This window comes from Neospora caninum, chromosome Ia (assembly GCF_000208865.1).
Source record: "Neospora caninum Liverpool complete genome, chromosome Ia".
NCBI classification, from domain to species: domain Eukaryota; phylum Apicomplexa; class Conoidasida; order Eucoccidiorida; family Sarcocystidae; genus Neospora; species Neospora caninum.
Window position 1 is genome coordinate 540877 of NC_018385.1, and position 64210 is coordinate 605086.

The 64210-nt window shown below is 54.9% G+C and overlaps 7 protein-coding genes across 7 annotated transcripts in view; 4 read left to right on the forward strand and 3 right to left on the reverse strand.

Moving 5' to 3' along the window:
- Positions 1 to 2737: 2737 nt before the first annotated feature.
- Positions 2738 to 11024, reverse strand: NCLIV_000680 (conserved hypothetical protein; the record flags this gene model as incomplete). The annotated part of the gene is made up of 7 exons (XM_003879556.1): positions 2738 to 4328; positions 4709 to 5215; positions 5645 to 6066; positions 6609 to 6746; positions 7061 to 7133; positions 7433 to 8019; positions 8748 to 11024. The coding sequence occupies 7 exons, from the start codon at positions 11022 to 11024 to the stop codon at positions 2738 to 2740; spliced, it is 5595 nt and encodes a 1864-aa protein (XP_003879605.1).
- Positions 11025 to 13219: 2195 nt separating this feature from the next.
- Positions 13220 to 20736, forward strand: NCLIV_000690 (hypothetical protein; the record flags this gene model as incomplete). Its single annotated transcript, XM_003879557.1, has 11 exons — positions 13220 to 13414; positions 13839 to 13951; positions 14558 to 14792; positions 15058 to 15112; positions 15725 to 16056; positions 17588 to 17696; positions 17921 to 17977; positions 18436 to 18620; positions 19007 to 19120; positions 19874 to 19946; positions 20513 to 20736. The coding sequence occupies 11 exons, from the start codon at positions 13220 to 13222 to the stop codon at positions 20734 to 20736; spliced, it is 1692 nt and encodes a 563-aa protein (XP_003879606.1).
- A 1851-nt stretch (positions 20737 to 22587) lies between these two features.
- NCLIV_000700 (putative protein kinase (incomplete catalytic triad)) lies at positions 22588 to 34709 on the reverse strand (the record flags this gene model as incomplete). Its single annotated transcript, XM_003879558.1, has 9 exons — positions 22588 to 26078; positions 26451 to 26571; positions 27177 to 27489; positions 28376 to 29213; positions 29906 to 31537; positions 32376 to 32597; positions 33184 to 33294; positions 33671 to 33998; positions 34584 to 34709. The coding sequence occupies 9 exons, from the start codon at positions 34707 to 34709 to the stop codon at positions 22588 to 22590; spliced, it is 7182 nt and encodes a 2393-aa protein (XP_003879607.1).
- A 4895-nt stretch (positions 34710 to 39604) lies between these two features.
- Positions 39605 to 42879, forward strand: NCLIV_000710 (conserved hypothetical protein; the record flags this gene model as incomplete). The annotated part of the gene is made up of 5 exons (XM_003879559.1): positions 39605 to 39719; positions 40727 to 40893; positions 41464 to 41552; positions 42214 to 42384; positions 42756 to 42879. 5 exons carry the CDS (start codon positions 39605 to 39607, stop codon positions 42877 to 42879), a joined length of 666 nt encoding a protein of 221 aa, XP_003879608.1.
- A 756-nt stretch (positions 42880 to 43635) lies between these two features.
- On the forward strand, positions 43636 to 51067 carry NCLIV_000711 (conserved hypothetical protein; the record flags this gene model as incomplete). The annotated part of the gene is made up of 5 exons (XM_003879560.1): positions 43636 to 43781; positions 45277 to 45323; positions 45856 to 45959; positions 46584 to 49623; positions 50997 to 51067. Coding segments are annotated over 5 exons (3408 nt in total), but the record flags the coding sequence as incomplete, so codon positions are not given.
- Positions 51068 to 52751: 1684 nt separating this feature from the next.
- On the forward strand, positions 52752 to 59583 carry NCLIV_000712 (conserved hypothetical protein; the record flags this gene model as incomplete). Its single annotated transcript, XM_003879561.1, has 9 exons — positions 52752 to 53018; positions 53539 to 54259; positions 54803 to 55626; positions 56131 to 56184; positions 56785 to 56944; positions 57311 to 57378; positions 57955 to 58320; positions 58697 to 58863; positions 59481 to 59583. 9 exons carry the CDS (start codon positions 52752 to 52754, stop codon positions 59581 to 59583), a joined length of 2730 nt encoding a protein of 909 aa, XP_003879610.1.
- A 4468-nt stretch (positions 59584 to 64051) lies between these two features.
- The window catches only part of NCLIV_000715 (uncharacterized protein), a gene marked incomplete at both ends in the record, with an annotated part of 1170 nt that continues 1011 nt past the window's right edge, over positions 64052 to 64210 (reverse strand). The window contains one exon of the mRNA XM_003879562.1: positions 64052 to 64210. This exon is cut by the window's right edge and continues 1011 nt beyond it. Coding sequence (XP_003879611.1) covers positions 64052 to 64210 — 159 coding nt within the window.

Below are 64210 nucleotides of genomic sequence, written 5' to 3' on the forward strand. Positions count from 1 at the left end.
ACGCTGGCCATGCGTAGCAAAAACACCGGAGATGCGCAGGAGCTGCTGCCCGGTCACACTGCGATGTCGTGTCAAACGCGAACCTGGAGACGCGCGACCAGTGGGCCTTGAACCGACATCTACGGAAAAAACCGCCGAGCACTCGCGTCGCTCATCGTGTCCTAGTAGCTTCCAAACGTCTCTGATACGTGAGCAGAACCGTGAAGGAGCGGGGAAGGTTGCCACAGAACTCGGACTCCGGACGCAACGCGGCGATCCCGTCTCCTGTATCAACTGCTGTGGTGTGTGTGTGTGTGTGTCTGTGTGTCTGTGTGTACGCTACCGTACGCTCAGGTGAATGGTAGTTGGTGTCCTTTATTGAGGAAACAGACGTACATGCGTTTCGCCTAGCCTGGAACACGTCCCGCGTACAGCGACGTCTACAGTCGCGTGATCTGTATCTCTTGTACTGGAGACGCCATACGCCGGGACTGAATTGTCTGTCGCGTCGTTATCCAGAGCGCACTCTCGCTTCCACAGTTCCCAGAGGCATTTATCTTCCGAGTATTTACGATTCTAGGAGAACATGTTATTTAACCGGAGATGGTGTTATAGCATATGTAACACTAAGGGTAAAGTTTGTAGATAGAGTGTCGCTAACTCCCTAAGGCCTGCTGAGCAGCACTCCACGCTTCGCACATAGGAAACACGCACAGAGACGTGGCACACGAAAGGACGAGATACATGCGAAGAGAGGAGAACAATGGATCCGAAAAAGTGGGTCGAACATTGCAGAAACGGGTACGGGTTCCTGTCTCAGACGCAAAGGATGACATGTTCTGGGCCACATCACCCAGTTCAGCCATCTCTCTGTATGTCACGGGAAATAAAAAGCGTACGCGGTAGTGACATGATTCAGCACTTTTGTATACGGCGAAAGCGACCGAGCTCGCGACCGTTCGACTGAGAGAGGATACACGCTATTCCCCTTCTGTTCGTGTCGTTCCCATATATCCTGTAGTTGCTGCGTTCAGCGAGTTACGCCCGGGCTCGAACCCCGTGATACACTCCTGTTTACCCGCTGTTCCTCGCTTTCCCCGAATCCGCATCCTTTCCGCTTGGAAAATGTGGCCTCGAGGAATCGAGATGAAACAGAATAACGACCTTTAAGCCGCGATCGTCGTTGGCGGTGGCTTTCCGTGTGCCGTGTCTGATGCACACAACTATTCCTGTTCTGTTCGTTCACTGGAAGAGTGAACAGCGGAAGGAGTCCCAAGCGGCAACGAATTGGACAACAGAACGTTCGGTCGCCAAGCGCCTTCCTCGATTGTACAGTTTTGCATGTACAAAGAACGTAATTGTTTGCCTTTTTTGTGCTCTTGGCTGTGAAACGCGTACTGCGAGTTCAAATCCGGAGGCTATCTTCAATAAGATTGAAAAAGGAGGCACACGGCAGGCGAGGCGCCTGGCAAACGCAAGTCTGATTCTGGTGAACTCGGCAGGTAGGGGTAATAACGGTAACTGCGGGGATCAGAACGGCGAACACAAATCAAAGCGTCGGCCCCGACGGTGAACTACCGTTCCTAACTGAATATTGTTCAAAATCAAAGGGAGTAATGAGCCGACATGGAGGTGCTGATACACTCCGACGATTAGAACTAAAAAACGGCTTACTCTCGTAACGGCGGCACACACTAGGACCAGATGCAAAGCCGCGCCGTCATTCGATACCACTAGGAATCGGAGAAGCCGTCGCTATCCACAGAGCCACAGCTGACGGATGTATGTACACGTATAGATACAACCATCTATTCACCGGTAGCTTCGTGAGGCTCGATGCACGTCGGTATAAATATATCTACATGTAGATGGAAGCATTAGATTTGCGATTTAGACACGGTGCGACAGCACATATACGTGGTGAAGTCCACATTTACGTGCCAGTCTGTGTGTCTATATCCGTAGATGTGCTTGGGGAGTTTGCGCTTTGCAGTGCCGGTCAAGCAGTGAAGACCGTTCCACTACCTGCAGTGATGTTCGCTCTGCTTCCGACATGCCAAAATCCGAGCCCCGGCAGCTCGGCACCTCCAGCTTGACTTGGTTTACTGCAACCCATCTACACGATATCGTACGCAGATCTATGCTCACATACTGCCCATGGAGGTACTTTGTGTCCTGTTCCGCATTACATAAATGCAACTATCAACGCATTTGTATGCATGCGTATACCCCCATAAACTACGGGGACAACTCTCCAGATCGTGTACGCTGATTTTTAGATACTGAAAGTCCGAAACTATGGCCATCGCCTCATGGGTGTTGGTCGCGAAGAGCGAGACGCGCAGGCTGAATCGGGAAGCGCAGATGTGTAACTTGATTTTCCGAGAAGCACGAAAAAGACATCTGTTCGAATGCGACTGCCCTACCATTCTATATCTCCCGTTTACGCCACTCTCTGCGTGCATCCGCCTTCTGCCCCTCTCCGTTTTGCCCCCTCTGCATGCGCTTGCTCGTTCTCTCTTTCGTCAAATTCTCGGCATCGATGACCCCCAGTTCTTCTCTCGTCTCCCGTCGGTTTTCCGTTCGATTCAGTACAAGAGGAATGCCGCAAGAGAGCTTAGATTATTCAGTTTGGCAGCCCGTGATGGCAGAAACGGGGTACTGAAGCCAACCGCGCGCACACGAGGAAAAGGACGTTGCCCCTCGACTCCTTCTGGCCCCCGCGTCCACCATGCGTCTCTCTACGATCGCCGCCTTTTCAGTAAGACCTTTCCTCCACATGTGCCAAACTCTCGAGTTCGTCCCAGCTCCTGCACACCCAAAGAACCCTCTGTGGGCACCTCCCTGGCTCTCTTTCACTTCGGCCCCCCCCCGGGAAGATGTCCGCGCGCTGCGGGCCCGACTCGCCGTGGCTGTCTCCAGCGGAGACAGGCCGGGCGCCCTCTGGTCTCGGGCGTCCGAGCCCAACTAGCGGTCTGGACGCGGCGAGGGGACACGGAGTGAGGAGGCCGAGCGCCTGGGCCAGGACGAGCGGCGCAGACCCCACAGCCTCTACAGACCCGACCAGCTCAGGGTACCGCTCGGCGAGGGCGCGTGTCCACTCGCGCACAGCTTGATTCGCTTGAGCTCTCGCAGCTTTGTTCTCTTCTCTCAGATCCGTGAGAAGCACGGGACACGCCCTCGAGAAGCGGTGGGCACCTGCGGCGCAGGGAGAGGAGACATGCCGAGACGGAGGACCGGCGCACGCGCCGTTTCCTGTTGGCATTTTTCTCTCCCATTCCGAAGGCGAGGAAATGCAACGCGACTCTCGCTCTTCTTGGCGTCTCCTTGTAGACACTGTGGGCAGCACGCAGCCGGTAAGAAACTGAATTTGACCCGGCCGTTTCTCCTTCGATTCGGCCTCGCCTTCCTCTCGTCCCGCGCCTTCGTCTGTCGGATCGGGCGCCAGGAGGAGGCTCCCCGCAATCCACCTGAAGCGTGAAGACGGGCCCGCGAGGTGGAGCTTGAGAAGCTCGAAGAGACGCGTTTTCTCTCTGCGATCCAAAGTGTCTCTTCCGTCGCTGCACTGACGGGCGCCGACGCCAGCTCCAGAAAGAGAACTTGGCACAGAGTCCTCGCGCTCTCGAGGCCCCCCCGAAAGCAAGCGCTGCCCACGAGCCGGCCTCGGTGCTGCTGGTTGGTCGCCGAAAGAGAGAAGCTTCGATTCCGGAAAAGAGCCATCCAAAGATCTCCCATTCTCTCCTCGGAGACTGGTGGAAGGGAACGCGCTGTCTGCCTCGTTTTCCTCTTTCTCGACGTCGCTGTCTGTTTCGTCTCCTGTTCTTTCCCTCCCCTCAGACTGGGCGGGTGGTTCCTCCGTCTCGCCCGCTTCTCCCCACCCGCTTCCATGCGCCTTCTCGCCTGCGTCGCCTTCCACGCGTTGACAAGAGTCGTCGGAGGGAAGGTACGCAGAGCAGTCGACGGGGGGTGCAGGGGCCCGCCGCAGCATGGTCTCAGCGTTCGGCCTTGCAAAAGCGAAAGACCGCGAGAACGCGTCGGCCAGGAAGGAAGCCGCGGCGCCTTCTTCCTCACGGCGCGCAGGCGAATGGGGATCCTGCGCCCGGGGCCCAGCCCGGACCTGTCGCTCGCTCCGCGCAGAGAGTGTCGAGGAAGGACTCGGTGACGGAGAACAAGACGGTTGCGAAGCAGACGACGATAACGCCAACGCATTCACTGAGAACTCTTCACGAGGTCCAGACAGCGCCTCGCCCGGCAACGGAAGACGCTGTTTCGGCGAATTCGGCGGAGACGGGAGGTACCCGGGCGCGAGCGTCTCGCGCCGCAAACTGGGCGCCCCTGAAGCAAGACAGCTGAAACAAACAGAGAAACACGCGGGACACAACCAGGGGGTAACAGAGGGCAACCACGCAAGCAGAAGATCCCGAAAAAGAGGACCGGCGACTCCTGCGGCCACGGGTGGACGCGCCGAGCGGCCCGTCCGCATGCATCCACCGAAAACTTTTTCGCCTGTACATACACCCCAGCCGTTCTCTACAAGAGTCCCCGCACTTCCACTCTTCGATGTGAGCGACACTGCAGTCCAGCGTGGGTCTCCTTCGCACGCGCGCATGCGACGCTGTAGAGACCCACGCCGTGTCAGTGCAGTTTCTCGCAGAGCTGCACACCCCCTCAATAGCGGTCTTCCCAGGCACGCGCTGTTCCGCTGTCGCCTCTCCTATCTCCTTCCTACCTCGCAAAGGGGCGCGCAAGAAGGTGAGAAAAGCTTCCGGGGTTGTGCAGGGTGTCCCTGTCGAGGTGGGCCGCACGTCCCGCGAGAGGAAAAGCTAGCGTATCTGCATATGCACTCGTTTTTCCTCGGCTGCCCCCGGAGGCGCCTTCCCGCTTCGCCTTCGCCTCTTGTTCCCCCTTCGCGGCACGAGCGGCTGGGGGCGGGGTCGCCGCCCGCGCCCCAGCTCGGTCTGCCTGCGACTCCGGAGACAGAAAGCAGGCGAGGGGTGAGGACTGCGCGAGCGCAAGGAGACGCTGTGCGTCGAGATGGACGCGGAGGAGAATAACCCGCGACGAGCAGAGGGCCAGGAAGCGTCGCGCTTGTTCCTCGAGCATTGAACACGCGAGAGACGAGGTAGCAGTGGAAGACGAGGCGCCTGGATGGTAGCCTTGAAGCAGACAAGCAGCCGCGTGTGGGAGCTGGACGGCGTAGGTGAGGAAACTCGCGACGGCGACGGCGACTTCCCACCTAGCAGACAGAGGGAGAAAGAAAAGGTTCGCAAACAAGATGCGAGGGGTCACGGCGCGCACGAGCGAAGTCGAGATTGAAGGACACACTTTTATCAATAGCGAGAATGATGAGAAGTCAGGCGGCAGCGGGAAAGACCGCACTGAGGAGATGATACACATCAGCGACGGCCCAGGAGCGCCTGTGGGGAAAATCGGGGGTGGCCGGGGGCGGCAGAGCCGAAATGGACCGAACACAGAGCTCGGCCGGAAAAACGGACAGCGGAGAGAACGGAGAGAAGACACATTGCGCGAGGGAGCGCGACGGGAAACGCGAAAAAACGGAGGAATAACCTGCACAAAAGTGTGGTGACTCTGCGACCGACGACAGGCAAGAAAAGCTGCAGAGGCCGAAGGCAGAGAGCTGCAGAGTTGGAAGCGATATCCCCACCTGACGGCGTCGTCGTTCTTGAGACGCGTTGCCACTGCATGCGCGCGTTCAAAGGCGGTTGCTGCGAGGACGAGGACGAGTCGCCAGAGCACTCCGACTTCGGCGTCACCTTCCTGAGAGAGCTTGGCTCCTTTCTTTCCCTTGCCACGGTCTCTCTCCACGCCGAGCGCCTTCGCGACGCATGCAGAGAGCGAGAAACCTTCCGCTTTTTCCTCGTAACTCGCCTCGCCGCGAGACCCGGGCGAGGCATCGGCCGAGTCAAGGGAAGAGAGCGATGCGCAACGCGACCGAAAGTCGGGGGGAGGGACATCCGAGACCAGCGCGAGCTTCCCGAAAGTCGAGAAGGAGACAGGCCGGTGACGCACCGGCGCGCGAGTCTCCTGACGCCCAGACCGTCGGGCTCGGGGGGGAGTCGCGAGTCGCTACACAGGCGGAACCGCAAAGCAGACAAACGGGGAAACGGCAGGTGAAAGAAAGCGAGAAACAACTGGGGAGGAGAGGAACAGTGGAAACCCACAGACGAAACGACGAAACGAAGCATCTACGCAAGTCACAGGAACGTGGACCACGCGAAAACCTACATATCCGTATATATACATATATATACATGTGAAGAGAAATACGTAGAGAGGCAGACGGAGATACATGCATGCATACGGTGTCTCGATGAAGTAGGATCCAGCGGTACGTAAGTATATATAGCTACTGAGTGTCGAAGGAGCAGAGACAGAGAGACGACATAACGAAGCTGGTGAAAGACTTGTCATAAACACAGCTCCAGGTGTCCCCGTGGACAGAGAAAACGTCTGCGACAACGCATGTACATACCCGTATACTACAGATGTACACGTACATGTATATATATATATATATATACATATGCATATGTATGTATACGTGTATGTACGTGTCTGGCTGTAGACACCAGAATTGTAGATTTGGAGAGGACTCGGAGTTTTCTTACCTGCGAAATTTTTTCCTTTGCTTCTTCGGTGAGAAACTTGGCCGAAGGGAAGAGCCAGAGAAGCTCCGAGACAAAGTCCATGGCCTCGCCTTGAAGGCACGCGAGCGAAGCCACTACCGACGTCCACAGGGCCGCGGCCTGCCGGAAAAAGAGAACAAGGACGATTGCCAAAGAGAAAAAGCGAAGATCGAGAGGAGTGTACGAGAAGAGAGACGGAAAGGAGAGAACCGGAGGGTTGAGGAACGCCATGGAAAGGAGAAAAAGAGGAGATATTCGGAAAAGAGCGAGGCCAGGAACGAGAGAAGAGGAAGAAAGACGAGATTAAGGAGAGGAGAGAAGGGCACACTGGAAGAGGCCCAGAAGAAGACATAAAAACGATGTAAATGTGGAAAGAGAGACGAAAGACTTGCTGCAACGGCGGCCGCAGAGATGACACACGTGCCTTGACAGACCTTTCCGGAACCTTCGAGCGAGTCCAAGACCATCTCCGTCACCTCGAAAATTTCGCAACAAACGGTGACGCAGCTGCAGACAGCCACACGCATGGCGTCGCTTAGCCATTTTCGTTTCTTGTCTCTATTGAGTCAGTGGAGCCTGCAGCTCGGCATCTGCCATGGCACCCCAATCCAAGATCTCTAGCAGCCTCTTCCGGGGCTTTCTTGCCTCTCGCGTTCGCCTTCTTTCTCTCACATCTTTCTCTTTTCCTCCTTTTGCCCCTGCCGCGTTTTCCCCTTTCTCTGCGCCAGACGCGCCCTGCCGTTTCGCCTCGCCCTCAGAGCTTGAGCGTCCTTTGCGCAGCGTTCGTCTCTTGCGTGTGTCCGTACTTGTCGATGCTTTTCCTCGCGACCTTCTTGGCGGTGCATGCAGCCTGCTGCTGCTCGGCTCGCCACCACGGACCCAGCCGGGCGGTTCCGCACGCCTCTTCCCGCTCGCACTCTGCAGAAAAGCGGAGCTCCGCTTCCAGGTCCTCGATGCGTCGTCGCACCGCCCGCAGGCGACTCGCTTCTTCGCGAACCCACTGCGAAACGGCACGTCGCCAGGCAGACGCGAGCGTTGCGAGCGGCGGGCACCCGTTGCGGCCTCGGACGAAGAACGCTTCGATCTCCGCGGAAACCGAGCGAGCAAAGGCGAAAGAAGAGGAAGGAGAAGGAGAAGAAGGGAAAGGAGGAGAAGGAGAAGAAGGGAAAGGAGGAGAAGGACAGGAAGGAGAAGGAGAAGGAGGAGAGGGAGACGGAGATGAAGAAGAGGCGAGGCGGGAGGCGAAGGGGGAAAGAGGACGAGAGAGGGACGCGGAGGTTTGGCCGATGTGGCGCCACGCTGCTCGGAAGGCCGAATGGAAAAGTGCGACAGCCCGCGCCGCGTGCCCGGTTGCGGCGAGGACGCACGCCTCGACGAAGAGAGTCGAGAAATGCTGGAGCATCGAGGAGATCGCCAGAGTCGCCAGCCAGAGATGCGCAACAAACAGGGAGCACAAGTCGATTCAGAGCGAGGACAGCCACGAGGATTCACGGACTGAGATGGGGCGCGAGATGCAGACAGGACGAAGAGTTGGACAGTCGAACACGAATAGAAACACGATGGAGCCACACGAAAACAAAGTGGAAAGACGGAGAATCCAGATCACCAACGGGGGGGGGCCTTTGTATGCCAATACCCATGATATATACGAATGCATGCCTGGCGATGTATTTCTAGACAGATGTATACATGTCTTAACCTCTCTCTATATCGATATATAGAAATACAGACTGATACACATATAGAAATGGATGTAGAGACAGAGAGCACATGCAGCGAGTTCCTGGATCGAGGAAAGGATAGAGAGACAGGAGGGCGCATGCGTTATCTCACGGTTGTGCGGAGTTGATTCGCCAAAAAGAGCGATTCAAACGGTCGCGGAACCGCCCACATGGCGAGTCGAGTGAAACGCGAGCGCGTCATCTGCGAACAGAAAAGGACCCAGCAGACTCTCTTCAACAGAGCCGCAGCGACAGGTGAGAGAAACGGAAAAGGGGGAAAGAGAAGAACGGAGAGAGGAAAGAGAGGCAAAGAGAGACAGCATCAAGAGACGGTGGAAAGGCACTGCGAGAGCGCTGGGGCGAATACGCCGTACGGAGAAAGGCCGCTTTTCTCACTTACTTCCACGGCGACGCTGACGAAATCGCCGAGCGTGATGCCGGCAGGTTGCCGAAATTTCCTTTGGAGCTCGCGAAGGGTTTCGCTCCCGAAGGAGCCTCCCACGACGGCCACGTCGACGAGATCCCCCCCCCACGTCCAGTTTCGCGTTTCCTTCGCCGAGTCCGGCGACGCGGGTGCATCCGCAGCGTTAGAAGCGACAGACGAGCGAGGAGAGCGAGGTCCGGCAGAGGAGTCGAGAGGAGACGGCGAGTTTGCAGTTGCTTTGGGAAGGACGTAGACTTCTAGATAGGAAGCGAGAACGATGCCGTGCACATACTGTTGCTTGAGGAGAATGTCATGTGTGCGGTCTGTGCTTGGCGTTTTGTTTCGTCTCCCTTTCTCGCCTTCTCTGTCGCATGCTCTCTCGTCTTCTCCCTCGTCTTCGCTCGCGTCCTCGCGCTCTCTCACGCCGCGCTGGAAGGCGTACGCGAGTGGCAGCCAGGCCGTGGAGGGAAGGGCCCTCTCGCGCCTCTCGTCCGCGAGCTTCCTTCTGTCGTCCCCCAGTCCCTCTGTCTCTTCCCTCGCCCGCCCAGGCAGCAAACGCGTCCCCGAGGCCTCGCCAGCCCGCGGCTCTTGAGAAGCAGAAAGAGACGCAGACCCGCTGCGGCGCATCCGATTGAGAGAGCGTCTCTGGTAGCCGGTCTGGAGCAGGGCGGCGATGGTGGTGAGATGCCCACTTTTGAAGGTGAAGAAGAGGTGAGGAATGACGACGCAGACGTGCACCCCTCGGGAGGCGTTGGAAGGCGCCGCGCCGAGACCTGCCGACCGAGGGCCGCGTGTTCCCGCCTCCCCAGCGCGAGGAAGAGACACGAACTTCGTTCCGGAAGACGGCAAAGACTCCGGCGGCAAGACAGGCGGCGACCTCAGCCAGCGGGCGAGGGCGGCTCGAAGCGAAGCGACAAACGCAGCATGGAACGGACACGCGGGCGCAGCTGCAGCCGCGAATTCCTCGTCAATCAACTCGAGGGCCTTCTCCGCCTCCCGCTCCCCTTCCTTCTCCACCTCCGAGTCAAAAGTCGCGTCCGGTGGCGAAGCTCCCCCCACGCGGCCGGCCGGCTCGTCTGTTCCCTTGCTCTCGCTCTCGGTGGCTGAAAGAGGTTTCTCACGGGTTCTCAGCAGGCGAAAAAACCCGCTGAGATCCGGCCGCGCAGCGCTGGGTCTCTCGGGTGTACGTACACCCGAGGCGGGCGAGGCCCGCGCCGGGGGCGCGGCGCGGGCCCCCAGCGAAGAGGCGCACGAGGGGGGGAAAAAGAGAGAGGTGAGGGCGGGCGTCGCTGCAGGTTGGCGGTCGATGAGGACCATGGGCGCATGCAGTGGGAGAGCGACGACGCAGGGAGGAACGAGGACGCACGGGCCGAGCACGTGCTTGAGAGCGTCGACGGCTCGGTGTTTGTTTTCGCTGTGCGAAAGCGCCTTTTCTTTGGCAGCTGGAGCTGCGAGCGGCCGCGCCGGCGACTCACAGCACCCCGCGGGAGCGGCGGGAGGATGCAGCGCGCATCGAATCGACGGCTCGAAAGAGAGCGACGAAGATGGCGACAGCGGCAGCTGAACAGGCGCCGCGAGGCCCGCAGTGGACTGCATCATGCAGTCCAGGACGAAGAATTGCGCCGTCAACTCGTGGCTGGGCGTGCTCAACGAAGGCGTGAAACAGAGCGAGAGGAAGTCCGGAATGAGGCAAGAACTGGTCTCACGGAACGGAAATCCCAAAAAAGGACCGAGCGCCCTTCTCCCCGTGCCTCGGCCGCGCATCCGTGCAGGCGACCCCCGAGAAGCGGAAGTGGACGCAGGAGAGAAAGAGGCGACACTGGAGGAAACAGCCGACAGTGGAGATGGGCGTTCTCGGTGCGGGGGATTCTCTGCGCGTTTCGCAGCTTCGGCCTCGCCAGCTGCTTGCGCTCGGCCGCCGGTGCATGCATCTTGCGAGGCGCCAGAGGCCGGGGAAAAAGAGGGAAGAGCGATGGTTCGCCCAAGAATGTTGAGGCATGCTGACGCGGGAGTCCCCTCTTCGTCGAAGAATGCGGAGGCAGTGGCGAAGGAGCGGCGCGTCGCCGCGAAGGCGCTCGGCGGCTGCAGAGAGCCCGCCGCGCCGCCCTTTCCATCTTCAGCATGCATGCAAGCCGCAGGGCGATGGGCAGTCGAGACACGCGAGATTCTCGTGGAGGCAGACGCCGAGGCGAGCGCAGAGGAAGGCGACGCGGAAGAGGCGGAAGGCGCTGCTCGAAGAGACACCGAGTGCATGGTGGGGAGGAACTGGCGACAAGAGGAGGGCTGAGAAAGGCGGGAAGGCGCGAGAGCGCAGCACGCAGAGCTGCAGCGACAAGGAAAAGGTGAGGAAGAGGTGAGGAACGGGAACAAGGTCCGGGGAGAGCAAAAACTGGAAGAAAAGGCCAGGCGAGAAAGGGGCTGGTAACAGCGCCGCGACTGTCCCTGCCCGCGTCTTCTCTATGCAACTCGGAGTCACACGTGGATGTGGCCGCGTCTGGGCTTTGGACAAAAATTGCCGACCAGCTGTCGAGACTCACGGAGAAGAGAGCCTCCCACCTTCTCGCCGTCGGCTTGGGAGGCTGGCCGCGCCCCGCCCCAGTGCGAGCGAGAAGACTTGGCCAGGATTCTGTCTCGAAGGCTCGTTGGCGCCCGCGCGGCGGAAACGGACAATCCGTCAGGGGCGCGCGGACGCGAAGAGCGAGAAGAAACAGAAGAAGGACGCACAGACGGAACAAGAGAGAGCGGAAGAAAGACGAACCGCGTCGCTTTTCTCCCTTCTCGCCGCAAGTCGGCCGCTCTTGTGCTCCGGTTGTGCTGGCCCGGAGCGGAGAGAGCGAGGAACGCGCGCGGCAGCTCGGCTCCACAGAGTCTTCGGGCTTTCAGGCGAAGGCAAAAAGCAGAAAAGGCCCAAGAGGAGGTTCCTCTGCCGAAAAAGCAAAGGCAGAACTCCGATTTTCTGTCGCTTCACTCGCCCTCGCTTCCGCGCTTTCCGGTGTACGTACACCCGGCCAGCGTTCCGCACGTAGAGTGTACAGACACGCGAGCTTTTCGCAAGTGTGCCGGAGCAAGTCGCGCCTCGATGGTTGCACGGTTCTCGACTCCCGCGCGCCAGCCGGGCCTCAAAAGGAGCTCGTTTTGCGTCTAAAACGTCGCTCCTTTCTTCCCTTTTGGAAAAAGAATCCGGAGCTGCCAGTTTCGACGAAAAAACCCGACCGTCTCTGCGCTGACTTGCCCTCGACCCCCAGCGGCCTATACGCTAGCAAGACAACGCGCGACACAGCCCGCTCTCTCTCTGATGCCGGGCCCCCGGAGAAGAGCCTACCTAGCACGCACATCGAGCTCGCGGGTCGAGTCTGGATTTCGCGAACCGCGCCTAGCGCCGCTTTCGTTTCCTCGACTCGCGAGTTCGCGGCGCTTCCTTCTTGACCCAGACAGAGAGCGGAAAAGGACTGAAATCTGGCTCTTTCCGCTCCCGGCGGCGCTCGTGTGTGCGTCTTCGGTGCCGTTTGTGAGAATCTCGAGAACGTCGACCCCCCTGAGGCTGCGAAAACAAAGGCTTGTCAAGACGGGTCAGAAAAACGCGTTTTCGCCTTTTCCGGTCATTGGCTGTTTCGTGACGAAAAGGGAGGTACTGCCCTTGCAGCATCTTGTAGAGAAGGGGTTTTCCGTTCTTTAGAATTCCCGCCCCTTTCGCTTTTCCAGGCCGCAACGACAAACCCTGTCGCGCCTCGCAGGCTTGTCGCCCGCGGTGTCGGCATCTGCCGTGCATGCGCAGGAATCTAGGAGGAAAATTGCCTGTCGGCGCAGCGGATACTCGGAGATTTTACCTTTTTCCCGAGACTCCTCCGTCTTCGTCTTCGCTCCTTCTGCCCCTCGTCACTCTTGGCGGATAGAGCGCCCCTTTCTCGCTTCCTTTTCCTCTCTTTCTCCCTTTTTCTCCGGCGGCCGCGCATGCAAGCAGAACCGGTGACGCGGGCCGAGACACTCTCAGAATGAGAGAAAAAAGAGACAGAAAAATGATACAGATTGAAAGGGGAGAGAGAGATTGAAAGTGGACGGGGACGAAAGAGGACAGGGACGAAAGAGGACAGAGAAGAAAGAGGAGAGAGAATATCGATGTACTTTGGGGACGGGGCATGTCCTTCCCTCCGCTCCTTTCCACCTTGGCTGCCTCCTCGTCTGTGGTTTCCCAGTCTCTTCGACTCTTCCTCTCCCATCATCGTGTCCTTCTCGAGTTTCCTCGATTCGCATCCCTTTTCGTCCGCCACTTTGCCCTTCCGTCTCCTTCGCCTGAATCGGTCATCCCCCCATCCTAAACTCCGTCTCTTTTCCCTTGTGGAGACCCGCCGGACACGGCCTCACTGAAAGCTGAGGCTGAGTGTGTCTTTCTCTCCTCTCTGCGTCTTTTTTCCTCTCTCTCTTCTTCGACCGCCTCTTCTCTTCATCCGATGGAGTCGATTAAAGCAGGCGTCGTCCCGCCATCGCTGGCGAGGGACATGCCGACTGCACCACCGGTCGTCGCCGCTCAGGAGCCTCCGGTCACTGTCTCCGCGACAGAGAAAAAAACAGACGTCGATCTCTCTCTCCTTCCAGACGAAATCGACGAGGAGACAGTGAAAAAGATTCTCGACCAGGCAGACGAGGTAAGGCTTCTCTACCTCGCTCTCTGAGTCTCTCAGGCGGCGCCGCGCAGCACGCACCCCCAACCGCCGACCTCCGACACGGAGCGCTGCTGGTAGACGGGACGACAATGACAGAACCACACAGTGCTGTTTCAGTTGCCTCTCCTCGACGGCTCTCGTCTTCCGATGGAGTCCAGCAGGCGCCTTCCTGCCCCTCGCTTCCTCCGTCTTCGTCTCGCACTTTTCTTCGGCTCCTCGCGTTCTCTCTCTGTCCTATTCTCCCCCCTTTCTCTCGTTCCTTCTCTCTCTCATTCCCTCCCTCGTTGTCTCTCATATTCTGTCTTTTAACCTCTCCGTCCCGCTTTCCTCTCCGCCGCCCTTTATCTTCTTTCCCGCTTTGTCGCTCTGTCTTGTCTCTTGCGACTGCTTCCCTCCGTCGCTCCAGATGCACGTCGAAGTTTTAACGGAGGCGAACCTGCGACGCGCTGTCGCCCAATTGGAGAAGCGAATAAAAAAAAACCAGCAAGACAGAATCCGGCACGCAGAAGATCCTGAGAAGTAGGACTTCCTCTGTGTTTCTTGAAGCTGGAGAAGTCTTCTCCTGCGTCGCTGTCTCGTGCTCATCTTCTCTACTCCAGTTTCCAAGTCCCCTCCCTCAGACCATTCACAAGCACACCAATGCGTGTGCCTCTACACGCACATGTATATACGTATATATATATATATATATATATATATATACGTCCATAGTGTATCCAAAACTAGATGTACGTGTAGAAATCGAAGACTTGATGTCGAGGCCCGGCTTTGGCAGTGCAGAAGTGGATGGATAGTTCTTGCGTTGTCCTTTTCTCTCGCGTGAAGAGCTGCATGCCTTTCGTTCTCTGCCGTAGATCGCAGTGGCGCTTTCCTTCTGCCGTGACAAAAATCCGATGCTCTGTTTTCCGCACCCTCCCCCCGTGGCAGAAGAAGTCGCGTCTATCTGCAAGTGGAAGGTGAATGCATGCGTTTCTTCGCATGGTCTTTGAAACCGTCGCCACCCCGACGGAAAAACAGCCACATGTTGCCGCCATGAATGGCTATCGACAGAGATAGATATGGATCGGTAGAGAGGTGGAAAAACGTGTTTTCAAACATAGACCCCCTGCTGTCTTCCTGCTTTAGGTGGATTAAGAGCGAAGTGGATTTGGATGAAGAAATCAAAAGGTGGAAACAGTTGGCCGCCGAGCCTGGGCTGTATCCGCTCTTCATCGAGACGCGCGGTCTCGAACTTCTGTTGTCGCTGCTCAACCATAGCAACCAGGACATCCAGCTGGAAGTCCTCGACGTTCTTGCGGAATTCACAGACGCCGACACGCTCGCAGAGTGCGAAAATCCGCAGGACATCCTCAACAAGTTGGTCCGTCCTTCACTTTCCTTTTTCGGAGTGTATCTGCCTAAAAAAGCGCAGCGGCGCGAACACCGCGAGTGGCTGTGACGCGAGGGCAGCCTTGCCAAGCTTGGCTTCAGCTCTGAGAGAAACACAAAGGCCTCGAGGCTCTGGAGTCGATGTCCGTCGTGTTTTGTGTTCGTGTCCGTTTCTCGTTTGCTTTGTGGAAAAACGCGGGGGCATTGCGCAGCTCTGCAGAACGATTGCGTCTGACTGTCCTGTTTTTCCGGATCAGATCGAGCACCAACTTCCCGAATTGACTGTCGATACACTCCAAAGAATCAACGAAGGTACCGAGGCCGCACCTGTCGTTTTGACTGCTTTTCTTTCCTCCATTTCTCTCTGTATTGCCTGCCTATCTCACCCGAGAGGTGTGCTCGGCTTTGCTCAGCTTTTCGGCGCATTTCCAGCTTTCTCCTTTCTTTGTCTCCCCGACTTTCGATCCTGTCCGGACACTCCCGTCACACTTTAGGAAGTGGCATATTCTGTGGTATCGAGGAACTGTGTCTCGCTCGGGAGGCTTGACTTCGCACTCGCCTCCGCTTTTGTCTGTCGCGCGCGTCTCTCCGTGTTCAGTCTTCTCTCTCTTTCTTCTCTGCTTTCGTAGACGCTTCCGCGTTCCTCGCGTTTCTCTTTCTCCACCACTTCTGTTGTTTCGCGCATTTTCTTTTCTCCGTATCTCGACTACGTTTCCCTCTCGTTTCCTTCCCTTCTCCCGCGCGGCAACCCCCGCAAACAGCGGCGCTGCGGGCCCGACAGCTCCCGGGGTCGTTCGCGCCTTCTCCACTGTGTGTGTCTCTTTCCATACCTCGCCCGCTGTACATACGCCGCAGACTCTCCCCGTCTCCCTGCCCTCGTGTCCCCTCTCGTCGCCTTTACCCTTTTCTCTCTCTCTCTGCCAGAGAACGGCGAAGACGAGCAGCGAGGCGTGTCGCATTGTCTCTCAATCATCGAGAACCTCCTGGAACTGGAGCCGAGCCTGGCGGGGAAGTTCACAAAGTTCCACAGACTGCCCAACTGGCTCTTGCGGCGCGTGCGGAACCCCGTCGGGTCCCAGACGGCTGCGGCCTTCGACTTCAACCGCATCTACGCCAGCGAGCTCCTGGTGATCATTCTGCAAAACTCCGCAGAGGCGCGCGAGACGATCGGATCCAAACAGGGAGGCGACGCAGTCGACAGACTCCTGAGAGCCGTCGCTGTCTACAGAAAAAAAGATCCTGAATCTTCCCAGGAGGTGAGGCGTCGCCTGCGTGTGAGTCGCCTCCCACGCGACACGCGACAGCAAAAAACCGAACAATCTGCCACGGAGCGATCCGACGCTCTGTCGCCCGGCATGCCGTAGCAGCTGCGTGCGGGCATAGGCATATTCAAGTGTGTAAAGAGACAGGGAAGACAGAGACGCTGTCGTCGAAGACGCGCAACTCTCACGCTTCACAAGCAATCACAGAGAAACAACCCAAGGACCTCGTGCTGTGCACCGTTCTGTTGTAATTGTGTCTGTCTTCGTATTGGTGCCGACTCATATACATTTCTTTTGTAGGTAGGTAAGTGGTGTGTCCGTGTGTCCATATGTGGGAATACATGTGTGAGTTCTATCTATATCTGCATCTATATATCTTCCATTTTCTCTCTCCCTATATATATATGTATACATATATAAGTATATATCTGCATAGGGTGCGTCGTGTTCCGTTGGCGTGCTGGAAATCCTGACTGCGTCTGACGAAACAATCTGAGTTATGTTTGTTTCTGTTCAGGAGGAGATGGCCCAAAATTTGTTCGACGCTCTCTGCAGCCTTTTGCTCGTGTCAGTCTGACACGGAACCCAATGGCGAGAGAGAAAGCGACTCGAGGGGGGACAGCGTCTTCCTTCGCTTCACTTGTTTTTTCGTCTCTCTGGGCCTTCTTGTCTCCTCGCTTCGGCATCGCTCGCCTCGCGTCCTGCTCCATGTGAAACGCTCACGGGAACCATAGCTCTCTGGCGCTCTCAGGCGCTCTCTGGCGCTCTCTGGCGCTCTCTCGCTATTTTCATTGTCCTCTCTCGCTGTTCCTCTCTTTTCCTCACTGGGGCGACCGGCAGGGAGTTTGCGTTATGGTTTCCCAACTTTCGCTTATTTTCCTACTTGTTTGGGCCTTGCGTCTGAAACGGTCTGCAAGGCTCCCTCTTCCCTGCGCCTCCGCAGACCCGCGAACAAGGAGTTGCTCGGCAAGCAGCAGGGAATTGAACTTATGCTTCGTATCGTAAAGGAGAGAAGGTAGGTACATATCTTTGTTTTATATAAATGCAAGTCCATGTACCGAGGGCGAGCGACTGACATGTTGCTACGTGTGGTTAGGTGGACCTGAGTCGATCTGTGCAAATGGACGCCGTGTGTAGAAAGGCGTAGCTTCAGATTCGCGTATCCACGTGCACAGATGTGTAGAGACATATGTGCGTGACGGTGCATGAGCTGCGCTACGCCCTTCTATGGACGCCCACTCGCCCCAAGACGCATGTGCATATATATATATATATATATATATATGTACTTCGATGTGTAAAAATGGTTGCTCATAGGTGCGTGCATGCATTGTGTGTCCATGTCCAAATATGCATGGAGACCGGTAGGTGCGAATTTGAAGTGACACAAATGTCCTTCCGACTGAGTGGGCATGTTCGCGTTTTCGCCGGACCTGTTGTCGCGCACTGGGTTTTTAGGTTTTTTTGTTCGCAAGCGATAAAGGTGTTGGATTTTGCGCTGCTCGGGTGTCCCCCGAACTGCCAGATTTTCGTCGAGAAGCTCGGCCTCAAATTTCTCTTTTCCATCTTTATGAAGAAGGCTCGGCCGAGTCAGCAGAAGAAGCGGAACAAAGCTCAGGAAAAGCAAGACGAAGGTGAGACGTAGAGCCTGACCCAGAAATTGGACACGGCCGCGGCCCACAAAGTGCAATCGCAAAACCGTGTTCTCTCTCATTCAGCGTCTTGCGTCGCTCCCTTCTCTTTGCGCTCCCGACGAAGTGTCGGCTCTGCCACCGAGTAGATTTCATATCGGCGTTCGCGCCGCGTTTTCGTCACCTGCCTTTGCAGTCGCGTTCGCTTCTCTCGATGGGTTCTTCAGAACATGCCGTCTCGATCATCAACTCGCTCTGCCGAGGATGCAGCGGAATCGCGACAGGTCAGAGACCAAGCGAAGGCGACTCTTGTGTGAGGGACACTTTGCGCTCCCCTTACAGCACAGCGGCGCGGTTTCCCTCGAGGACACTTTCGAGCGGTGAAGCGCAAACGATCGTCTGTCTATTCAAGCTTTTTCCTAGTCCTACGCCGTCAGAAATAGACGACATGTTCCATCTGCATCTGCCAGCACATAAATCACATATATACATATATATACATATATACACATGTATGTATAAAAAGCGTTCTCTCTGTATCGGTACGGATCAATGTATATATATATATATATATATATCTTTCTACCGGTATATTCAGACTTACCGGCATTCCTGTATCTCGTTTAATATCTCCTGAGCATGACGACGCTCTTCCGGGTTAGGGTGAGATGGTGAGATCCTATCTTGTGCACATTTCGCGTTGTCACCGTTCAGCGGGAAAGATGTTTGTGTGTCTCCTCAGCGCGGGTGTTGAACAAATTCATGGAAAACCAGTGCGAGAAACTCGAAAGGTTGCTGGAGCTTCACGACGCCTATCAAGCGCGGATCGACGCGTTTCTGGCAAAACGCGAAGAAGGCGAAAAAGACGAGGATGCGGACGACTTGACGAAGCAAGTATGCATTTCGGACCTGGGCCCACTATGGGGTGTACGTACAGTCGAACACGCGCCCCTCGTCTCCGGCGGGCCAACGCATGCATTCGCTCGAGGGGCTAAATGCAGAGCAATGCACAGCAAAAACAGAAATACATATACATGGTTCCACATCTCAGTCCACGGTCACAACTCCAACGCACATTTATATAATCATATATATATACATGTAACTGTATTTATAAAAAAGTATATAGATGGAGAGAAAGGTTAAAGTCGTGGTGCGTCACGGGGCCTTGCTCGAAGGCAAGGAGACGGAAGACCTACAGATGAATGAAGCGGACGAAGCGGATGAGGGAAAAGAGTTGTTAAAAGGGTATGGGAAAGAGAGTGCTCGCATGCGCGTTGGCCTGGCCGTTTTCGGATGTCTCGACGCTGCAGCTGGAAATTGACGAAGAAGAAAGGAAATATTTGGATGCTTGCGATCAAGGCCTCTTCACCCTCCAGCAAATCGACTCCATCATCGTTCGACTCGTCAACATGGGAAATGCTCTGGTACGCGTGCAGAGAAGGGAAGAGGACGAATAGGGATGCCAAATCCGCCCAGAACTATATATATATATATATATATATAGCTATGTCTAGGTGTGCATGCAACGGCTGTGAAGGAAACAACTGGAGAGACGGGTGCGAATTTTTGCGCCGCTCCGCTTTCCAAGCCGCGCTGTGCCGACCTCGCGATCACGCCGATGGTGACTGCCGTGCCTGCGTCGAAGGCTGCAGCTGCAAGCATATTTTTCCTTCCTGTTTCTTGCCCTCGCGCATCACACATTGATCCATGTTTCGATGGTTCATATGCAGATATAGAATTTCCTGTAGATGTGTATCTCAATATATATAGATATATATGCACGGATGGATGTACGCATTCGAATCGCCGTCTCTCACCATGTGGTGATAGACATGAACGTTTTTTGCAGGAGCCTGCAAACATGTATGTAGCTGTCTGTGCATCCGTTTCATTTTGGGTCTCCGTTTCCCTACGCGACTTTCTGTACTCATCCTGCGTGTGGACGTGGCTGTCCTGCCTTTTCTCAATCGATGCGCGTCTCTCTCCGAATGTGCATTGCCCGAGAGCCGCAGCGCCTGGCTCTTTGCGCCCCTCCATTTCGCTTTTTCCTGTTGCTGCTGATCTGCATCAGTGTGTCTCCTCTCTTCTGTTTCTGTCTCTGTTTTCTTTTTTCTCCGCTCTTTTTTTTTCATTTCTCTGTTTCATTCGCTCCCTCCTCGCGTCCTTTCTTTCCCTAGGTGACGAAGCGCTTGGTGGATTTGCTTAACATGAAGAGCATCGACACGATGCAAATTCATAAAGTTGTCACAGGTCCGGTTCTCTTGTCTTGCCTCGGATGTCTTTCACTCCGTTTCCTCACACTATCAGTAACTAACACAGAAAAATAAAGAGGAGGAGTTCCAATTTTTTGTCGTGGTAGACGCCGCACAGCCTGTGCGTCGCTAGGTCGCTGCCCGGCCCCTTCCCCCCAGACGGAGCGCGCGTTGCTTAACTCTCTCGCTTCCCCCCTTGCTCTCTTTCCTCTCGTTTTCTTGGCCATCCTTTGCTCTTTCCCTGGGTTTTCGGAGGGCGCTGAGAGGGAGTTCGCTGGGGGTTTCTGTGACGGAGAGGCGGGAGGAGGGGGGAGCAATGGACACGGTTCTTCTCATGGTCAGGCACCGCCCCCAGGCGTGGCCACGCCGCTTCTCTACGCTGTCTGTCCCTCTGTGTGCGGGTAACTCTCTGGGTATCATGCAAGTGTCGTGACACAAAAAAAACATGGGGCTTTCTTCGAGCCTGCCGCCGAGAAGACCAACTCTCGAGCTTGACAACGGCCAGAAGGATTTCGGCGAACAGAGGCGTTCCTCGGTGGTTGTGTGTTTTTCCAGAATTTGCAGAGCACATGGATGAGAAGGCTGCGACCGAACGGGTAGGGCTACTGCACTTGCTGAAGCGGTTCGAAGAAATTTATGAGGCTGGAGGCGTTGTTGCCGCTGGGGAAGAAGAAGACATGGAGGAGGAGACTGACGAGGAAGAAAAGAGGGCCCGCAGCCCCGAGAAGGTCCGAAGAGACAGAGAAGACGAAAGAGAGCGACAGAAAAGACGACGACGAGACGACTAACGCGAAGAACAAAGCAGAGGAAGCAAGAGTGAGAGGAGGCAAATATATATATATATATATATATGTATATGTAGATAGACATGGACTAGACATGGAGGAAGAGATTTAACGACAGCGGAAGGGAGGAGTTCGAGAGAGATGGATAGAAAGAGGGAGACAGGCGCATTTGCTGGGGGGGAGAGGAGACCGAGGGCCTGAGAGAAAGAGAGAGAAGGAACTCAGGTTGCGAACAGCCAAAGAGCAAACACGTATGTCTCCCACCGAGTCAAGGGAAGGCGGCCAGCACTCCGACATGATTCCGTGAAGGCAGTCCGCCTACATCGCTCTCTCTTTCAACTGGTTTTCCTGTGTTTTCGTTTTTCGTCCTTCTCCGTTTTTCTTCTTTCTCTGCCTCGCTCTCCGCGGATGCGTTTCGGGACTTGCCAGAGGCGAGCTTTTTATGCTGTTAATGCCGGCAGTGCGCGGCGGATGGGGACACGTCTTTGGGGCTGTTTTTCGGTTGGGGGTTCGGACCTCGTTTTCCCACCAACTGCTACTCTCTCATCCCTCACTCGATAGGTTCTCTAAGTTCTGCAAGGGACCGAGAATGCCGGAAAAGCTTTAGAAAGAAAAGTCTGATTTCCTCTCCTTTTCGCATTCCGCTGTCGGACCCGCAACCGTCTGAACGCCCTTCTCGCGCACTTTCTGACACGGTACGACGAGGAAAGACAATGCTCTTGAGAGAGATGCACACACCGAGTTGAAAGTCAAATATCGGCCAAAGCGAGTGAACGACCAAAGCAAAAACCCACACAGATAGATAGATGTGCGAAACGAGAATGTGCAGTGGAGTAGCCGCATCGCTATTATGTCTTCCGCCATGTATACACATATACATCTATATATATATATATATAAATATGAATGTATCTTTTGCGGGTATATGTCTGTGTGTGTATGTCTGTGTGTACCTACTATACATATAGATATATAGCTATGGTGGGGGCCAGATGCAGAGGTGTACTTTCTCTGAGGGAGGAGAGGTCGAGGGACAGCGGGTTGTGCTGCGGTTTTCTCATGCTTCACTGTGTCGATGGCGAGTCACGACCGACCTGTTCCGTGGCCTTTCGAATTTTCGAACCCGCGCTGTGGCCACCAAAGCGTGGAAAGAGGACGGCGAAATTCATGCGATTCTGAGAACTGTTTTTGAGGTTGACGAGGAAGCGCGGAAGCCTGGAGGCACGCGCTCACTGCCTTTGTGCCGGCGGTTTTGCTTTCCACGTCTGGGGTGGGGAATTCGCGTGGCCTTTCTCGTTCTCGTGTCTCGGCTGGGACTGAAGTTGTGTATCTACGGTAGGCCTCTCCCTCTTTTCGAGAAACCTCCGGCGAAATCAGTCAATCAGTCAACGGCGTGAGTGCTTTTATAAAATTTGAAGCGAGGCTCAGACCTGTTCAGACGCAAAGGGCCCGGGTCTCGAATCGATTTCCCAAAGAACGGAGGGGGGTGGGAGGCGCGCGAAAAAGTGAAGACTGACTGGGGAATGTTCTAGAACGCTCTTTGTCGAGGCTCATCCCGTGGCCCGAAGACACCTCAGCTGAGAGCGCTCCCCGACTCTGCGAGTGAGGAGAAACCGAGGGGAGAAGGTAAGGGAAACGGAAGCCGAAGAAGAGGGAAAGGGCAAAAAAAAACCGGGTGATATACCAAGCAAAAAGAAAGACGAGAAAACGACGAAAGGTGCACGCGTCGACGTTATCAGCTACAGCGTGTCACTTTGAAAAAAAACTTTGAATGCCTGTGCTCGTCGTTGGGCCTTGCCCCTTGCAAAAAAAGAAGACGGTGGACTCAGCCTAGGGCCTTTCCCTCGGGTTTCATCACTCGCGTGTCATCTTTAGAAGCGCCTCGAGACTCGCATCGTCGGGGAGAAGAAGCCCCAAACTTGCTGGTGGCAATCTGCCTAGCCTCCGGGACGTCGGTCCTTCGGGTCGCCCTTTGGGGACAGTTGAGGCGTTCTGTTCAACGGTTTTCACACGGTCAGACACCGAACGCGAACGCTCACGCGAATGACCTGACTCGCGCCTCGCCGCTCGCCAGCCGTCTCGCGATCGGGAGGCGCCGGGACGTTTCCAGGTCGTCTCACGACGCGCGGGTTGGAGGTTCTCACTTCTCGGCATGTCTCTCGTCTCCTCTGTCTCTCCTTCAAAAGCATCGAGAGCGGATTCTTCAACTGCGCACGCCCGCAGGTTCTGGTGGTCTGTCTTGTCTTCTTCGTCTCCTTTGGCAGCCCACGCCGTCTCTCCAACTCGCAACCTAGCCCCTCCCTCCGCGGCCGTCTCTTGTGCCTCGCTGAGGTTCCCTCCGTCGCTGGAGTGCGTCCTTGGGGAGTCGCTCCAAGTTTCCGAAGCATCTGGTGAGATGCTCAAGCTCTCCATCATCTGTTTCTCGCTTGGCCTCCTTCCCTTCTCTCCTCCCGCGTTCCCGCCTGTCAGCCCTTTTCCCTTCTCTCGCTTCACCTCCTCTGCCCTCCCTTCTTCCTTTCCTTTCAGTCTTCCCTCTGCCTCTTCCATCTCTGTTTCGCCGTTCCGCGCTCGGATGTCCGCTTCTCTCTCCGCGAACTGGCGCACGCGCCTTGCATGCAGAAGCGAAGCGAAGCGCAGGAACGCGAGCGGCGTCGAGGCGCCGTCAGAGGCCTCGCCGGTCTGTGGAAAAAGGAGAGGCGAGCGGCGAATCTCCTGCGCCGCACGAGTCGTCTGGGCCAGCTCGGCAGCAGCCGCGCCGAGCTGCAGGATGTCCCACGGATGTCGCCACCCTGCGCAGAGAAGGCGCCGAAGTTGCGGCACAAGAAGCGGCCCTAGCACCGCCTCTAAGGGCGCCAGAGACGAAGAAAAATCAAAGGAAGAAGCCAAGGGAGAAGAGGAAGAGGGAGAAGAAACCGGAGAAGACGAGGGAGAGAAAGGAGCAGAAAGGGGAGAAGAACAGGAAGAGGATGGAGCGGAAAGGGGAGAAGAAGAGAAAGATGAAGGAGCAGAAAGGGGAGAAGATGAAGAGGGAAAAGAAGTGGAAAAATACGAAGAGGAAGATGAAATGGAAGCCGAACAGGGCAAGCGGGAACGTTTTCGGCATGACGCTGGACTCAGCGTAAACGAAGATGAGCTTGCGTGGCGACTAGGTGACCGCCAAAGAGAGGCTGAGACCGCTGCCTGGGACGGCGCGGGAGTCGCGGCGTCAGGCGCTTTCGCCGGCGGCTTTGTTGGCAGCGACTGATTCCCGTCATCTCCCTTCTTCCCCTCCGAGGCGCTGCCTGCTTTCGCTGGGGCTGGTTGGTCCGCTGCATCTCCTCTCCGCTCTCCCCCGCGGAGCCGCACCCTCCCTCGGGGGCTGCGCGACTCGCGGGCTCGAGCGCGCGCGACTAGATCGGCCGCGATCCAGAAGCGTTCCGGCAGAAAAGTGAAGAGCGATCGCATATGCAGAAGCTGCGCAAGCAGCAGCGGCTGAGCGCCGACGAGGCGCAGGTCGTAAAGCGACAGATCGGCGAGGAGAGAACAGAACCTGCGGGTCTGCTGAAGAGTGCGGGGCGAGGGCAAGGGCAAGACGAAGCCGGCAGGCGCGCAGCGACGGGCGCCGAGACAAGCCCCCGAGCCTCCCGAGTCGACCCGAGAGGCAGCGGGGCGTTCGGTTGGCGAAAAGACATCCCCAAGAGGCGGCTCAGAGGCCGAGACACTGGTCAAGACACGCGACAGTGGAGGCGAAGACGCGAACGAAGCAGTCGCCGCAGTGGCCGCGCGATAGGCGGAATGCGTCTGGGAAAGGGAAGTCGGGATTTCACAGCTCACGCGATCCTGGGAACCGTGCATCGAGGGCGTCGCTGGCCGTGAGAAGACGCCCTCCGGCTTTTTTTCAACCGGAAAAGAGGCGCCCGTCTCGTCTTCGCCCGTCCTCTGGGCTGCCGAGGTTCTGACGCGGCGGGGGTGCACATCCTCTGAGACGTCTCCAGCTTGTCCTGATCTTCGCTTGGTCGCTTTGCGCTCCGCGTTTTCCGAAAACGCGCCCGCGCCAGCGCGCAAAGGCGTCGGCCGACTCGGCGCCGTTATTGGTGGGGAGGGGCCCTCCCGTCGGAGTCCGTTTCGAGCATCGAAATCTCTTTCCTGCGCCAGTCGGAACGTGCGTCCTCCCCCTCGGAGACGCCGTGTCTCCTCTTCCTCAGCTGCGGTTTCGGCCTCGGGCCGCGGCCGTTTGTTTCTTTCGGGAAACTCTCCGGTTGTGTCGCGCCCGCAAAGCCGCCGCGTCTGTGAGTAGAAAGGCGGGGTGCATGCGCGGCCGGCGAGGCAGGCGAGCTGTCTGCGCTGCTTCTCCAGGTGTACAGACAGCTCAGTCACGTCCCAGAGCAGCGCCGTGCACCACAAGACGGTGGGGCGCGACAGACGAAACGCGAGTTTCTGCAAAATCTCCTTCTCGAGGGACACGAGGCTGGCCGCCGACGCTCGCTTCTCCCAGGCGCAAGGCTCCATACAGCGAGAAGGACAGCCGGAGAGGCGACTGGAAGAAGAACAGGCGAGGCCGGGGGAGGGAACAGGAAGCGCAGACGACGCAGTTAAGACAGAAGAGGGAGTCGTGGCAGACGAGGCGGCAGAGATCCTCGAATCAGAGGGAAACACCGACGAGGAAGACGAACAAGACGATGAAGACGTGCTCGACGCTGAAAGGCAAGAGCGTAGGAAAGACGCAGGCGCGAAGTCGGAAGAGCCTTGAATCGAGGGGACAGGAGAAAACGATGAATCGGCACTTTCGCTGGTCCCTCTCGCGAGGCGTGCTCTCTCCGGGATGTTTTCTCGCTCCTCTCTGTGTTCCCGTTCCAGCTCTTCGCTTTCTTCCCTTCCTTCGAGTCCCGGTTCTCTTCCGTCGTCTTCTTGGACTTCTCTGTCGTCGCTCTCTGCGCAGAGACGTGCCTCTGTGCTTCCTCGCCTTTCGTCGGAGGGTCGGTGTTCTGCGCCTCTGCTGTGTTCGCATCTGCTCCACCCGCACTCTCGCAAGAGACAGGAGAGACAAGTCTCCTTCAAAAGGCGACTGACCAGCCAGGTGCTGGCGCTGACCGCGTAGTCGTGGGCATTCGTTGTTTTGTAGTACTCGAGAGAGCGCTCGCTGTAGACGTCGGCAATCTTCGCGCACGCAGCGGCGGCAAGGAGGCTCCGGTGCACGCCGTGGCAGCAGAGGACGAGGCGCGGCCGAGGCCGGGCAGGGCGCGGCGCTCGCGCGGAACAGACCAAGCCAGAGAGGCCACGCAGAAAAAGCGTTTCCTCAAAAAGAAGAAAGAAACCGCCGACGCGAGACGCCCCGAGCGCCCGCGACTCCCCTCCGGGAACCCACGCTGCAGGACGAGACAGCGAGAGAGCGTCGGGAAGTGAAGCCAGCGAAGCAGAAGGAGAAGTAGAAGAGGAAGAAGAACAGGATGAAGAAGAAGAGGAAGAGGAGGAAGAAAGGAAAGAAGAAGAAGAGGAAGAGGAGGAAGAAAGGAAAGAAGAAGAAGAGGAAGAGGAGGAAGAAAGGAAAGAAGAAGAAGAGAAACTGGAAGATGGGAGGGAGGCGGAAGGGGCCGTGGAAGGCCGGGGAGCGACCGGAGAGGACACAGAACTCACCTCGGCGCGAGGACGCGGATTCGGGAGGGTGCATGAAGATGCAAGAGAGGTGGGTGAGGGCCAGCACGAAGCAGGGCGATGCGTCGCTCGAGTGGCAGGCGTACGTTCGATAAGAAACGACGGAAGCAGGTCTAGGCAGAAGAAGCGATGGAAGAGGTCAGCAGCCAAGTGGGTTGTTGACGCTTTGAGGTCAAACTCAGTTTGAAGCCGAAAGAGAAGGTCGACCTGAGAAGCGGAAAAAGGAGAATCTGAAGAGAGAGAAAGGCGAATCGGAAAAGAGCGAAGGGAGAAGCGGAAAGGGAGAAAGGAGATCGGCGAGGAAGTCATAACGCGGAACAGATTGAGGGACAAAGCATCCGCTGTTCGTGCGCGTCGCCAGGGAACGGGAAATCTCGCGAGGACCCGATTGTTAGAGGCTGGGAAAAGCGGGTGAACTCAAAAACAGAGAAGTCTAAAACGACCGAGGAGTGTATTCAAATTTACATGCACACTCGCTGCTCGACATTGATGCTCGTCCACCGTCTGGAGGCAAATACATAAATAGGCAAATATAGATATAGATAGATAGATAGATATAGCTAGATAGATAGATATAGGTAGATAGATATAGGTAGATAGATATAGGTAGATAGATATAGGTAGATAGATATAGATAGATAGATAGATAGATAGATAGATAGATAGATAGATAGATAGATAGATAGATAGATAGATATAGGCATATGCATATACAAACATATATATACATATATACACACATTCATATGTATATAGATGACTGGATGGATTGACGCGTGCAGGAGAAGAGTGTCTTTGCCGTCGACGCGTACACATTTCTGACGGAGGTCTTCCAAGGTTTCCATAACAGCTTCTTCTATGCGTGCTCTCGCGTCGTCGGGCCTGGTGTGTTCTGTCTCTCTGTCACCGCGACTCTTGCGCGTCTCGCTTTCCCTCGCGTTCTCTCGCCTTCTCTGTCCGGTTGCTGCGCTCCCCAGGAAGCAATCTGCGACTTGCGCAGCGACGCGTCGCATCGAAGCCTCGACGGGAATTCCAGGCGCCGAGGAAGCGAGTGCGTGGAGACGACGCAGGAGCGAGGCGAAGGGCAGTCCTCCTGAGACGCGGAGGAAAGCGTTGCTTAGCGGCCTGCAGACGACGAAGGGCCAAACGAAGCAACACCTGAGCGTTTAACGCGAAAACCGCGATCACTGGCGTCTACAGGGAAGTGGGTGAAGTGAGGGGAGAACGAAGGTGGGAGCAGAGGGAAACTAAACATGCAGCCTATCCTCACTCTTCAAACGCTGGAAAACCAAGAACAATTCTCATCCGATATATATATATATATATATATATATATATATATGGTCATAGGGCTGGGCCTACACAGAGAGCTTCGTTGCTTTACAGATGTACAGTTACAAAGGATCGTGTTCACTGTCTTTCGTCAGTCTCACTCGCACTTGGCTCGTACTTCTTTTCTAGGACAAAAACTGCAGCTGGAGTCTATGTGGAGAGGAGCAGCTATCGATACACACACGTTGACGTACACGTATGTGTCGGTGGTTTACATACACAGAATATCCAGCAGCACATGTGTGCATCGAAGCGTTAAACCGTCCGCATCTATGTCGTCTAAAGTTGCACACGGAGCCTAGTAGATCAGGTCCACGACCGTGGAAATGTGTAGCTAAACTCATTGCCAGACCTATATATACATATATAGATATATAGATAGATATAGATATACATATATAGATACATATAGATATTTATACATATATATATATATATATATATATACCTATATAGATATCTATATACATATATATAGATATATATATACATATATACATATATATATATATATATATATATATATATATATATATGCTGATAGAAGGCTGTCTGTGCCGTTCCATCCCGGGCGTTTGTCTCTGGATGCACGGTTAAATCGTGTATGCACTCTCCGAGGTCAACATTCTACAACACCCTTTTGCTCAGTGCGGAAGATTCCTCTTCCTTCTCTTCTTACGCTGCCTGGGCGTCTTCGCCTTCCTGAACGCGCGCGTCTTGCTCGCTTTCCTCTCCGTTGTGTTTATCTTCCCATCGCTCTGCCTCTCTCGGTTTGGCTGTCTCTTTCTCAATCACTTCCTCGCTTTCTGACGTCCTCCTCGCCGGTCGCTGCTCTCCTCTTGCGCTCGCCCGCTCTCTTCTCTCGGAGCCTCGGGCGCCCTCCTTCGTCTCCTCGTCTCCAGCGCCAGTCCGTGGCGAGCTCTCGCGCTCCTCTTTCTCCGCCTCGTCTCGGTTTCGGGAAAAGAATTCCCTCGGCGCTTTTCTCTCGCCACAGGCGCCTTCCCCTCGCTCGTGCTGGATCTCGTCCGCCAACGGCCGGGTAGCTGCGCGCCGCGAGTTCGCCGTCTTTGAAGGCATTTGAAAGCAGCTTTTTTCCCACGTCAGTTTTGTGCTCGCCAAGCGCGGCGACGATTCCTGAGATTTTGCGGAACTCCACTGAAACAAGCTGTTGTCGGGAGCGGCTGCAAGGCATTCCAGTCGCGGACGATCGTCCCGCGCTTTCACCGCGACGTTTTCGCGCCGCCTCGCCGCTTCTGCGTGGCGAGAAAACGCGGTCTTGGGAATCCCCGGAACGCCGCTGTCCCCCGTTGAATCGGATGTACATACCTCTGGATCTCCGGATCGATGCTTCCGCAGCGGCTTTCCTTTTCGTGACACAGAAGTAGCGGGACGAGCGTCGGCGCTCGTGGATGCGGTCTGCGCCGAAACGGGAATGCGTAGGAGTTCCCTTCGTCTGCGCTTCAACCGCAGAAGTCGGTTTTTCTCCAGCACGGCGCAAACGCGCGCATACGCCGCCGCTGAGGAAATATGCAAAGCACGGCAAACACACACGTCTGTGAGTGTGTTCAGAGCATCTGTGAAGCTTTGGAGCCAGACGGATCGTGGATCTGTCTAGCGCAACAGAAACAAATGTGTGGAATTGTTTTTGTTCTTCGTCATAAGAGAAACTTGTGCGCATTTATACACAAACCCAGAAAAAAAATTTCCGGGAATCGTTCATTCCTTCGAATCGTAAGGACAGGGACGAGGAAAGGCTGTGTCCTTTCACCTGCTCTCGTTCGTCGTCCTCCCTCCAAGTCGCGGTTTCTGCCGTCTGCATAATTCTTTACTTGCATCGTATGGTGATGTGTACACGCCCACACATATACCTGTGAAAACTATACGTAAATGCCTGTTCGTTGATGTATATGAGTGGGTACATATATATATATATATATATCTACATATGTATCTACATATATATACACATATATTTGCATAATTATGTGTGTGTATAAATGCATATATTTGTGGAAGAAAGGATTCTGTTGCACATATGTTCTGCCTCATTCATTGCCTGGCTGAGCCTTGATGACGAGGTAGAGAAGCAAATGTCGCGCAGATAGGAATACAAGCTCATACAAGGAATGCATACATATAATACGTATATATATATATATACACATATAGAGAGATATGTAGAGGGGAGCGGGGCGGGTTGAATTTCTACCTGCAGATATTCTGTCCTTTCCTTTTAGTTGCAGCATCTCCCTCAGGAGCTCTAGACCGTCTGGTCCCATGACCCGGCCGAATTGGCGAAGCACGTCCGCCGCTTCCTGACTTGACGAGGGGCACTCTCGCTGAGACGCGGATGAGGGAGGAAGGGGGATCGTGCTTGTCGGTTTCCAAAGTTTACCATCGCTTGGTTTCTGACGTGTCACCTTCCCGTCTCGACGCTCTTCGATTGGGCAACAGTCAGGGTCTGTGGCGGGAGCGCCTTTCTCTCGCAGCGGTTCACTCCCGGTCTTCTCTGGTGGAGATCCCTTCTTCGAGGCGGCAGGCGAGCGGCGCTCGAGAGGGAGGATGTTGCATCTCTGATTGAACGGAAACCCCTTGTTGGGACAGAGTTTCTCTTGCTCCTCGGTCAGATTGCCGGTAGGTTTTGCCTCTCCGCGTGTGTTTTCCTCGCGCGCTCTGTGGCAGGCAGCGACTCTCCGTTGGTGCCCCGCTTCTGCTTCCGCTGTGTTTCCTTCCTCGTCTTCGCGGTCAAAGTTCACCACTTCTCCGTCTCGTGTTTGGTCAACTTGGGCCTCTCCGGCGTCTTCGGTTTCTTCGTTCTCCTTCGATTCGAGTCCTGCTTCCTCCTTTCTGCGACAGGAGCTGATGACCCCGTCCCAGTCGACAGGCGGCCAGAGTGGCAACATGCGAACCCACATTTCTGCCTCTTTCAGAAGCGCGGCTTCGGCGGTCTCGGCCCCTTCGAGAGTCGTCTCTTCTGTGTCTTGTGAACTCCAGCGGGCGAAAAAAGCATTTTCCTGCACGCGCGAGTGTTCGCCTCCCGGGCCCACCAAAGCTCGTCGCCTGGCGGAGTCACATCTGTCAATTCCAGACGGCCCGAGGAACCGCCGCGCGCTTTCGCCTTGCTCCAGGTGCGAGCCCGCGGACGCGAAGAACGCCACCTCAGCCTCGCCAGGGTCTCCACTGTTTCGCTCTGTTGCGCTGCTAGTTGTCGAAGAAGGCATTGCGCCTCTTCTCTCTCCTTGCGTCGCTAGTGACCCCCTCAACGTTCGTCCTCTCCCGCCAGCGGGACCGCTCGCGTCTTCGCCTCTTTGTCTGCCGCCTGCACTGTCTTCGTGTCCTCGCCCACCCGCTTCTTCCCGATCCTCCAGGGAGGCTTCCCCCCTGTCTCCCTCCCCGGCTCTTCTCTTCTGCTCCCTCTCTCTTTCGTCTTCTCCGTCTCGCTCGCTCCGTCCTTCTCTCCGACGCGGCAACGTCGCTGTCAACTCCCCCGCGAGACGGCCGCGTGGACCTACGCCCGGGGAAGCGGAAGAAACAGCGCGGGAGGGGCAGAACGTACTTTGGATTCCGCGCGCGTCCGCAACAATGCTGCTGGAATCTGTGGAATGAGAAGCTGAAAGGACGGGCCCTGTCAGCCGCGCCCCACGCGCCTGAGTTGCTGTCTGTGCAGAGGCGCTCTGCGCCTGAGTTGCTTGTGCCGGAGAAGGAAGATCTGTCTCGGACGGCAGTCGGACCTCAAACCCACCGAGGCCGATGGGTCGAGGCCGGGTGGCGTGAAAGGCCTCCGGGGCCAGTGGGGGAAAAAACGGATTTTGTTTCACAGCAGGCAGCGTTCTCCTGGTCCCTGCGGGGGTAGCGGCCGGAAGCGACAGCCCACAGATTTCGGCCCACGTCCTCGCGTCGACTGGTGTCCCAAGAAGACGGAAAATCTGCTCAAAAAACAGGTTCACAGACAAAGGAAGAAACGGATGCACCGCTAGGCGCGAGCGCGTATGCAAACAGATAGTACAAGCACAGGAATCCGTGTTTCGCTGCTTTCCACATCCTGGCCGTCACCGGAGGACTCTTCGGAGACAGAAAACGCAAACTTAAGGGAGTGACCCACTTTACATCCAACACATAAACAAGTACCACTTAAACAGAAGATCTACAAAAATATGATCAAGTCATGCATGTACACCTATCTGTTTATGTATATATATATATATATATATATATACATGCATGTGCATTCATCTGTGTTTGCTCCTGCATCGGTGTCGGACCAAGACGAGAGCTCTGGAAAGTGGGACCGAGAAGGAACGAGAAAAACAGCGTTGCTGAAAGGTGGGCGTTAGAGAATGGCCGCCGAGGGCCAAGGAAAAACGTGGCATGAAGGGAAGACAAACATGGACGCGTCTCATGTCTGAATGCCAGTTTTGAGGCGCAGAGTCTGTTGGTGTCGGCGTCCCGTTTGCTGGCGCCAAGTGGGGCAGAGACAGCCCAGTCAAACGGACAGGTTAACAAGACGCCTTTTCGTAACACCGCTCGCCGCAATGCAACGGCCTGCTCTCACACGCCTACACACACACTTGTCCTTGTGTGTGTGTGTGTCCTCGTTTAAAAGCGTGATCATTCGAGAAGACGTCCTGACAAAGGGAGAGACGACGTGTACAGAATGCGAGCGTTTTGGTGTCTTTTACTTTTGCTGACTTGCAATAGATAGATCATCTCGGATTCGCCTCGAAAGGGAGGCCGAAGAAGCGCCAGCTCCATGAAGATGATCGCGACAGACCAAATGTCGACTCCGAAAGAGTACACGGGCACAGACTCCGCCGTGCCTTCTCCGCGCATGAGCAGGAGTTCTGGAGCTCGGTAAAAGAGACGCCTGCTTTCGCGATACGACCGCTCTCTGTCTTTCGGATCTGAGTGTATAGCAGAAGCTCACAACGCTCCATACCCCTGCCGAGAAGTCTAACGGTGAATCAGTGCCCCTGTCCGTCAGAACACTGGTTACGCTCGAAAAAACACCTGGCAACTGAAAAGTGAGTTTGTAGCGTTGGAAAACGCGGCACGGACGTGGAGCAAGGCCGTTTGTGCGGGCGTGCTACGCACACCGCCAATTTAAGAAGCGTTGTCTTTTTCTCCCTGATGGATGTGAGGCGAAGCCATATCTACAGTGCGCTTCGTGTCTGCGGCTCCAGTGTACCCGTTGAAGCGCGCGTCATGGAGCGAAACGTGGTACGGACCAAAGCCTGAAATCTACTCGGTAGAAACTGTCTGAAGAGAACTAGTTTGCAGAACAGCCACGGCGCGCTTTCGACGGCCGAAGCTCCCGAGGGGGTGAACGGGAACCCGTGGGCGCTAAAGAGTTCCCGGTCCTACAGACCGCTGAGGGGCTGTTCGCGTGCAAGGAGAGGTGATGTGGATCTGCGAACGAAACGGGTTTTCCCGCGTTGGCGGGTGTTCTCGCCTGTTCCACGCGACGCGCGCCTTTTGCAGCGCTCTCACTTTCTGGTGTGTAGGCGCCCGCGGTCTCCTGAAGAAGTCTGCTGAATCCGAAGTCACTCAATTCAACCTCAACATCCGGAAGAATCTGGTCCATCTCGTCGCCACTGGCGTCTGCCGCAGGACACGGGGACACAACCGCGTCGAGTTCCAGATTGTTTTCGACGACGTCGGTACTTGCGGCAGTTTGTTCTGAGTGGCGAGCTCGATTTCTTCGCCCCGCTCAGCCGTGGACAGTGCAGATCGACAGCCCGTCGTTCCACGGATGTTTTGCCGTGAGAGGCCTCGGCGGTTGCTTGGTTGCTTTCTGCGTCTCTCCGGTTCCACCGAAGTCGCACAACGTGCAAGGCAATGCACGCCGCGACACCTTTTGCACTTTTTTCCGAGGACTCCCGCCTCTTCCTGGTTACCGAACGAGGGCGAACAAGTCCCGCAACACCGTGACATCGTCTTGTGCTGCCTTACCGATTCTCAGCTGCATGAATCCTACCTCGTTCCGCAGAAGGGATGGAACCTCCACGCGTCTGTCTCGCGATCTTTCCAATCGAGCGCTCGGGACCGTTCTCGTCTCCGATGCACGTCTCCACTCCACGAAGCGTCGGTGCATTCTCTGGTGCTCCGAGCGTTCGAGAGGTGTCCGAACGCTGACGTTCTCCGTGAACAGGAACTCCCTTTGGTGTCGTTTTTGTCGTGCGGTCGCCGGCGCACGTGGGATTCCGTTTCCTTCCGACGGACGGTCGAATGAGGATGTTTTCCGGCTTCAAGTTGCGGTGGAGGATGCCGTGTGCGTGCAGGCAACTCAGGCCGAGCAAAATCTTCTGGAGAATGCGCCACACAAACTCGCAGTGTATTTCTCTGCTGTGGAACTCAGGCGAGCGGCTTCGCGAGCGTCGGGGCGAGGGGCTCGACGCAGCTCGGGAGCGAGATTTCTGTTTGTTCGCCGACGCGGGCGAGACCGCACAAGCTCCATCTGTTGACGGCGTGGCAGTGGCCGGTGGGGAACAGGGAGTGAAGAATCCAGTCACCTTTAGCCCCTACGGCAAAAGGCACAGCAGCAATCCCGCAGCAACTCATGGCTGAGTTTCGAGTTCGAGGAACGGTCGCGAGTCGGTAGGCCTGGAGCCGTCGCGCGGGGCATCTGAATGTCGAGAGTCGCCAACGCGGGACAACAGCCAGAAAAGCGGAAATACAAGGCGAACCCAGAAGCAGCGTTTCGAGCGTGAAGCCTCTCCATCCCTTTTCGGCCAGCACGCTCAACGGGAAAAGCGAAGAGAGATCAACGGTGCATCAGAAAAGGAAGGAGGGGATACGACTCGAATGACCGTGCAGCACAGGAGAACAGGGCAGAGATACTCAAAGCCTCGGCTGCTTTAGTGGAAAGACGAAAGAGGCACAGAACGCACCTCCCAGAAAGACCGTAGGTTGGTCTCACAGAAATCAGTTATCAGGTAGAGCGTGCTGCCCTCGATGTGGCATCCGAAAAACTCAACAACATTCAAAGGTTTATGAGCATCTTCGGCGTGCGTCATTGGCTGGAAGACATCCGCAGATTGCGTCTTCTGCGCAACGTTTTCCGTCCCGCTCCCCCCCCAAATGCCATTCCGATGTGCGGCGACTGGAGAATTTCCTTCTCGATGCACGTTCCCGTCCAAACGCGGGCGTCTCTCTCGTGGATAGGAAGAAGAGTGGGAACGAGACAAAGCAGAGCAGGAAGACCCACAAGTGGGCGGGAGAGAGGTAAACGAGGTCGACGAAGAAGAGACGTGGCTGCTTTCCGTCCCGTCACGCTTCGCTGTTCTTCTCCCTCCCTCTGGATCCTCTTGTTGGTGCACCTGAATTCGCTGCAGGTGAAGTTCTTGCAAGAGCGATGCTTCTCGGAGCAACGACGCAGGAACGCCGTCGTCGATTTCTGCGTTTGCGCTCGCCAGATTGACGCTTCGAACAGCCACGCGTGTAAAGAGAGGGCGTCGTTCCAAGTCTTGCGAGAGGCCGCACCGGGGGCAAGCGGCAGCTAAAGGAGGAGGGGGGAAAGGATGAGCAGAGAGCGAACAGCAACGCAAATGGGAATTGGGCGAATGCGACACAGAAGACGGAAAGAGACATCTGCCTGGGCACCGAGGCTTCACACGTGGAGCAGGGTGTCTGCTATCAGTAGGATTGGTCCCTGCGGTAGGCGATGAAGCAAGTGACTCACCGGCTGGATGGACGTCGGTTGTTGAAGGTCGAGACATCATGCATACATCGCGGTATTTGCCGGTAGAAGCAGTAGCAGAACCAAGAGAAGACCGAGACGTACCGGAAGTAGCCCTGGAGATGCGCGTCGTGCGCTCGTCATGCAAATCTTGAGATGTAACCTGTGGCGGATCTACCCGGCATGTGTCTCGAGATGTGAATGATGCGGGAATGGAACGAGAATTCCAAGTGGAAGTCCGTTCCTCATTCTCCATTTGACGAGATCTCGCACGCTCAGGATCCCCATCCCCAACGTAAGTAAAGGTCCGCCCCGGCGTATAACCAGAACGGTGGACTTGTCCTTCGATTGCCCTCTTTAGCGATGCGTTCCGTACCGCCTCGACGACGGCCACCGGCAACCGAGCAATCCGAACTTTTCCCTTCGATCGTCTTTCACTGAGAACCCCACGGGGATCGAAACGGAGGCAAGACAGCAACCCCTCGCGTCTCAGCACCGCCGACCAGTGAGGCGAAGTCAGAACTTCAAGACGGATAGCTTTACAGGTAACCGCGAGCGACGAGTACGCAGTTGAAGTTCCCAGGGTCTCGAGAAGCAAACCGCAGATTGGTAGTAGCGAACAAGTTCCACAGAGCGACGGCGGTGGACAACCTGGAAAATCTCTACACCGGCTGTTTCCGATAGGCTCCTCTGGAAGAGAAGTTGTGTGGCGAAACAAAGATGCACCCAAGCATGTCTTCGTAAAGGCGCCTTCCTCGCAGCTACATGAAGCTAATTTAGCAACCAGAACGCTGTCAGGACAGACGCTCCTAGCACAACACCTGCTCGACAAGAATCTTTCCGGAGAGAAAAGGGATGCATTTCGAGCGGAAGGGGAAGTCTCCTTCCTCTGTGCTGCATCTGCATCGCTCGTTCTCCGTAGCTGGAGTGGCGATGGAATTTTTCCATGCGGAAACTCTGCAGTCGCATTTGGGCACGTGTCGGCGCGCACCAACTGCCGCCCGGGAGGTGCCTGCATCTCTCGGGAAGAATTTTGAAGATTCCGGATAGGCCGACTCTTTTACGTGGAAATGGCTGCGTGCACGTGAATTTCTTCGCTGCTGTGTTGACTTCTCGGGGACGTATGGAGAGGAAATCGTGTGTCTCCTTGCGCCTTCGTGTTTCCTGCTGCCGTAGGGCATGGGGGCTTAACACTTAAAGGATTGAAGTTCACGGGAACGGGTTCTGTTTACAAATACTATGGATTCAGATACACAGGAGCTCCAGGGGGTTTTAAATGCTAGTTGAATGGTAGAGTGAAGGCCCTGCACCGATGAAATATGTGTGCGAACACGGATTTCATATGGAAGTTGGATCTTTCGAGATAGGATGCGAGTTCAAGTGGCAACCGCATGTTACGTGTATATGGGGGGGATTACTGGTTGGATCGCCGGTCTGTGCTTGGCAGACGAGAATATTTGGACGTGAGAGGAAAACAGTCTACAGTACGCACATGGCGGGACTTCTCTTCTGTGTATATGACAAGGGATTGTTAGAAACCGACCAGCCAAGCACAAATTCGATGCCTATTTTTCAGTCTGTGGATTCGCTAGCAGAGATCTGGTGTACACAGGGACATAGTTTGGTGAATCCGACAGCGGGGTTCAAATCCCAAAATACGTTTTGAGTTGGTGTCTTCGATGCAGGGATGGGGAAGGATTGATTGTAGGAAGAAACTTTGAACCTCGAGTGAGACCGTTGCTTTCATTTCCGCGACTAGCTCGCAGGCTGTACTCAGCAGAGATTATGGGTGACAAAGCTTTCCTGACGAAAACCCAGAAGGAACAGAAGCGCAGCTGCAGCTTGTTGCGATTTTTCCTTTGTGCCTCATCGCAAACGAAAGACAGTAGGCGCCACAAAAGGGAAATGCTGCCCTCCACGAGTACGCCGTCTCCTGATGCGAACTCCTTGACAGCTCTTTCTTCGAACTCCAGAGAATCACAGAAAAAACGGGCCTTGTCTACTGCATCGCACATCGCCAATTAACACGAAAAATGACAAATTCCAGCGGTGACAGAGAGATTCAACATACGCCACAGCGGCATCCGTTCAATTGCCGCGCTGTGCAACGCGTAACAAAAACGGGGGTTGTGTCTGTGCCCCTCTCATGGAAAAGGAACGTTTAGAAAAGTTTGCAATCCAGTGGAACGTAGAAGCGCTTGACTGAGAACACAAACTCGCAGATGAGGAATGAAAACTAGTCTTCAGAACAGTATGTGGCAAGCGCTCAGCACCTTCCGGGTGATGGGAGAGAGAGGGAGAGCGTTCCCATGAATTGTGGTTCAGGATGTCTTTGACGCGGGAAATGAGAAAACTCGACTTCAATTCTTCCATAAGAAATACATCAGGCAGCGGTGTGTCTGTAGTATCTTCAAGAATGCTTCGAAACAGCTGAAGCAACCCAAAAAATGCAGCAACGAGTGCGTGTTCGGCAGCTGCCACGGGAAAACGGTGAATCATCTTCGTACGGAGCAAAAGAAGCAGAGTCCTTCTTGAGTTTTTTCTGACAAGGCAATAGAACGAAGCTAAGCGGACTTGCATGCGAGAGAAAGTAGGGCAAACAGCCCATCTACATTTCTCCGCGTGAACTGGTGCGGCGAATTGTACGATCTTACAATCCGTCTTATCTGCCAGACGTGAATTGAGGAGATTCCTAAGGCTCTCCCACATCAAAAAACGGACTCAAATTAGAGGATTCATTTGTAGATCCCCATCCAAATTGTAGGCGTGGGTTGTTTTACTCGATGATTCCTCTCGTGAGAGCGAACTGTGGACTCAAATCCAAGCAACCGGGACGCTGGTGTCTCAGCATCTGGCTCACAGCGTGCAAAGTAATGCCCCAAACCCGCCCAGCAATGGTTTTCTACAAGCTGCCAATAAAGGTAAATACGTATGTAATTTCACAAGTTCCTGGAAGGACGCTTTTCGGCACCGGACCTCCGAGAGTGGGCTTCCCTCCGAGACCGAACAGGTATAACATCCACCTAAAGGGCTGTCACTCTGCCTCTCCCAAGTTCAGTCTAATTCGTTCAGTATTTGGAGTGCATCCAAAAGAAGAGTCATCCTCGGTCGGATTCCGATGTCATCACCTGTTCTCCGCAATTCTTTTCTAACAAACCACCCGCCACTGAAGCGGCACACCTGTCGAGTTGTGTGTCGTGGCTTCGAGGGGGAAAGTGTGATGGCTCATCAATTGCGTGTATCGGTATTGCGGGCCGCAGAACCCGCCCCCTACACACCCTATGCTTCTTCCTTGCCAGACTGGAAAAGCCGATTATCTGCTTTCGTCTGTCACAGACTCACGGACGGGTGGTAAACTTCCTGCCTTGCACGACACCAGGCAACGGCGTGCAACACCCAAGTTGCTAGAACAACGGAACGCACGGGCCGCGGTGTAGGAGTCCGAATTCCCGGACATTTTGTATCTTAAATGCCAACCCTGTCGTTCGTTTCTGGCAACCTCAGGCTGTGAACTGAAAACCGAGGAAAGACATACACGCCTGGCTGGTCGCATCGCCACGGCAGGCAAGCGACGCACACTGAAACATTCCCCTTCCTTGAACAGCCTATTTCCCTGCCGCCACAGAGATGCACAGAGATACGCAACCAATAGCTCCAGAGATCTTGTTCCTTCCCTGAAGAAACAGAACACTGGCGGGTAAAGCGGCCGTGATGGCGCCTCAGCAATGCGTCACTGTCCCGTAGGAGTTGATTTTTCTTCTCTCTGGCTCTGCCTAGCTGCTACGGACGTGGCGCCGCGCGTGATAAGCTTCACACCCGCCGATCCACTCTTCCTGGCCAACCGCCAGGGTCGCCTCACGTGTAGATGTATACCCCACGCTCGGGACTAGCAGGCACATCAATTGTGCGTCTTCCCGTCCATCCGTTTATTTTTCGCTTTTTTTCTGTCGGCTCAACTTGCAGAGGGAAAGCATTTTTGCAGTTTCTCGTGGCGTGTCTTTTTGTCGTCGGAGATCGGACGCCAGTTTCTCGCCATCCAGCGCGGAGGTGGGGCTGTGAGGGTTGTAGTTTCCTGGACACGCTGCGCTTCTGGACCGGGCCTTCCCCGAGGCAGCGAGCAACTCGACGACTGTCACTTGGTGGACCTGTTCTTTCGTCGCGGCGGTTTCTCTTCTTTTAATATCGGAGTACATTCTGAAGTGATAGTCTCCGACTCTGAATAGAGCTTAGGATATGTATTCGTGGTTTAGGGCAGCTCTGGCTCCAGCAGCGGCGATGGCGAAAAAGGCGGTCCGAGCGCTCAGCGTTTTTGTGTGCGTCGCTTTCCCTGCCTTGGTGGAAGCCACAAGTGCGCGAAATGAGTCGGTTCTAGGGCTAGAATCGGAATCGGTATTGCAGGCGTCGCAATCAGTTAGAGTCCGTAATACCTCGGGCACTACACAATCAGAGGGTTACGAGGATGTTACTGAAGGTGAGAAAGCCGCCGGATTGTCGGGGGGTGTTCCGGTCCCGTGTGGCGACTTGCAGGAGTGTCTGCGGGCGTGTATGTGGCTAGGGGGTTCATTTCGAGGAAATGGACAAATCATGCGAACGCATCTGGTCTATAAAGTGTCTGGTGATTAAAAGCACGCGTCGTAATGGTGCGTTGCGTCTGTAGGGGCGCTGCTGGCACCTCGTAGCAACATATGTCGATAGAGCATGCTGCAGAACGGTTACTCGATGGCCTCAAATGCGTGGATGCATCTGCCGAGTCAAGCAAAAACCGATCTCTGTGTTCAATATAAAGTTGATGTTTGGGGCTCGAAGACGGTTGCTCGATCGGAAGGTTGGACGGCGACTAGCAGTCCAGTGGCGACTCACCGTCTGGGTCGGAGTTGGAGATCGGACGGATAACCTCCGGGAAAACTCTCTGTTGATGTTAGGCAATAATAATGTGCAAACGAGTGTGTACCTTGATCTAAACCAGTCGTCCAACTGGTATATTTCAATATCCTACGACATTAAGGTTATTTCACATCTGTTATGTTCTAGTTGTAATATATCGATTACTGTTGTTCCTCGTACAAACAGCGGGAGGAAACCCTGTAACGCAATGACCAGTATAATCCACCTATGACGCTCACAACCAGATGCCGGGTACCGGAGTTCACAGTCTTCTCGCAAGTAGTCGGAAAGCTCATACATACATTGTGTGTACGCACATACAAAGGTATGGGGCCGGTAAGCTCTCCGGTTAAATTAATCAGAACACCGTGATGTCCTAAAGGGAAGAAATTCAGGTCGTAGTATATCGGGTGAATATTCGTTATGGCACATCGCGTTCTTCTTTCCTTTGTTTATGTGCCGTCGTTCCAGAATGTCTCAAGTTGCACAACAAGTTCAGAACAGCGGGACTCGACGTTGGAGTCCCGGAGCTCGTTGCCAATCCAACCGCACGCAACGTCGTGATGGACATCGTGAAGAAACGCGCGGCAGATAAATGTGCTAAAGAAGAACACTCTGAGGAAGCACGCAAAGCTGGGGTGCGTTTAAAGATAATACACTCAATTGAGCATCCGCAATTGCCAAGAAAGGGTCACGCAGTTACGATCCCCCACGCGCCGGTAGTTTGGCGTCCACAGCGCGAGGCAGGGCCAACTCGATACACTACCTGGATGCCGTAGTCGGGTGTGGCCGTTACTACACCCGCTTCCTTTGTTGCCAAGTGGCAACAAAGCCAGAAACAGACCTAGCAGTTCGACTTGTAAAAAACGAGAGCTGCTCCGTTGCTGGGGAGTGCTCCATCTGGTAACTGAAACACGCATGCTGGGACTAAAAGATAGATCATTCGGGTTTATGCGGTGGGGTGCTGCACAAAATGCTTCGTGTAAGTAGGAAAGATACACGGCTTTGTTTCTACCAAGAGGTAGTGCTCTGTTTCTGTGTGTCAAAGAGGGAGCGGTCGTGGTTGCGGCAAGCTCCAGGCTAAGCGTCGCCGGGCGTGCCGTGTGGTGGTCCCTCGTTTTGGTTTAGAGCGCAAGAGAAAACGTAAGTTTTTGTGTAAGTGATGATCAGGTGAACAAAGCATGGCGTACCTTTTTTTTGGATTTCAGATGGGCGAGAACATATTCTACGCGGACGACGCAAACTGCGCTATCGGCGTGAAGATGTGGTACGACGAGGTGAAGATTCTCAAGGGAAAGTAAGTTATTCTTTTCATATGTATCCATTTGTCGGTCCCCTGGAGGCAATTTTTCAATTCCACCGTAAAACGACTGGAAAGTAAATACTAGTGGAGGTGCCATCTTTATTGTGCATCAGCTTCACAACGTGCCCCTGGAAAGTGCTGTGCCGACATGCATACTCGCTTTCGCTCCCGAACACTCATCTGACAGGATTTTCTTCTGTTTTGTTTCTTCTGAAAAGGTTCATCGGCTCCGTTGCATTCTTCGTCTTCCTGTTTTTAAGTTAAGGTGTATCAGGGAATACGCATGGGGGATCACCCAACTACATGAACGTCGTGACAATTCTGCCCTATTCCCTGAAATGTATGAACCTACACGCGTGACGAGTATATGGTAGAAGGGTGTATCGTACCCATACACTTCAAAAGCTCCCAGGCAATCTTGATTTCGAAGAACGTGATACGGTTCTCTTTTCTTCGGAGTGACCGTAGCAGTGCATCGCGGCACATGTGCGACATCCATCACCGTACGCGAATTTGAGAGTGTTAAGAGATTTCTTTTCAAGAGTCGAGGAGGTCCTTTGGCGTGCTCACGCGTTCTCTTAATGTTTTTTCCGGGGGAGGGTTCGAAGCATATTTGACACGTTTCTCAAGTTATTGCCTAACGTGCTTTTTGTAGCTATCCGGGAACGGAGTGGAACCGAATGGGCACAATTGGCCACTTCACTCAGGTGATGTGGGAGACCAGCCAAGGCATGGCGTGTGCACGCACGACGAGCTGCCCAAAGTGGAATCAACTGTTCTGCGTCTACAAGCCTGCAGGGAACTGGATCGGCGTCGCGCCATTCTCGTAAGCACGCATCTCTTCGTGCATCTCGCACGTTGCCGTGAACTGCTTTCGCACAGCTCTGCGCGTAAACGCTTTGTGGCGTGTATCCGAGGGCTCTGTGCAGTAAGATACATCATGTTGCTGGATGTATGCGTTCGAATGGTAGACCTCGTACTTAGACCCTCCGGAAGTCTTTTCTTCACTATTCGTTGGTATCGCTCTTTCCTGGTGGGTAGCAACCGAGCGATGCCTGCGTGGGAACATTGCATGTGGGAAACGCGCAGTCATTTCATTCTTCGCGTATGCCCCCGCCTGCGCCTGAACTCAGTGACTCCCGTTGAACGTCCTGATTTCCGTCTTGTGTCTGGTGTCCAACTGGTTTCTCTTTTCAGGGAAGCTGTGTGGATGTCGATCTTGAAGCGTGATGGCATGTCGGGGGCTCTCTCGGTAGCCCAGGTTAGCGCCGGTTCTTTGGCAGCCGTCATTAGTGCGGTTTTGTTTATCCTTGCCGAGTGACATGGAGAAGCACGTGACCGTCTCATCGAGTCACCGCGAATGCCGGAGAGGAAACAATACAGCAGTCCCGTTCGCGTTGATCATTTAAATGACTGCTAGGCCTGCGCAGGAGAGAACTGCGACAACAGGTTACGACGTGACTGAGTGGTTTCTCAGTGATGCTGTTTCCCCTGAGCTTCACCCCTTCTATTTCCCCTTTTGGAGGAAGGCTCGGGGCGAACGGATCTCAGATCACTTTGGCGTGTTTGAGAGGCCACAGTCTTTCAATGCAGTGTTTTCGGTATGTCGCGAGGCACAGAACTGCATATGGCGTGGTCGACGTCCTGCCACGCTCGTTTGTGCATGCTGAATGCGGCGCGGTTTTTTTTTCGCCTGAGATGCTCGTCAGTCAGCACCCCGTGCCGACGGTTCCTGGACGTTGTTTTTAAAAAATAGGGTCAATTTTGTTATTTACATGCTGGCGGCACCAAGCAGGGGTGTGCACCGGATGCTTAGCATCAGAGAAGTATCTACAAGCAACAGACAGTGTGGAATCAGAGTTGTGAGCCTCTCTGCCTTGCGATCCGTAAACACAACGTCGTCAGGCTTAACGAACCGGCTCTTTGTATTCAAGAACGTATCAACATAGGCGGGACACCTGATGGTGCTCGTGAGCTCACCACAGCGAAAATGCATACTCGTGGCGACCGGGATATGTGGTGAAGGTAGTAGATGGCGTTACTGTAGGTTCCGCATTACGACAGGCACTTCATCTAGGCACCCTTCGCTAAGTGCATACCAACAGTGTACCGAGCCAATGGAGCTACCGATTTATTCGTCGAAGTGGAACATGATATTGCAGGGTCTGATACACTCGGTCCGACCCTCGGCAGCAAAACGGGCGGTGCCGGACGTCCGACGGTGTAAGCGCAAGTCGACTTGCACTTTTTTAACAGTAATATATCATGCTGAAAAACGAAACTGCATCATACAGTGCACACAGGAGGTGGACAGAGCAAGAAAGCAGACGAACCCTCCGCACAACTCTTGCTTCAGGTATTCGGTGTATGGTTTGTAGATAATGGTACGATGTTGACGAAGGGTCGTTCGGTGGCCTTCTGGAGATCGACGGAATACACCACGGCTGATGCTCGGTTTGTATGAACCTAGAAATCCCGTTGTATATGTGTAGCGAAGTGTAGCTTCAGTAATCTGGCTGGTTAATCCTTTTGCTTGCACAGACTGTGTACTTCACAGTTGACTGGTCAGCAAGGGAGAAACACAGCAAAGTCCATTCCCAGCTTAGAAACCGAAGTCCCTACGCGAGGCGGAAAGGTATACCTTGTTGGGAAGGATTCATTCGGGTCCAATTCGACGCAATTGTTGGACGGGAGGTTTCGAACGCAGCAAGGATTTTGAGTAAACCACGAGTCCTCGCTCGGAAGTTCGGCGAAGTTGCGTGTCAACGAGTGGATGGAGGCAGTGCATGAAGCGACACATCTGCGTTACAAAAGCAGCAATGACGCGCTGACCGCGGTCCTCTCGCCAACGATACTGGAGGGAGCATACACTTGTACTCAATTAGCTAGCCTTAATGATACCTCTGTTTATATATGTGTAGCCTGTTCGCTCTTCATTTGAAGTTTTCTCCAGTGGGAGAGCCACAGTAGAGCAAGTGGGAAAGTGCCATGGTGCCCTCCCTTGTTTGCCCGCCAAAACTGGTCCGTCCCACAGGACAGGTAAGATGCGCGTGACACGGCAGCCACTAATCTATCGTATGGCACCGCAAGCATATTCCAGTTTTTTTGCCTGATGCTGTTTCGCGTTCACAGCATGAACTACGGACTGCCGACCGCGTCGTCAGGGCTGTGAAGGATGAGATATCGTTGCGGTCGTGTTCTGCAACCACGTTACAAGAACAGACGCAGCTTTAGGACGCATCTTTAGCGCTCGATCTCGCCTCGAGTTTTTTGCGAGACGCTGACGGCTATCGTATCCGACGGGAGCAGCTGATCTTGTTCGGCGTGCTAAAAGATATTACAGGCAGAACGTCTGTGTGTGTTTTTCTGCTAGTTTATGTGTGTGATTGCATCGTACTTCTCGACTAGGAACAGAGGCACGCATCACGACTGCCAATCGTGCTGGACAGGGAGACGTCAACAGGCACCTATCACGCCTCTCAGTTGAACTACTTCTCGTCCTCCTGTCACCGAAAGGTGTATGATTTCTTGGCGTCGGTATTTTTGCCGTTTGGTAAATCTCAGAGGTTTTCCCCAGGGAATAGCAGGTCCGGAATATCACGTGGGTCAGCGATTGTCAGTGCTGCTTTCAAATGGATAGAGATATACATGCATGCATACACATCTGTATGAGGATATAGCCACAACGGGTGTGTTCAAGATTTCTCTTCCTTGGCAGGGAGAGGTTGGGGTTCTTGCCAATTGAAAACAATGGTGATCACGAAGGTAGGTAGGCAGCAGGCCTGCCTGCTTGTTACAGCAGCGCTTGTGCTGTTGCTCTGCATGACGGGCTTCCCTGCCCTCTGTACAACTGTCTCTCCAACCTTGTTTGCTTCTGAAGGGACTTCTGTGAAACCACTTGACAACAACTTGCAAAAGAAAAGCGGGGGCACTCGTTGGGCAGGCGTCCGTACGGGGTTCAGGAGGAAAGGGAAGCTCTTCAGTCTTGTCGAGTCCCCCCAAGATTCTTATGATTCTGTGTCGCCAGCAACTAACTCGGGAGATCCAGGTCCCGAGCCACAAAAAGGAAGTCTCTTTAAGAAAAGTCGACCAGATGACAAGATAGGCGCACCCTCTAGCTTGGAAGGTTTCAGCTTCGGTGACAATCGGTCAGCAGCTGAGACAGCGCCACAAAATCGTCAAGAAGCTCTTCTGGCCGCCGTTGTCGGGTTCTCGTTGACGCTCCGTCTGCTCGAACGCAGTGAAGAATCTGTAATCGCCACTCCTGGTGTACTGAGTAGTGTTGTTTGGGCAACAGAGGCTCTCAACAACTTAGCCAAGAGTGACGAGGGTGGAAACGCGGATATGAAAAAACTGGCGGAAACAACGGACGATATCGTGCAAACAATCAACAGATTAGATGTAAGGAATCCCAGAGCAACGAGAAGATCGGGTGGCAGAGCACAACGATATGAGACTTTCTCTTTTTGTCCAGCGCATGACAACGTCATAGTCATTTCAGTGTTTGCTAGCAATATTCAATCTCGCCGGTTCATCGATTCTCTTGTCTTCGGCGATATCTTTTCGCCTCCGTGTCATGTCGCCTCAGGTTTGTGTGGCCTCAGTAACCTCGCCGCGGCTCCGCTGAGCTGCCGAGACTTGTTTGGAGATTTGGTCTTCGCTGTGCCGATCCGATCCCTCGTCAGTTGGCCTCCCCCTGCTTTCCTGTGGGCTTCCCCGCTCATCCTGTCGCTCGTAGTCTCCTCATGCTGTCGGCCTCTGCGTCTTCCTCGCAGGCAACACATTGCTCACACCTGTTCTCGTCCTTATAATCGTTTCTCCCACGCCACTGGCGCCGATACAGTGCAATTTGAAGCCATGTCCTCCGTGGTGCAACTTTCCACGATGATGGCGGAAAGAAGCGGGGTATATCGTCGGTGTGCGTAGTTTACGCTGTTTAGCAACAGAGATCTGACTTTTTGTCAGTCCCTTCCTGAGGCGTTCTTTTTTCTGACTCTCTGCCATGTGATTTTGTTTCCTGTACAGGACATGTTCAGGGCATGGGCGAACTTGGAAGATAAAATTCATGCAGTGGGCGACATATTGTCAACTGCGGCTGCCCGTGATGGACCGTTTGATCCTCCAGACTCCACAAAAGAAAGTCCAGCAATCGGGAATCAGTTGCTGGTGCTAGGTGCCGAGTTGAAGACGTTCAGTATAGCGGATTTCTGCACTGCGACGGAGCGGGCCCCTGTTGCTGCCGCTACCACATCTCCAACCCTGTTCCCTGAGCCTCCCCAGGCACCCAACATCGACTCTTCCTCTTCGACATCAAAGAATTTGTCTCTTAGACACGAAGAGATCAACAATCGAGATGGTCACCCTTCTACGATCTCCACAACAGGAGTCACTGAAGACCGTGACCTCACCCCGGCAGTTGGTACAACTCCAGAGCTGCTTGTTTCAACTTCCGATATCTTAGAGTATGCCTCCATTCAACGAAACTCCACTTTTCCCAAGTCTGTAAAGGTTCTCACCAGCAGTTCTCCGCGAGCGGACCCGGAGATAGACGAAAACGAGACGATAGTCCTTCCTCATGTCCCTGCGATGAATTCCGCGAAGGAGCCGGCTCCAGACGACGTCGATCCTGTTTCCTCTGCTGCGTTAAACAGCCTCCCCACTGTAACGGAGGTGCGACAAGAGATCTCACACCTCACAGATACCCCGGCTAGCAGCGTTGCTGGGCCATCGGCCGATTCCATGGCGGCTAGGCTACATTCCGAGCCTATTTCTGTTGTTTCCACCGGTGAAGACGCGGCATTCTCTTCCAGATCGAACAAGGTTCCCGTGCATTTCCAAGAGATTGTTTCCGCATCCACAAAAGAAGATGGGGAGGCATTGTTGCCGCATGAAAATTCTTCCAACCAGCAGCATTCTGTGCAAAGCGGCACCCGTCCTTCCGAAGAGGTTGGGACCTCACTGGAGAATAACCCGGAATGGGACGCAGTTCCGGTGAGGAGGAAAGATGCGGAAGCTGCAGAGGAAGGCGACGAGCCGGTGAAAGAACCAGTAACCCATACAGAGGACCGCCGACACGAACAGGACGTGAACGCCAAGCAGAAGCAAGATTCCGCCAACGGTTCGTCTGGGGAAAGCACCCCCAATGCAGACGAAGGTAGAACGAATGAGGAGGACCATGGTAGAAGAGAGGCGGAGAGCACACGACAACCTACCGCGGAAGACGAGATATCTGAGATTGAAGGCATTCCCCCAGGTTCAGCTCCAGTGGCTGATGAGGCGTCCACACGTGAAGGGGCTCCTCCGGCTGTCTCGGAGAACCTGAAACATGGAAGCAATGAGATCGACAGCGTTGAATCCGAGGCTTTTCTGCAGACGCAAGGAGATGACTACTCACCCAGCGTGTCTCCGGACATCGCAGATGAAGAGGAGGCGCCAACGGAGTCATCCGCCTCCGAGATGCTTCAGGGAAACCTCGAAGCTGAAGAGGCCGTGGCCGACGAAGACGGACCTCTACTGGGCAGTGAAAGGAGTGAGTCGGATCTTGCGACTTCTGTTCCACCTGAGATTTCCGAAGACAACACGACCCTTTCACAGGAACAAGATGAAACTCTCAAGAACGAGGAAGGACCAACCGCTGCCGCCCTTATTCAGCACGAAACCAACTTTGGCGCAAAAGAGCAGGCATCATCTGCAGCGAATGCAGACAAGACCCTGGACGACCGGTCCGTGGAAGAACGGACAACAGAAGAAGCGTCAGCTCATGCACATCGCGTCACAACTTTGCCGGCATCCCGCTATGGGTCAGTGCAGAAAGGCACGCCTTCTGCCTCGGATACCGTGAACGCAGGGGCAAACGACGAAGAGAAGGAAAAAGGATTCCCAGATGACGTGGTCCTCGGTGAGACAACGGGAGATCCGACGACCGCGCCTGGCGAGTCGGCTACATCGGCATCGGAAGACGCCCTTGAAACTGGAACGGCGCCAGGGGAGCCTGAGAAAGACAATCCGCACGACGTCCTCTCCGGGACTGCGTCAGGCCCGCGGAACAGGCAATTCAGCGCTCCAGCTGATGAGACTAACGAAACAGCCCAAACCCGAAAAGCGACACTCGGCGACATGCCTACCGACGGGTCCCTTCCAGATTTAAACGGTCACGGAACGGATTATCGTGACAGAGAGGCAGCGGGGGGCGGGCTCCACACATACCATGACGATCCTTCGAAGATGAAGGACTCGTCTCCTGCAATCACTGCTTTTCTTTCCACGTTTTCGCCACACGTTTCTCAGACGGAATCCGGAGACGACGGTCGTCACGCACATCACCGGCCTGACACCGTAGACCAGTCAAAGGAACTGTTTTTATCGCCGGCAAACCAGCTAGAGGAGCCCGTTGTCGCACATGCAAATGGAGGATCCACAGTGTCTGATGATCAGGAAGAGGCCGCAGGCGAGCACACGCCGGCGACCGCGGCTGAGCAGCTTGACCACACAGACGAGTCTACGAGTTTCGGAGGAGGGAGGGTGTCCCAGACCGAGGGAAGCTCCCGGCGGAGACGCAGGGATGGAGTGCGTGGAGGCGAAACGGATGTTCAGACACACAAAACCGCAGAACCGGGAGAAAAAAGGTACGGGAGAGGCCAGAGAGAATCCGATCCATCCGGCAAAGAAGGGAAATCAGACGAGTTTCTGCCCAGACAGAACAGAAATGGGTTTTCTTCGAGGGTACCTGGGAACGGCAAGACGCCGGAACTCGAGAGAGAAACAGAGGACAGCATCCCGTCTGACGAACCAGGGCAGAAAGCCGAGCAAGGAGAATCACCTGAAAAAGCCGATGGGGCCCTCAATGAGAAAACTGAATCAGATGTCGCCTTCGATAAAACAGAGTCAGATATCGACAAATTCCTGAAATCTGAAAACCTTGCGGAACTAATGAAGGCAAAGACTCTCGACGATCTCCGACGGATTCTTGGACCTTACATGAAGGTGACGATCAAAGACGCCCTGGCATTCAAAGAGCTGTCTGATAAGCTGAAGGATGCGGGTGTGAAAGAAGCGGAAATACGAGGTATGATGGCAATGGAGAATACACCCTGGAGAGCATTTGCCACAAAAATTGGCCTCTCTGAACGGTCAACTGAAACTCTGGAGCGGTGCTTGGCAAAGCTTTTCCGGTAGCCGCCTCTCTAGTACTAACAGGGACAGGTATACCATCAACGGTGGCCGGGGCGAACTACCCGTGCCAATTTTATATCCGGTTTGTATCCAGAAGAGCTGCATATGTCTGCCATCTCTTTGTGTACCCAGTTTGAAAGGTTTGCAGTTGTGAGCGAGCACCGTGGCCTTGTGCAGAAAGGCCCGACGAGCATGCTACCAGCAATTTTGGTGCTGGGCGAAATCTCGCAATCACGGTTTCCGGTGGATACTTTGGCGCACCTCCCCTGTTGGTGGCAGCATGTAATATTTCAAAATAGACTGTCCACACGAGCCCCCAACATTGAAGGTGTCTGGGTAGTCATCAACACCATCTACCGCATAGTTAGACTCGTGGACATATGTATACTTTTTGGTTACAAGGGAAATGCATCAACAATTTGGGTTTGCAAGCGAAGGATTCCAACAGTTTGGCCATGTGCTTAGTGATTCGATCTCTGGCCGATAAATTGCTACGCGGTGTGTTCAAAGGCTCTCCATGAACTGCTGCGCGACATGCAAGTTGGTTGCCGCGCATTAAGCCCAAATTTTGAAGTTTTACACAAAAGAATGAACGCATCCCCTGGCGTCGGTGATAGGTACACCCGACAGCAGTCAAAACGCGTCGCCGTCTACTCTCGGGCCGCGTCATGAGCGAGGGAGAGACAGCCTTAATTTTCGCTGCCGTAGCTTCGCTTGCGTACATGATGGCTGTCGGTCTAGAAATTGATACAAACACCGGGTACCTAATTTCAGCACGATACGTATGCACTTCTACGGTGGAGCCTTCACTGTTCCCCGTAAGTCCCTTGAAGTAGCGCTTGTGAAGGCTCTCGTTCCTAGCTTTTGATTTCTGATGTGTTCAAGAGGTCAATGATTGAACGTCGGATCTCGAATTTCCGACATCTCAAGGCAAGAATGTGCCTTCACACCCTGCATGTGCAGCGACAGCAACCGCCGGTGCTCCATCACAGCCTTGTTGCCAGGCCTCCATTGACAGCTGTTGAGGCACCAGTTCAATTTATACACTCCTTACTACTTGGTTTGTCAAACACAAGACGGAAGGCGCGCCCGAGGTACCACGGATCGGAGGTCCGCTTATTCCTGCCTAGGGTGTCTGTTGTGGCGACGAAGTGAGGAACTTCTAATGAGGCTTACTATCCCTGCGACAACCCAGCTCCACAACTAGCGAAACGATTTCAAAGGGGATCATCATGAATTCACGTTTACGGCCCGTGTTGGCGACAGATGAGCAGCCTTCTTTCTACAACCCGCGCAGGCGGGCTACGCTGTCTCCCGCTTCACCGCTGAAGAGCCAGGTGAGTGTGAAGGGTTCAAGAGGGCTTGGTGAGAGATTTCGTCTGAGTACACCTCTTTCTTCTTCTCCAGATAACGGCTCCTACCTCACAAAACGTTCAGCGAAAGCCCCGGGCGCAGCTGTGAGAGTTTCAGCAAAAAAAGGCAGTTTCGGCAAAGAGACTTTCGCTACCATGCTTGGCGCGACCCGACCCGCCTGGCGTTGCGTAAGAGTCCCCAGAAGCTTCTTTCTCACTGTCGAAGAGCCACTTTCCCACAGGAGGTTTTCCCAAACCGAAAAGAGGACTCTACAGTTTGAGAGCTTTTTGGTTCGGCTGCTCCGAGTAAGTTGTTTTGCCGGTATGGATAACGTGAAGGTTCAGCAAGTCGTCCAAGTCCTGTGCGAAACCGTCGGTCCCAAAACGCTCCAGAGGCTGGCCGCGTAAGGAAACTCAGCACTGCACACCCTTTTCCGCCTTACTTTGCTGGCTAGGTTGGAAAAAAGCCGCACCGTAGAAAACGGGAAGAGATCGCCGATCACGACGTCGGAAGAAAAAAGCTGCTCCGCGCCAGCGACTGGACGGCTCGACAATCGATCCTTCTAAAAACGCATTTGTCCGACAGCAGCACGAGTACATGCGTCGCCCCGCTCTAAAAACCGGGACCGGGGAAATGCATGTTTGCAGCTACTTTTCTTGCCTGCGATGTGAAAAATCGGGACGCCCTGCCCTCTTTTAAATGATTCTGGAGGTACAGGACAGAAGACGGGTGCGGTCGCCATCCGTTTTCCTCTCCAAAGAGCTAGTTCATTTGTGCAGGAAAGGAGACATGTCTGTTGCATGTACAAAAACCAGAGAGACGGCGTAGGTCTTTGCGGCCACAACTCGGCGGCGCTTTCGTCGTTTCCTGCTAGGTTCCCTCCTTCTCTTTCTTGCCGAGGACTTTGTTCACTTCTCTCCTCTTTCCGCGTTTTTGCTCTTTCCTCAAAGGAAACTGCCGCCTTCAACGCTTGGGTGACCCTGGGTGTCGCCTGGAGCGGCGGAACTCCACCGAAGGATGCTCGACAAACACATCTGTACCTGGCCCATCCTCGCGGCTTTCGTGTCCTCGTCTCCGTCAAATGAAAACTTCGTTTCTTCTCCGAATCGATTCCTTTTCCCCCTCCACCTTTTCTTGATTCCGCGGCTCAGACGACACCCCCCTGTCCGATCTCGCGGGCGCATTCCCATCTACCGTTCGCGTCGTCCTGCGGCGGTCTCGGTTTTCGGCCCGTTGTCTCCGTTTTCCCTCCCTTTCTTTTCTTTAGGAACCACGCAAGGTTTTCCCAGTCCGGTTCGGAGCTACGGTACCCTCGGGTTCTCGTCGGGAGACCGCTGCGCTGGACTCCCGGCGCTCCTCTCTCGCCTGTTCTCTCGTCTCGCTCTGTTGTATGACTCCTTTTCCTCCGTTGTTTTCTCTTTTTGCTTTCGTCTCCCCCACACTATTCTCGTCCCTCGGGCGCATCGTTTCCGCCGGGGCCCGTTCGAACCGAAAGCACTTGCCGGAAAATGGCCTTTGTCCCTGCATCCGCGGGAATCCAGAACTCGCTAGCATCATGCTCCAACCGTAACGCTGATTTCCTCCTGTCCTTTCCTCCTCTGCACCCTTCAGTCCATTCTTTTGTCGAAAGATCTCAGCGCACTTCCAGAGCCGGAAAAACCTGCGAAAATGTCGAGGAGGGAAGAAGTGTTCTACCCTCAGGAGCCGGGCTACGAAGAGCGAAGGACGCTCAGCGGAACGAGTGGACACGCCGTCGAACGCGAACCAAATCGAGCGGGAACAGCAAACAGAGAAGGAGCAGTGAGCATCATCCCCGGTCTTCTCTTCCAGCATGTCGTTCAATTTTTCTCCCACAACGAAGTTGTCGACGTGACTCCTGGTTTGACGAAGCTGCTCGTGGTCGATAATCGCCTCTTTGTCTCGACTGCGCTCCAGGTAAATCTGAGAACTCAAGCCTCCAGCTTTTTCCTCTCTGCGTTGTCGTCTCCCCTGTCTCTCTTCCCCTTCCCATATGGAGGTCTGTGCCCTGATCTCTCTCTTCCAACCTGTGTCTCCGGTGTCTCATCTTCTCAAGCAACGTGGGGCCGTCCCTTTTGCTTCTCGCTGATCCTTCTTTCCCCTCGCTCAAAAAATAGACCAAGTGCCTGTGTGTGGGGCGTGACCGTCAAGGCGTCCTGTCTGCGCACTTTGCTATCTTTTTCTTCCCTTTCTCCTCTTTGCTGCGATATCCACGGCTCGGTCCATCCTGCTTCCTCCGGAACACGTGGCGCCTCTCCGTACCGTGCATCTGTCTCTTCGTCTCGCGTCGTCTTCCGTCTCCTCTTCAGTTTCAGTCTGCTGACGCGCAGTTTTGAGCCCCAGAGTACTGTTATCTTTGGAGCCTGACGCACGGTAATTGGGTTTCCCCTTCCTCCTCTCCACCATGCACTCCGTCGCTGTTCTTCTCTTTCGACAGGCTTTGAAGGAGTTCTTCTACCGGCCCTTCCCGTGCGCTCCCTTTACGCCCGCCCCTCGCCGCTCCTCCCCGGCTTCGCCTTCGCACCCCGTGGCCGACGGCGAGACGCTCTCTGCATGCGCTGCGGAGCTTGTGCCACGGTCACCTCGCGACGCTGCGTGCCCGTCGCCCGCCTCACGCGTTTCTTCCCAGCCGAAGAGACAGCCGGCGTCGCCCCCGCCCACCGTTCTGTCTCCCGCCACGCTGGGCGCTGCGGCGTTTGCGGGCGCCGACCCGCTCGCCGCCTTCTCGCCCCCAGAGACCGGTGCGCATGCCTTTTCGCCGTCCACGCATCATGCCGCCGCAAAGGCTGTCGGAGGCGCGTGCGCCTCCCCCCCGAGCGACGAGAGAGACGCTGCGCGTCAGGACCCGAAGCTGCGGAGTGAGAAGGACGAGCGCGCGGGCACGCGCCAGTCACCGCTAGCTCGCGGCGCCTCGTCTCAGTCGCTGGACAGAAAGCCGTCTCTCCCCGCTGTCTCGTGCCTGCGCATGCGCAGCGACTTGGCGCGCGGGATCGGCGCGCATGGCGTGTGGCTCTACGACGAGACTGCGAAAGTGATCACGGGTTTCATGGACGACAGAGAGCTCTGCGCCTTCTTCATCTGCTGGGCGTACTGGCTGAGGGCGAAGCACGGCGGCGCGCCGTCGCCCAAACCCGGCGCGGGCCGAAAAGGCAAGGGAGGTACGCATGCAGCGGCGGTGCCGGAAACCAGTGCATGCACCTGCGAACAGACAGCTGCAGAGGGGCGGGCGGAGAGAAAGGTGGCGCAGCGAACTAGGCGGCACGGCGCCGCGGGGACGAAAACTGTGTGTACAGACAAGGAGGGTTCCGGGATTTTTGCGTGTCGGATGTCTAGTTGGTGAGAAGTAGGGGAAGAAGCAGAGAGAGGCAGAGACGGGGACGATTGTTCGCGGATGAGGCGCGAGACGAAGACGGAAACGCGGAAGAAACGAAAGCGAGAGAGTCGACACAGAGAGGCCGAAGAAGGGAAAACCTGTGTCGGGGCCTCGCAAAAGGAAGAGCCCAGGAAGACGAACCGCATCCAGATAGGACACATGCGCGGGAGCGCGAGCATCGGGAGACGGGCGGGGACCGGGGGCAGGGGGGGGGTGGGGGGGGGAGGACGTAGCGGGTGCGTTGCCGTCCTCGTGTGTCTTGCGGTAGACTGTGAAGATGCTTTGGGAGAGAGACGTCTCCGTTCCGCGCTTGTCCCTTCACTTGCAGGACGAAACGGGAAACCTGGCGACTCCGCCTCGGCGGGTTCGCGAGGCACGGACAGGAAAGGGCGAGAGCCTGCCGGGAGGGACGAGGTCGAAAAGCGAGAGGCGTGCGAGGAAGGGCGAGAACATTCTCGCTCTCAGTCCAGTGTGCACGCGTCTGATCCTCAAGAGCATCTCGGCCAGCGAGGCGAAGACGCCGCCCCCCCGTCTTCTGCCGTGTCGCCTTCCCGCCCTTCGAGTTCGACCTCTCCCTCGGTCTCTGTCCCGGCTTCTCGCCCGTGTTCCTCGCCTCTGCCGTCCTCGATCTCTGATGACGGCGCGCAATCGGAAGAGACAGTCTTCGCCATTCTGTGTGGGGCGCCGCCGCCGTGGACATGGACCTTTCAGCAGTGGAGAGGTGAGTGGCGTTCACCTGCGTTTCTTTCGGGCGTCTTCTCTCACCCTTCCCTCTTCGTCGTTCCGGCTGTCTCGGCTGCGGGGTCGGTCCTGTCGTCCATCGTATTCTCTTCAGCCCCTGAGCTCCCTTTTCTCGCGTTCTCTTCCTCCTCGGTCTTCTGCTTCGAAGTTCCCGCCCTCTCTTTCCTGGCTTACCTCTCTTGTCTTAGTTGGGTCCTCTCGCTCTTTTGCACTCCCCGTCGGCTCATCTCGGTGTCTCTTCTCCCGTCCTTGTCTTGGCATGAGAGCCACCGCTCCGGCTTTCGCTGTCTCCGCGGATTGCTGTCTCCCTTTCTTTGCCTGTTCAGCCTTCTACAAGACGCCATCGCCCGTGCTGTACATCGAACCCAACAGACCGCCGCTCGAGGCCTTGCTGCTTCAGCTGCAAAACAGGTGAGCTCCGGCGTCCTCGCCCACGGGCAAACAGTAGGACTGGGGAGAGGCGATGCAGATGAACGTTCCGAACAAGAAGACTTGGAGGTCGTCCCGCGTCGATAGTGCCATTCCTTGGCACTGTCCACTGTAACCATGTTGAAACAGGAACAGGAAAACAAAGAAGGTGCGGCTGTATCCTCCCAGCTTTCACTGATTTCCTAGACGTCTCCTTTTTCTCGCCTTCCTTCTTCGTGTTTCCCACTGTTTTCGTCGGCGTCGTCTTTGTCTGATTCCTGTTTCGTTCCTTCTTCCCATTTCTTCCCTCCGCCGTCCTCTGGGTGGGTTGTTTGTTTCCTCTCTTCTCGGGATCCAGTCTGTGTGTTGTGTCGTTCGGTCGATGAGCGCCGCTCGGCTGTCTCGCTGGTTCGCTCTTCTCTCTGTTTTCACCTCTGATGCACCTTTTCCCGCCGTGTCTCTGGCCTCAGATCGGCGACCGTCGCGCTCTGGAATGATGAGCGCCAGGCGCCCATGATTGTCATCACTTTGAGAGCGCTCCTCGCCCACGCCGTGCAGCACGTGAGTTGCGGGATCGTTTTTCTTTTTTTTCTAATTTCTGTAGGGACGCCCGTGGCCTTTTTTGAACGGACGCAAAACCAATCTTCCCACGTCTATAATTTCTGAGATGATGCATGCATTCCTCGCGTTTTCTCTCCTGGCGTATGTGCAAGTGCCCCTCTCCCCTGTCCATAAAGCCACGTGCTCATCTCGTAGGCCTTTCTCTCTTTCTCTGCCGCACATCCACATCTACGCAATTCCCTGTTGCTCTCGACTCCTGTGGATCTGCAGGATACGTGTGACTGTATGTACACGTGGTTTGATGTATGGATGCAAAGCTGCAAAGACGTGCGCTGAAACGTTGTCCGTCGTCGTCGTGCTTGTCCAGGGATAAGTGCACCTCCCACTTCCCCGGGGCACGATGGCGCGTGCTTTTGTGATGGGAATAGACGGAATTGGTTCCCCACTGTTTCTTCCGCAAAGGAATATAGCAGGCATTTCGTTCCACGGCGCGAGGGGCGAGAGTCTGCTTGATCACCCGACAGACGCGGCGGCTGTCCACGCCGCTGTGTCTCGCCTGTTCAGCCCCGCGTGTGCTTCTTCCCTTCTTCTTTCCTTCAGCTACGGGGGGACCTCCCCGAGTTCGATCTTCACGTGCACCACCTGCAAGTTGGGACTTTCGAGAACATCGTGACTGTGGGGTCAGGGGAGTCAGTTTTGAGCGTTATTGAAACCCTCGACGAAAGCGACATTTCTGCCGTTCCTGTCGTCAATTCACGCGGTACGTCTCCTCCGGACAGCGCGTACGACGCTCCAAGCTTCAAACCGACCAAAACGCCCCCCCGTTTCCCCTGTTTATAGATTAATGAAACCGCATCTTCGCATGCATTTTCCAACCATAGGGGCGTGTAGAGGACTGAAGACACTGGCTCCGCTGCTTCGCAGAAGGTAGCGAAGGGGCGGGGGGGGGGGGGGGGGGGGATTCAGTGAACTGCAGGCTACCTCCGTTGTAGCATCCGTTGGCGTCCTTTCATAACTCTGTCGGTATACAGATATGCATATGCGCATATTTTTGTGTAACGGTGCAGGCACCTGTGTATGTATGCATATGTATTTACGTGCCGGCTTTTTATCTGTCTCGCTTCAGGCGCTTATGTCGGATGCTTCACACGGCAAAGTTTTCTTCTTCTCGCCTTGCAGGCGATTCACAACAACGTACGCGTTTCGGCGACTAGTCTGAGGTGGCGTTTGCTCTTCAGCCAAGCCCTTGGAGGGTTTTTGCGCGTTTGTCCTTTTTCTTGCATGCATCCTCGCGCCGTGATGGGGTGTGCACGAGGTGGACTTCCTGCATTGTCCACGGCGGCGCCTGTGCCTACATACAAAGAGACACCCGCGTGGATCTCGCTTCGGACGGACCCTTGTTCAAGTGTGCACATGCAAGCGGGACGGTTTTGCATGCGGATGCGAATTAACGTCTTGTCCCGTCAGTTGGCGGCCTGCATATCTCCCACAACTCCCTTCACGATCGTTTGTCTCTCCTACTCAAAACTAGACAAATATATATATATATATATATACGTATATGTAGATATAGAGACAGCTACATATTGATATAAGTAGAGATATATGTATCGGTAGCTTTGGTTCCGGGTTATGGACGCGGAGTCTTGTTTTTCGGCCGAGTCGTCTCTGTATCTCTGCGTCTGTGGGTAGAGGGATGGAGTGTATGGGGTTTGACCTCAGGTCAGGGGGGTGGAAGCTGCGTTCTTCAATTCCTCGCCTTGCCTTTAGACCCCCTTCGATATTGAACAGCCAGTCGGCGAAGCTCTCAGGCAACTCAAGCACCAAGAGGAGCAACTCGAGCAACAGCGACAAGCCCGCGCGGCAGCGGCGCTCGTCGCGGCGAATCCCCCAGACCAACATCGTCTTGCGTCTTCCCTCTACTATCACACCTTCCGTGCCTCTGCCTACTACGGTTCGGCGTGCCGCACTCAAGACGCCTTTGCAAGTCGGGCTGGGTACTCCCGCCCCGGTCTCTCGCCAGAGCCGTACGCCGCTTATGGCGTCGCACCCTTTGGAGCCTGTCCCTCTGGAGACGGCTCGGGAACTTCTCAAGGGGCGAAGAAACCCGTGCTCGACTCGGTCGTTCGCCTACCGGTAAGGCCCACAGGAAATGCGGATGTTCTCTCCCGGCGCCTCCTGTGCTGTGCATCTATCCGATTTTCGTAGAGGGGCGGCTGGTGACTTGGGGTGGAGCTGCGGTCGCACAGACGATGAATACACCATGGGTTCATGCATGCGTGTGTGCGACTCTGTGCAGTGGAAGGGATAAGCACGCTTGGCGCAGATGCGTTTTTGTGGCAGCGGCTGGGTGGCGGCGAGGGGCGTCCACGTAGTTGGTCCGGGCGTCTTGACGTCTGCAGGCCATGTGTGGTTCGGGGGCTTTCACGTGTATGCGCACAGCCGTGCTACGGTTTGCCCTCCCCTTAGCGTTGCCGTTTCTGTTCTTTTGCGATGGACGGCTCCTCTGCAGCACAGACCTGGCGTCGGCTTTGGGCTGATGAGCCGAATGACGAGCCGAGAAAGTCGACGCTTGGACTCGCAAACCGGAGGCTTGCTGGTTGCTTCGGTCTCTCTACGGGACGCTCTTCTTCGCGTGCTGTTCTCTCCCTACCGCCGTGTCATTTTCCTCGATCACGAGTACGCTTTTCTCAATTGCCTGTCTCTGCTGTGGCCTACATTCAGACGTCTCTCGTTCCCTCTACTATCGCACACGCCGTCTTGCTCGCTTCCGGTGTTTACAATCATATCCGCACATCCATATATATATATATATATATATATATATATATAAATATAAAAATATAAATACATCTATTTTCATGTATTTCTATTTAGTGGCATAGGTGCAGAGATGGGCAAGTGCATGCAGCCGCATGCGTCTATAGACTCCTGGTCTCTTTCACGCGGGTGGCCCTATCGTTCTCCTCTCCCTTGCGTTCTGCCAGTGGAGCGTCTCTATTTCGTTTTCCCCCACGGCGCCTCTCCGCTATCCATCTGTTCAATTCCTGCCTCACACCGAACCCAATGTGCATGCGTCGCCGTACGCCGAATCTCGCATAGGAGGATCTCCGCAGCGATATATGTGCTTTATGTGTGTACGATTTGTACGCATCATCATTATGTATGCGCATATTTATGTATATAAATGTACATTCATGTATTCTACCCCGCTAGTCTGTTTTGCCCCTTTGCTTGGGGTGTTGCATGTGTGCTTGGGACGTCTGTGGCGGTGTTTGCGTTTTCTGTATGCAGAGACCGCGTCTGCGGAATAGTGACGGCGTCGGACCTCGCCGAGTTCCTCGTGGGATCTGGTCGGGCTCTTTCCTCTCGTGCGTGCACAGAGAGCGCGTTTTCTGAATCTGTCTCGTCGCTCGACCCGGAGCGCTGCATTTTTCCTCAAGAGCGCCCTGCATCCGCATGCGCACAGCAGGCAAGTGTCTCCTCGCATGTCCCCTCGTCTGCGCCGGCGTCTTCGACCCTCGCGCCAGGGGCAGAGGCGGAAGGGAAGGCGCCAGGAGACGGGAGCTCGACGGGCCAGTGGACAGCCGACCCCACACAGTCCACGGGGACACCTGTGACGCGCGAGGCAGGCACTCCCGCGGAAGCGGAGAATCCCGCGGCTTTGGACAGATCACGGCATGCATCCTCTTTCCCTTCTTCCTTGCCGGCGGTTCCTCCTTCGGCACACAGGACAACCTCAGACTAAGAGGAGGAGCGTCGACGCCCGCAGAGAAGAGAATGAGCAGGGACGAGAGTGGGCGAGAACGACGCCGCACAGGGACGGCGTTCAGCCTGCCGAAAATCGTGATCTGTTCGGGCAATACGTGCGTTTCTTCTCTTCGATTCCCTCTCTTCCCGTCCGTCTCTCGCTTCTCTTCCGCTTGTGTCAATCCGCTGCGAGTTTGCGAGCAGTCGAGCGGGAAGGGAAACGGAGAAAAGCAGGGGACGGCAAATGCAGCCGCAAATTTAGGAGGCTGCGAAAGGGACGGAAGTCAGTGAGGAGACTCAGAGAGCCGCACACAGCACACAAAAAGGCGTGGATGCAGGCAGGGTTCTTCGCAGTTCCGCAGACAGGCGGGTGGGGCACCGCGGTTCTCTGCCCGCAGTCTCGTTTCCTTTGTTCCCGATTTGTAGAATTTGTTTTCGTTTTACAGCCCCAACTGGCCGCGTTCCCAACGGTCACGGGCGGCTGCATGCAGGGGCTGCAGCCGTTCTGGCTCAGTCCCAGTGCTGCTGCGAAGGGGTTCCTCGCACGCGCGTTTCCCTTCTCTTTGTCGGAGCGTGTTGTGAGGGGACTTTCGTCTTGGGGCCCGGAAAGGAGCGCCATCTGCGTTGGGAGGAAGAATGCTGAACGTCGAGGGGGAAAGGTGAACGGCGATGTTGGGGCCGAGGTCCACACGGCGCTTACTTCGTGAAACCAGCTGTCCATCGTTCCTTGTAAAGCAACCTCGATCTCCCTTCTCTGGCATGTCATCCTCGCTCTCGTCTCGAGTCTGGTTTTTGGTGTCTCTCACGCGTCCGATGTACCGGCGACACGGCGCTTTAACAGTTCACTGTCACACGACACATGTCTCACGCTAGCCCCGGTACGCAACGGGTACCCCTCGACACACTCCGCTTCTACGTATATTTGGTTAGACTATAAATGTACAGAGATATACCCTAAATGCATATCTTGATGCAGCTATATATACACGTTTCCCTGAAGCGCGAGACTGACCCGTCGTGAATTTCATCCCCAACCCTGATACCGGGATTTGCCGCTGCGCAGCAGCTTTCGAGTCGATATGAGCGGTCGGAACACGCTACCATCGAGCGGAGCCGGGGCATCTCTTCCGACGATGAATGTATATTTGAAATGGGGGGGAAATGCGACACTCGAGCAAAAAGTGTTTCCAGTGAGTTAAGGAGCGACGTCTGCCCGCAGTCACTCGAGTGGAACCTCAACTGAACTATCAGACTTCCCACAGAAAAAGCAAAAGGTTCAAAAGGACGCTACCTAATAACGACGACATGCACCTGTGCACGTGGAGCAGGCACCGTTCTGAACAAACAGTTCACACTCAGTAGAGAAGCGTCGTTCTCTTTTCTCCTGTGCCTGTGCTTTCCTGTCTCTGGAGAGCCCCAATAGAGTTGCACACTGAACTAAAAGGCAAATGACCGTAAGTAGCAGCGGAACGAGGGTGACTCAGAGGCTGGGTGTCTACACTGGTTTCTTCCTTCGCACATCTTTCGTCTGTTTCTCAGCTCCCCTTTTCTTGCAAGGGAGGCGCTTGAGAAGACTGGACAGCAAGTAATACTGAGAAGGAGCAGGACTAGTCGTTTCGTCCCGTGAGCTAGATCGTATACGGGTTTGCGCTACTCTGGAAAGAAGCGTCGAATGACTCGTGTCAAACAGTGAAGCATGCGTCAAAGAGAAGTTTTCCATTCTCTGTCCCGCCAGGAGCTGCGGGATCCATACGCTGCGCAAGTCATCTCGCCTACGCGGGGCGAGACGAGGCGGCGGAACACAGTTGCGGTTTCCCAGTTTATAGCAGAAACCGTCCGAAGCGCGTCACACGGCAACATTTCACGGTCAGGGAGGCGCCCCGGTTGCTGTCCCTGCTGGCAACTCGACGGTCCGTTTCTTCAAGTTTCAAGAGGGGACTTCCAGCGGAAGAGAAGAGCCCGTGTCTTCATTTTCACGGGAATACATCCGCATCGAGTTCCCCCCCCGAAACGCGTTTTCGCCACCTGAAGTTGCCGGTATCACCTTTGCTCTGTATATAAGTCATGTTGCGTGCCGCGCAGAACGTGGCGACAGCTGCTTGTTTGGGGCATCACTTCCAAAGACCTGAGAAAGGATCTTCTTCCGCGCCATCAATACTCTTCGAGCAACGACAGAGAAGAGCGTTTCAAGGGCCTTGCTTACGTTGTGGTTGGTGTTTGCAGACGTTTCGAAAAACAGCATGCCGTGGGATTCTGCAAAAGCAGAGATCTCGGCTGTAGACACGCATCGACCTCCCATGTCGTCTTTGTTTGCCAGCAGAACAACTGCGAAGGAAACAAAAGATATTTCGTTCTGGCTAGAAGACCGAGTATACAAACGAAGGAAAACGAGGACAGAGTGAGGGAAGGGAGAGCGTACGAGGTGGGTACAAAGTGAATAAAGTAACTCGAAAGGTGAGAAATACATTCTTGTTCGGTCTCCGCCGCATGGGACACTTCTTGGAGTTCTGTAGTCTTAACGAATGTCAACTGATACGGACAGTAACGAAGCTTGCTAAGATGACTCCTAATGAGAATCTCATCTGATATCGCTGCTGTCGCCTTTCCCGAGCCAAAGGGACACTTTGAACAACGGCGCAACTGGATTCGCTCCTCAGGCTCACGCGATTCCACAAGAAAGACCGGACTGAGGAAAACAGTCAGCCCGCTGATAGCGGGTTGCACATAGAATCGGCAACTGTAGGCTCTCCTTCTCTCCTTTTAAAACATGGCACAAAGGAGAAGGTCCTCACCCGGAATGAAGGAATTCTCGTCGTTATCGCCGCCTTCCTCTAGTGGAATTGCTTCGCCAGTGTCCCCCCTTCTCTTCCTTTTTTCTTTTTCTGTGCAGATGCTCAACCCGTGTGCGTGTGCTTCGTTCAGCCACTCGCGCAGTTCGTCGAATGTTTCCCGGCGCGTGAGGTCGAAGACGAGGAGAAGGCCATCGGTATTATCGTAGAAAGGCCGGCGAATCTCCGAAAACTCCTTCCTTCCAGAACAGTCGAAGAAATTCACACGCGCTTGTGTACCCTCGACCTCGACGAGTTTTACCCCATAATCAATGCCAATTGTGCTGGCATTCCGCACAACAAACCGACCTTCACAATACCGTTTAATTAGACACGATTTCCCCGTCTTTGCTGCGCCTGTGGCTAAAATCTTCATGCGCAGCTCTTCCCCTCGGAAGGACACCATATCGTGCAAATTTGCTTTGCCGAAAGGAGACGCAAGGAAACCTAGGTCGCCGTCTCGCTTCAGCTTCGTCCGGTTCTGCTCTTGAACCCAGCTGGCTGCAGCTGCGGCGCCTAGAAGAGATACAGGCGACCTGGACAAAAAATGTGGTTTCCTGGACTTCTTGGTGTCCGAAAGAAGCATGGAGCTAGCGCATTCTCCTTCGTCGCAGCGTTTGACGTCGAAGCTTTCCGTTGTCGATGACCCCACTGAGTATATGGAAGAGCCGAAGGACGATGAGCATGCTGTCGTGAAGGGGAGCACGCCTTCCGTTCCTGCCTGTTTCTTGGCTTTCAAATCCTCTTCCGGATTGACTTGAAAAGGACAGACCTTTCTAGAGCCGATGCGATCTGAACTCGGCACACCCGGGGATTCCTGCAAAATTGTGCACATGCGTTACCCGTGGTTCGATTCACATTCAAGTAACTTTCAGGGTAGCCTGCGTGGTGAGGCTACTGAAGACCAAGTCCAGCGTGTCGAATCGTTATTTTTGCTGTGACCTTTGACTGTTTCAAACTCTAATTTTTGCATTTTTCTCATGGCGGTTAGTGATGCCCTTCTCGTCTCTCGAGGCAAATGTACAGGTGAATTGAGGTTTAAGAAGGTATTCTCCCGGATCACGATTGATGCAACTCCACTGTAACAAGCATCTGTGTCGGCGAAAACGTTTGTTTTCCTCTACAGTAGTCTGCGGGTTTTCGTTGGTGGAGGCCGCGCCGCAGATTTCTGTTGCCTCTTCCGTATTTTTCTTAAGACCTGAGCAGGACCTAGGAGTACGTAATGCTGGAGCAAAGGCGTTTGCGGCCGCCGTGTGTTCACCTAATTGCATACAGTGCGTATGGGCATATCACCGTACCTTCGGCGCCTCCTTCTGCCCGGAGACCTGGGGAGAGAAATTAACAGTAGGCGATGGTGAGTCGAGGGGAAAAGCGGCAGAGAAGGCTTCGAGAAGATCCGTTTTCTCAATGCACGACTGGTGAGGAATTCCGAGGGTAGTCAGGAACCG